At 39.7% G+C, this 72089-nt stretch overlaps 1 long non-coding RNA gene across 1 annotated transcript; it reads right to left on the bottom strand.

Annotated features, from left to right (window-relative positions):
- Positions 1 to 40458: 40458 nt before the first annotated feature.
- LOC143128020 (uncharacterized) lies at positions 40459 to 67952 on the bottom strand. The gene is made up of 3 exons (XR_012987784.1): positions 67902 to 67952; positions 40589 to 40624; positions 40459 to 40498 (listed from the first exon to the last, which is right to left on the bottom strand). It is a non-coding gene; the product is annotated as an uncharacterized LOC143128020 (long non-coding RNA).
- Between the last annotated feature and the right edge of the window lie 4137 nt (positions 67953 to 72089).

The following is a 72089-nucleotide window of genomic DNA, read 5'->3' as shown; positions in this document are numbered from 1 at the left end:
GACGGTAGCTATGCAAATTACTTGAAGTAAAACCGTAATGTGATTGGTTGGTGCCGTCCGTAGATTGGCTTGATTGGCCGGTGCCGTCTGTCGGTGCAGCAACAGCTGAACTCCTCAACGCGAGCGGCGGGAGAAACGCGACGCGACGGACCCACAATTCAGTTCGGCAACGGATCACGTGAGCCCATGTAAAGTGAATGGGATGCGTCTCCAGCAACGCGAAGCACGCAGCTGTGTGTGGGAGCCGTTAAGGAGCTCTACAGCAAGTAGCTCGGTAGGTTCCACTGGTTGTCCCTCGTCTGAGCACTGGGGTCTACCGACCGTCAGCCCTGAAGATCGATGGATATGATGTCCTCGGGAAATTGGTATAGAGAAGAGTATGGGTAGCACGGCCTTTCCATCCGCGTTGCCCTCAGCGTAGGTCGTGCTGCTGCCTTGTCTTGTCTTGGTTTTGCTTTGGTTTCTGTTTAGCTTTGCTCGCACTTAGCAACTGCCTGCATTGTACTTGTACCCTTTTGTTTTACCTTACTTTATTATCTCAGTTATCAGTGTTTGTCTATTCCATAGAGTCTGGGGGCAACAACTTTTTGACTGTTTGTTAATTTGGCGGGCAGGGTTCTCGCTGGCGGGAGGCTTGTCAGTCACCTAGTGGTGGTGCAGTAAAGATGCACATTTTGGTGTGAATTATCAGAATGTTTGCTGTGGTCTGCGGTGTTACTATTTGATCTTTCTTGCTGTGCGTGTGCATGTGTGTGGGCTCTAGGACACATTATCAGTAGTCTGCCTCCCCCAGGTAAGCCCCTGCCTTGCTCATTTGGCTCCATTGTGCCTCCCCTATGGAACCTCTGTCTGTTATTTGTGATCATTTTTAAACAAAAGTCAAGACTAGACAAGAAAACATAATACATATTTTTGTAATTTCCTAACCTAGATAGATAGATAGATAGATACATACGTAGATAGATACTTTATTGATCCCTAGGGGAAATTCAACCTGGACTAGTCTTTTCATTTCTTTTTGCAGCTATTCCCCTTTCCTTTTCCCTGGCTTCAGTTGAATAAACTTGGTCATGTTTCACTGGAATTCACGTCTCTGCCTCGTGTATACGAACATGTGTGCAATGGTGCAATTATGTGTTCTCTTAACTCATTCCCTGGGTGTTAGGCCCAGGGTGGCGTAGTCTGGCTACAGTGATTGGCTCTTCCTGTCCTTCAAAACCACGCCCTGTTACATTCGATACACAAGCTACGCTTCAGATTTGCACGTACGCAATGTTTTAGTATGAAATCCACGCCTTTGTACATGAGGCCCCAGGTCATTTAAACCGGATAAATTCAACACGACTAAAGGACATTTTTATCAACATTACAATTTTTTTTTCTTGACATGACAACTCCCATGGTCGCAGGAAGTCTAGTTCCTCATTCTGTCTGTGTTCAGTCAACTTATTCCGACATGGAGGGATAAAACTAAGACCCTTTATCTTCCTCTTTTCCCCACTCTTACTATGTTAGACCTATGTACTGTATGTCCTCTTTCTCTTTCTCGCTCGTTTTCTTGCTGTGTTTGTGTGTGTGTGTGTGTGCGCGTGCGTGTGTTAGTGTATTTGTGTGTGTATATAAACATGTCTTTCACAATAGGGATGTTCATAATTCAGCAATGATCAACAACCGATAAGAAGAGTTTCAACCAACTAATACTACCAGTTAAATGGCTAAAAAAGACTGTGGACGACTAAAAAAAAAGACTGTGGAAGACTATGAAAAAAGACCTCACAGACTGTGGACGCCTCATTGCATATGAATTCTCTCGACCAGTGGAGAGTTAGAGGCCGTTTACACGACACCGCCAGGTGGATTTTCTCTTACCGCTTTCACACCTTTAACGACTCCGGCAAGAAAAAACCTCGCGTGTACACACAGAGGTGTAACCGGCTAAATGTGCTGTAGTGCATATGCCAGACCAGTCGATGGCGCCGCTGTGCAGAAGCTTCGATTTTTTATTAGCTTACGATATTTTCGCGTGAATCGCGTAGAAGAAAACATTGTTGAAACAGTTTGTTAAGCCAGAGAATGTCTAATAAGTGCTCTGGTTAAGCAGTCGCATGAAATAAGGAGACTACAGACAATTCGTTTTTCAATTCAACTGTTAAACTAATAAAGTTCATTTTCAAGGTATGTGACTGCTATGTGAAATTTCAAATGCTTAGCCTACGCATTGCATTAGGTCTGAGCACCACTGGAGAAAACACTAACATGCAGTAAGCTAATGTTTAACTAGGTTAAGCTAACGTGTGCTTCTAACTTAGCCACTAAAGGCTGGGCATATAAATCATGACAGGGGAAAGAAAAACATTTTAATATGATAAATAAATGGTTCGGTTTGTTTTGACAAGCAACATGTCAGGTTGAGTGCCGTGGCTGGGTTAGGGGTGGAGCTGGCTATGTCGTCATAGGATTGCTGGCTTCACACGTCTACACGGCACGGTCTAGCCGGCGGTTTCAGAAGTTCCCACTTCGGAAGCCGGTTTCAAAAGTTATCGGTTTCAGTCTCCTAAACTGCCGGCGTCGTGTACATGCAAGGCGTAACCGTTAACAAAACCTCACCGGTTTCACAAAAACCGGCGTCGTGTGCACGGCCCCTTAATCAGACACATTTCCCGAGGCTGGTCACAAGGAGTTATCTCCGCTGCGGGTCTCTCAGTGAGTAGACTGTGCACACAACTAACTCCAGAGCTGACATGCTATTTCTGAATACAAATAATTGAAGTTGTCTGCTCAGAGTTGAAAAAGGCTATATAGAGTTGTATTATTTTCAGGTAGGCTAAAATGACACAACTTTCCATTTTGTTAAAACATTGCTGTTGTTTTTTTTAAAGCACTCATAGAAGTACTAAGTAGGAATATGCATTATATTTTTAGAATGGATTTTTCATTTAGTTTGCATGATATGGGTGTTGTCCGTATTTGTGGGTTCTGCATTGAATTGTGATAGTGTCCTCAAGATCAAGATTTTCCATCTTGAGAAAAATGTACTACTTGTTTAAATTTCAACATTCACAGGATCAAAGCAAGTTATCATTACATTACTGCACAGAAAAAGCTCTGTTTTCAATAACTGATGTTTGTGTGTTTGTCATTGCCAGCTGAGTCATTTTCTATGTTATGTTTTATTCTCAAACCTGTTTAAGTTCCTCTATATGGTCTTACTGTAAGTCAGTACCTTTGGGATTACAGTAAATAACTAAATGTTGTTCCTTTGATGAGATCAACCATGTCAGTTCAGGCTTGGTCTATGCAGGTTTGTAAAACCTGATGGAATATAATAGTCATTGGTGTCATCCACAACAAAACAAAATAAATGGAATCAAATTAATATGGAAAAAGTTTCCTGAAAATATCTGACAGTAGAGTGGGGTTGTTACACATTATGTTTTTCTTTATGTATTGTATTATTATGTAGTTTTTCTTTATGTACTGTATTTACACCTTGGCTCAGCTTGCTCAAGAGTCCCTCTAGTGGTGATAAAAGTTATCGCTAAACTGTCTAGGCCAAAGTTGTGAAACACATTTTCATAACGAGCCACATCAGCATTATGGTTGCCCTCAAGGGCCAGTTGTAACTGGAAGAGTATGTTAATGTAACATAATATCTATAATATTTTTGCACAATTGCCTCCAAATTCTATTAACATTGATGACCAACAAATGAAGTAGCTTTGAAAGTAGAATTACCATTACCATTGCATCAAGTGAATATTTAAGTGTACAACTATATGTACAGTTTATTATTATTATTATTATTATTATTATTTTAAATGGGTTTAGTTACAGAATATATGATTCTGCGTCAGTTTATATGCACTTTCATAATGTAAACATATACTGTGTGTGGATGCCCATTAATATTATGTTGTGTTATTATAACATATATGCTTTTAATTTATCAGATTAAAGATAACATTTTCCAAGTGAATAACAAAGTGTAGTCTTCTCTAAAAAGCAAGCTCTCGTGGGCCACATAAAATGACGGGCACATTTAGTCCATGGGAGTTTGACACGTGGTATAGTTTAACAGGACGTTTGAAAAATGATCACTGTAACAAAGAAATGCAGTTCCTAATTATCACACTCTGGCCATTTTAGGTCATATCACTCCCCTTCAGTGTGTCCCTGTGTGTGTGTGTGTGTGTGTGTGTGTCTGTTTGTTCTTCTGAATGAACTTAACTCACAAAAGAGATGCACAAATAAAATAAAAAAACACACAGACTCCAACATTTAGAGGAACATGGCAAGCTTTTGGGAATAACCTCACTTGCTGACTAGGCTAGGCTAACTGTTCTAACCCACTTTATGAATATTGCTAAGCTAGGCAGCCAGAAGGTTGGTGTGTTCCTTTAATATTTGCGACAAATATATGACACCAATATAGCATGTTATCTGTTGTGTGCAGCTTGCAAAGATGTTTGCTGACTGCAGATCTAGTTCTCTCCCTGAAACGTTTTGTCAACCACTCAACACTCCTTCATTCAAAAACATACACACATACATTTAGAGGAAATACTCACCGAGTGCTAGTATAAACTCCATGATGTAATGTTTTAAATCTGTTATTTTTAATGTCCTGATTTCTAGTTAATAATCTAAGAGGAACTAAACCTGTCTGTCTCCATCTGAGGAGTTTTTGCGACTCATTAGTGATGTGTCTCTCTGTCCCAATATCATCTCTGTTCTAAGGAAATGTGTGACATGACGTGATGTGTGTGCTGTGATCAACCTCATAAAGGGGCGTTTGTGTTATAATTTCCCTTAAGTGTTTATCAAAGTTACAACATGTTAATTTATCATGTTGTTTTCATCACTAGAAAATGCTTTCATTTAAAAGCTAATAGGCTACTCATTATGCAAATGTTTATAATGCAATTGTAACTTTTGGTGCTTGTCAAACACCACAGAGAAACTAAAAGCAATTCATTTTTGAGAGCTTTGCAGTCAAGTTGCATTACCACATCTTCTATTTTCAGCTTGTTGGTTACACATATGCACACACCCTCTGATATTCAGGCCTCTGGTTATACATGGGCGTATACATTGTAGTGCACCACTGAAGTAAAACTTCTAACTTAGTTGACCTAATTTGCATTTTTCATATTGCCCCTTTTTTAAATTATGTTTTATGTTTTGTGTCTGTTTAGAGAGGTTGCCAGTTTGTGTCCTAGATTCCAACCTCCATACCATAGATGGTGGTCTGTAGGGTTGAGAGGCTCTGTTAAAAAGGATATGACATCACAGGTCTGCTTTACAATAGTCGTGCAGCATGCATTAACTAGGGCTTGAGACCTGAAAATAGAGGTACATACTGTACCAAAGGACAACATGCAGATGGAACAGGCTTCTCTCTCTGTAGGTCTTACAATTTTATAGGTCACAAAAGGAATGATTCAAGTATAGATACAGCCAAATAACATATTACAGCAAACATAGAAAGGTACCTCAAACATAAAACTTTTTGAAATATGAAAGTCACATGTGTGTGAACACACTGTTATGATGTATTATAAAAGTAGACATACACATACAGTATATATATATATATATATATATATATATATATATAATATATATTCGACAGAATTATATATATATATATATATATATATATACATATTCGACAGAATTCTTCCAAATGGGCACACTTAAACAGTTTACTTAAAGCCTGACAAAGGTGACAAATGCACTAAATTTAATGCATAGTCAAGTTGCATGTACATTATCACATCCTCCATTTCAGCTTGTTGGTTACACACATGCACACACACTCACTTTGAATGACCACATTCTACCCTCTTGGTCATTTATTTTGTCTTGAAAACATAACTGAGGACCACTACCAGGTCTTGTGAATCTGTATAGATCAATATAGAATGAAATATGAGTACTTTAGACCATTATTTGCCACATGCTCATGTGTTTTGTAAAATGCCCTATGGAAACTCCCCATAGGACTTTTGGTTACCCAAAACATTCTGACAATAGAAAGCTTACTGTGTGGCAACCTCTTGGTGTAGAAGCATAATCCTGATCTCAAATGAAAGGTAACACTCTGTTGTTTCTTGCAATGTAGCCTTAATTTAATATGGAAGTGTATGTCAACAATGTACTTTTTTAGAGAGTACATATTTAGAACATTCTGAGAAATTGCGTGTCACACTCGGCACAGCAGATTCTCTGACAGATTCTGCAACACTTCCCCAGCCACCCATCTGACAGGAAGCAGAAGGGACATAAATGTATGACCTGTGTGATTGATGATATCTTTCAGTTACAAGGGAACACTATTTAAAAGATATATATTCAGGCTTTTTACCCTTTCTTAGACGAGTCAGTGAAGTAAATAATATTACAGGACAAATAACACTGTATTTACATCAAATTCACATATTTACATTCCACATACATACATACATACATACATACATACATACAGTACATACATACATACAGTATGCATTCATCTCAACACCCATTGTTTTCTGCAGAATAGCTCACAAACTCTTCACTCACTACATGACAAACCATATCAAAAAACATACCAAAACCAGCAGAATCTTATAGAACTTTCTGAAGGCTACATTGGCATAGAACAGGGATCTAACAACATTAGCAATAATATCATGCAGGGGGCGTGCCATTTAAAGTCCCAAAAGGTTTTCCTTATTCAAATGTCTCTGTCTCTTCTCTCTACAAGGAGCATAATAGTATGCTCAGTAAATGAACAAAAAAAGTCAGCGTTAGACTGCACATGATGATGGCTATTCAAGTGGGGTGGAGAGTTAGGAAGTCATTGTGAGTTCACTTGTGCCCTCTACTGGAGAATACACATACTAACTACACAATGTGTGCACACAGATTACATTCACAGACATTCTTTGTTGTGGGTGGTGTAGGTGTAACTAGTTTTTAGACAATGGGGCTACCAAAAAGAAACGGTTGTGGTTGTAAACACAAATTGTATTCACCATAGGCATCATTACAAAACAGATATTTATTGTAATGGGCAGTGTTGGGAGTAATGCGTTACAAAAGTAATGTAATTACTGTAATATATTGCTGTTTGCGGTAACGCGGTAATGTAAGGCATTACAAAAAAAAAATTGGGTAATATTTACTCGGTACAAACTTCAGTAACGCGCGTTACAATGTAGTTTAACCCAAAATTAAGCACTTGTTTTGTTTTGATACATATTTGCAAACACCACGCGAGAACAACAGAGGAGAAAAAATCCTCGCAAAATAGTAGAACGTCATGATACTGGTTGAATATGACTGTGGCTGCAGCAGACTCGCAGGCGGACTCTATTTGCAGGATGGACATAAGCCTACGCTCATTATTTTCAGTTTGTCAGAGACAAGGCTATGAAGAACATAATAGTTAGTGCACTTTGTGTGCGAAACCGAAAGATCTCTCAGCTCGCGAAATAGCACAAGTAAATTAATGAAACATCTAAAGTAGTGCCACGCTAATCTTTTTGATTCTTTTGATTCGACTGAAACGCATTCCATTCAGATAGCTAGGTGGATACCAGGCTCATAATTCACTTGTATTCGCAAAACGAAATGTGAAGCAACATGTCATTGCATACTTCCATTTCCAAAGCAATGAAGGTTGCTTAAAACAACTTAACATTGTGCATATTATTGTTAATATTGTGCTATCAATGTAACTCAAACAAATAAGGCTTGTAAACAAGAGCTGGCAAAAGGGCATTATGACAACGTAAAGATCAATGCTCTTAAAGTGACAGTGCACCATTTATAAGTAAAACAGCATTTCTTCAGAAATTAATGTTTAAAAATACACAGTAATGGTCTGTACATAATAATAACAATTTATTTTACTTTAGGTGTTTGAGTTATCATTTAAATGTCACTCACTCAAAGCCACTCACTCAGGGCACCGAAATGGCCAGCAGGCCACCATCTTGACATGTCTTTATTAAAGGAACCGTATGTAAAAAATGTATTTCAATTAATCATAAAATTGCCCTGATATGTCACTAGACATTAAGAAATCATGTTCATTTCAAATACTTATATCACTGACAACAGTAGTCTGGCCAGGATATTGTCATTTAAAAAGTGAAGTTGCAGCCCTCAACTGATGTTGATGTTGTCATGTTGTGTTTTGGCCTAATGCGCCACCCTCCACCTATCTACTAATCACAAAGTCAGTAGTGTTTCGTCATCCGGTTGCCAACTCTGCCAGTCAGAGGGGAGGGGAAGGGGATACACCGCTCTACAGTAATTTGAAAGTGATTGTAGTACCCGTTTTGGCCACAATCTTACATACGGTTCCTTTAAGCTTTGATTTACAATATAGTAGGCTCTCTATTGATTTTAATGAGTAGGCCTAGGCCTTAAAGTTACAGTATTTCTATCACAATTTACCAGACTTTGACCTTTTCTTCTGACTATGGTTGTTCCTTGTATTGCATTATGAGCACTGCGCCTATTGCATTCTACTGTTGCCTTAAGCCTAGCTCAGTCATTATGCTATACCACATCTCCCTCCATTGGAAGAGCAAGCTGCATTGAGCGTAATAAACTGCATTTAGAATGGCAAATCCATATTTCTAGATATTTTGGTGAAAGTAACTTAAAAGTAATGCAATAGTAGTGTAATGCCTTACAATTCAGAGATAGTAATATTATAATGTAACAAATTACTTTGAAATGACAGTAATAAGTAATGCATAGTACATTACGGTTTTGAAGTAACTTGCCCAACACTGGTAATGGGTTGTGGAGGTATACTGTAGATAGTGGTCAGGTAGTGGGCCTTACAAAAGGGAAACCAGTGTGGTGGTAAAAGTTGTGAGTTTAGGATTACCACCATTGTGCCTCTGACCAAAGGCACTTAAGAAATGCTGCTGCTGCTTCACTCCACAAGCGGATATGGATTACATGGTGATGAAGGGTTACCTGGACACAAGGCACAGAGATAGAGAGTTTTATGGTGAATTTGTTGTGTTATAGGTATAGAAACATAGACACAAGTTCATTAATGAATATCAATTACACTAACAGAATATATCATTCATATAACTAAATATGATGACTAAGTTATTAAAATATCCCATGGGCTATAGGTGTTTCCATCTTGAGTGTTACACGCCCATTTTGCTGAGTCAAACTTTAGCACTGTATCCAACACTGACAACTAATGATGATGATGATGATGGTGGTGGTGGTTTAGGTGGTGGTGATGATGATGATGATGATGGTGGTGGTGGCATAGATGATGATGTTGGTGGTTTAGGTGGTGGTGGTGGTGATTATGATGATTGACTACATTACTTCCTTGTGATGATGTGGCTCTGTTTCTCCTCTCCCCCAGACACCAGTACTGCCCCTCATCAGATCTGGCATTGACAGTGATGGTAATGTTACTTTTGACAGTCTTATTCACTGGTTCAGACATGTTATCTTTATACCACTTATACGTCCAGCCACCGAGTGACTATCTCACAATTTACAATGACAGTCTCTCCAATGAACACAGGATTCTGTGGCTCTACAGTCAGTGTAGCTCTGGGCAGGCCTGGCGAAAACAAGAACCTGATTTCATCACCTTCACATGTATCTGGCAATGATTAGTAGAAAACATCACATCTTTCACATGATGAATCACCCAGGCTTAGTACACTATGTAGCATTTGACCCTAAAACTCAAAACAGACTCTATATAGAGGAAATGAAAAGGCATTTCGTGTGAAGCTTACCACTCATAGTCATGTTGGGACTGTTGTAACTTGGTAGTTGCCTTCTCACTCCACAACATTCATAGTGACCACTCTCTTCAGGAAGTGAGATGGTGATGGTCCTGTTGATGCAATAATGAATATTATTATTCCTGAACCAGTGATACTCCCAGCCTTCACCCTGTGTGATGTCACACCTCAGAGTGACTCTGTCTCCTTTGTAGAAGGGCCATTGAGGACTCTGTATGGTAATCGTAGCGTCAGGTATGTCTGTGAAAAAAGTTCATAACAACTAGCTACAAATAATACTTTAAAATGGATACAATTGGCCATGTTTGAGACATGCTCTATGGCTGACACACTGGGAACTCACCCATTACAACCATTTTGAAAGGTTCGCTTTCAAGATAAACCCCTGGACTCTGTGCTGTACATTTATAAAGACTGTCATAGAACATGTAATCACTCTGGTTGAGGGAAATTACACTCTTTCCTGTGTCTTCCCATTGAGAATCATTTCTGTACCAGCGGTACAACCACCGACCATGTTTTGTATCTCCCTGTATGTCACATCGAAGGCTGATATTTTCCAGGGTTGCCAACTTTGGGTGTTTGGCTGGAGTGAGATTTTGTGAAGTCATAATGCGTGTGCGTTAAATTTTTCCCTAAACCTAATTTTAAAAATGTCTGTCCCCTGACTTTTTTGCTATGTACAGTATAATCCCTGATTTATGTTTTTTTTTAAAAAAAAACCTAATAGAATGGAAAAGTTTCTTCAAAATGTACAATTAAATTATTGATTGCACTTGAAAACAAGACCAGTGTTTTAACCCCGTGGCATGGAAGGATTATGAGCCACTGGGCCCCTGGGCACAGACATGAAAAGGGCCCCCCTGCCCACCTGAAAAAGGTAGTAGCTCAGTAGAAAAAATTGAAAAATAACCCCTTAAATGATGACTTCTGGCGAGTTTTGTGGTAAGAAATGGACAGATTGAGACTTATGAATGTGTGTATGAGTGTACATGTATCAGGGATGGAAATAGCCTAAAATATTTTTTTCCACCTACCATTGTGGCTGGTGGATTCCAAAGTCTACCAGCCACTAGAGATACATATGAACATTTGATGAACAATCATGACCAAAATGATGACGGTTATTGGTATTGCAATATGATTAAAATGTGCTGACTTTTTTTCTAAACCTACCATCAATGTTGGACAGAACTCATAATTGGCCTGCCCTTCATGCCCAGTAGCAACAAATCTAAAGGTCAACAGACTATAGTGTCATAAAAGTGGTGTGGCTCCTTTAAGACCCAATCCACTGGTGTGAGTTCTGGAGCCATCCAACTTTATCTGACTCTATACTATCCTACATAATCTGATTTTAATATTATGTCTAGGCTATATTTAACATTTATTTTCTATTTGGCCTGTTATACAATTATGCATTGACCAATATAAGCACACTTTTTTAAGACACTTAAATACATGAATGCTTAGCATTTTGTGAAAACAAATCATTATGGCTACATCGACAAACTCTTAGCCATGAGCTGTATATCCTCTGATTTAATATTTACACATATGTAGGTATTTAAGCACAGCTCAGTTTTAAGACACTTAAAGCCCAAAATTGGAGACCATATAGAAATTTGCTACCATTTCAAAACCGGATTACTCTGGAACGGCTTATTGTACAGGGGATTGCATTACACCTTTGTGTTCTGTAAGGTCTGCTGTTTATTCTGGTTTACGGTTTGTCATGTGTGGAACGAAACGTTTGTGAAATATTCCTCCTATATGAATTGAAATGAGCGCACAGCTATAGTAGCCTAATATGATTATTTCTTGAAAGTTAATTTTCTCGCGAACTGTTTATCTCAGCAAATAGCGGCTATAGGCTACCTTATAAAAGATGAGAAAAAGTTATTTCATGTGATGTCTATGAGGCTACTTCGCGAGTAGTTCCTAGAGAAGAATGGGCGGTCACACTTTATGTCGGTCTGCCTCATGTCTAAATAGCAGCGTGTTCCGGGAAGGTGTCGCGGACCGGATTAAACAGTCAGCGAATCAACAATCAGAGAAAACTGCGCTGAGAACGTTGTAGGCTGATATTAGATCTACCTGCTGTTTGTCTAGACATATGTATACCTTAAACTTGTATCCTGTCATTTAGAAACAATGCTGTGGTCTAGTCTAGTCATCAACAAAAAATCAACAGATTGCAAAAAAAAAGGAATGGATTTGGCGTGACATTTCTTGAGTGTGCGTGAGAGCGTGAGATTGGTGCTGAAAGCGTGAGTGTCACGCCAGATGCGTGAGAGTTGGCAACCCTGTATTTTCTCCATAGAAACTAGGCAACAGGTTTGGGTCCATAGCCACTACAGCCTTGATACTTTCTGAAGAAGAGACATATTCATGAGAAATATTTGAGGACACCTTTCCATACAAACAGCCTGTGATGTGAGATTAACAAAATGTTATTTTACCTGCTGTGTAACATGAACAACAAAGGTAGCCCACAACTAAAACAAAGACAGAATCAGTATGAGTCATTTTGGCAGCATTATACATTTAGCCTAGATGTGTCATTTGATTCATGGATTTGTGTCTGATCTAATGCATCAAACCACCAGATCCTCTCTAAGATTAGCAGTTATGTTTAACCTGTGTTCTGCCTTACACCTGTCTTCTCTTCTTACTGCTGATCAATCCATCCGATTTTTTTTTTCTCATTTGCCTGGTTATTAAAACCAGATTGTTTCAACATGACAAATTATGTTTCAATCGAAAACATAGCCTGAAAAAAGCAACACTTGCCCCAATAATGTTTGAATACGGAGCCCCCAAAGTGACATAAGAAAAAAAAGCTAGTATACTGACTTGACTTTCTTTTGCGAGATCTTGACTTTGTTTTGTGAGATCTTGAGTTTATTTTTGCGAGATCTCGAGTTTCATTTGCGATAGCCTATGAGAACCAGTAGGCCTACAGCTATCTCTGAGAGCTTATTGCCCTTGAAATTAGGTTGCGGTTCCTTATTTTACCAGCATGAGGCGAAATAACGGGCAATGGCTGCGTGCATAGGCTAGGCTTCGGTGTCTGTGTCGGTGAAAGCAGGCCGCTTATGTTACGTTTGTAAGGAAAATGTTGACATCATGATATGGATACACAAATAGCACTTTATTTTGATATGGGGCTCAAATAAAGTGAAATTCAGTCGGCCTTGGAAATGAGGCATGGCTACTACATCAGCCTCACACACCTCAAGAGGCGGATCGCCGAACTGGGGTTCAACCGCAGGACAGGCTACACCGATTTGGGTATCCTTGGGCCTATTGCACAAAACTAGGATGAGGGATTAAGCCGGGATATCTTGGATATCCTGGCTCAATTTATTCGTGATCCAGTTGCACAAAAGTGGGATAGGGGGCAGCAGGATATGTTATGGTATAAATCACTATGGCGATTTATTCTGTGGAGCTAGCCTGCTCCAGACCAGGCTAAGTTCCAGGATCTATTTAATCTCATCCCTTATCTCAGTCAGCAGTCACCACAAACGGAAACCAATAGTTATTCCACTGCCCACTACACATTGTTATCATAGTTCGAATTACAGGGGGTACTGAGGGGTACTATACCCCCCAATGAAGACCCAGTACCCCCCAAAGAGACAGAAATATCAGTTTTGGGGGGGTCAGATAATTTTTCTGATATTGTAAAAAAATATCATTACAGTTGGCTACAATACAAGTCAACTCCTATTTTCACTAGGAAAAGTTTAATGTAAAGCGATTTCAGACACCCCTATTATGGACCGTACCATTTTTAACCACCGCGGCGCTAGAAGCAACGGAGATAGAGAACAACTTTAACTTCTCAAGCAAGTGTCAACGACGTTGAATGACAAAACGCTAGATTCCTCCAGTAGTCTAATGGTGCATTCAGAACACCTCGGAATGACAAGGACCGCCCCCATGGCTACTTTGTTTTTCCGACAGCAAGTGTTCAAGTGCTTTGCTATCGAATGTGTGACAAACACGGATGCCACAACAAAGGTTAAAACATACACTCACTAATCCTAAACAAACAACTGTATTTGTTTAAAATATAGTGTAAGATGCTCGTGAAAGAAAGATATGCAGCTTTTCAAGTGATAAAAAGGGCAAATTCCCAAGTTTACATTAAAACTGTTGGACACGAAAGGCCACATGGACTACAAACGAACTACAACGTGACGACAAAAGTGATGACGAGCCCCTAACTGGGCAACTCTGTTAGCAAAATCTAGCCCCAGTTTCCGACCTCTGACTCACACATTAGGTGACGTAAATGACGCGGAATGATGATGTTTTCACTCGGAGAAAGGTTTTTCCGAAGCCCGTGAACGCTAGGTAAATTCGGTTTGCTGATGACGTGCATGGGTAACTGTAAGTTGCTAGCAGACGTTTAGCTTGTTGAAAATGTGCTATTTTACAACCTTCATGTATTAACGTGTTTTGTTCTTTCATAGCTCATGTCACGTCTTCATACATTTAATTACCGGCTACTTACCTGCTGCTACTTACTTACCCACTGAGGCTAGTAAAGTGGACCTTGGTTAGTTACCAAGGTTAGTTAGCAAGATAATTCTCTATTTAAATCATTAATTATTATTTTACATTGTGGTGAGGTAAAATCGATTGTCATTTCCAAGGAGATGAACTCCAGTCCATAGCCTAGGTGTCCATTGATTGTTATTTTATCTTGAATAAATGATTGTGCCCTTTTGAAATTAGTTTGGCACAGATCCTGTGTTGTTTTTATTATGCACAAGAGGGTCTGATGTAGCTAAGCCTACATAACATTAGTGAAACCTGTGGAAACATAAAGAGCCAAGTAGCATAGGCTAAATAGTACATGCTAGTATTTGAATTTGTTTTTAATTGGTTAGTAGGCCTATTGTTTTTACATTCTGGTTATCGGATTCTTGTAGGTTACCGCTCTGTAGTTCTTATGTAGTAGTATGTTTTTTCATAGTAGGCTATATGCTCCTTAATCACATTAAAGATTGCTTAGGTTTCACATATATATTCACATATATATATATATATATATATATATATATATATATCACTGATTCTTGAGATAAGGGACAAAAGTACTTTTGAAAAGTGACAAACAAAAAATCAATACTACATTAATTTGAATTGGATATCATCATAAACATAGATCTCATCTATCATGCCTGAAAAGGAACAGGTTTTTTATTAACCACTTTTTATAAAAATTGACATTTACTGACTTAGTAACTTGTCATTTGTCAACTCCGTCAGACACGTGAAAATATGTTTTTTTGTGTGTTTGATCAATTCAACAACACTCTAAAGTCTTTAAGTGTGTAGAAATGGTGTGCCTTAGTAAGGTTTAGTGATAAATTGCATTATATACACTTTTAATATCATTTTACATTGTTTTGAAATAAGCCATTTTAAATTACCTTAATTTAGTTTACTATTTTTTAATTTTTAATATATACAATTAGTGGTTTTGTGCACACAAGACACTGATGCATGTAGATAAGTTGGTGTTTTAATGTATGAACACACTCAATAGAACAAAATAAATATACATTTATTTATAAAAATGAAAAACCTCCATCTTACGGTGTTGACACACAACTGACGGTGTTGACACACAATTGACGGTGTTGACAAACTAATCGAGAATCAAACTGATTAAATATATTTGACTAGTTTTGACATGGCAGTATCAAGGGAAAGAGTATCAAACTTCAAACAAAGAGTTTCTACAGGACCTCAGGCAAGTAAGTTCTATGATTTGCTCCAATTTCTCTCAGCAAGTAAGTACATATAGTGTTTTATCTGTCATTACTGCCTTCGGTGTAGAGCCAAGTATTAGATATTTATATATAATAGTTTGTCTAACCTGCGGGACTTGGACATTGGACAAGAGGTGTTGAACAGGGAACAAGCTGTCCCTGTCAGTTTCAAAATCTTTCACTGGACAGAAACAGACATCCCTCCTCCTAGCCTCCTTGCTTGCTGTAGTTTTACTGGTCACCTTGCTATTTTATAGTTGTATCTGGTAGCTTTGTTGACTTTACATTCTCCTATATGGGCACTTCCCTGCTGAAAAAAACAGCCTGACCAGCTAAAGGGGGTTTGCTGGTTGAACAGCTTGTTTGACCACCCTATGATGGTTGACCTACTAGACCAGCAAAACTATTACGAAAACATACCTTCAGCTGGTTTTCCCAGCTTATGATGGTAATTCAGCTGGTTTTGCTTGTCGTACCACCTCAAGCTGGTCATTTTAGCTGGTGTTGCTGGTCTATAGTGCTGGTTTAACTGGCCATGCCAGCTTATGTTGGTCATTCTAGTAAACCAGTATGACCAGCTTGACGGGCTGGTCACCAGCATGACCATCTTGCACCAGCTGTATCCCACAAGACAGGCTGGTCACACCAGCATGACCAGCTTCCTCAGATGGTCACGCCAGCATATCCAGCTGGTGGCCCAACCAGCTACACCAGCAAAGACCAGCAAGAGCTGGAAGAAAACCAGCTAAAACCAGCTACCAGCATAAGCTGGTTTCTAGCTGTTTTTTTCAGCAGGGTTTAGCCATTTGGAACAGAAGAACACACCAGAATAGGCCTGTTTAGTAAGCAGGATTTGATGGCTGCATTGCAAATCAATGCAGAAGTAATCCAAGTATTCAGAATACGTTACTCAGATTGAATACGTTACAAAATACATTTTTGGGCATGTATTCTGTATTCTGTAACAGAATACTTTTTGAAAAGTATCCTTCCCAACACTGCCTACATCTCATGAGTCCCATGCGCTTTCCCACCAGTGGAGCTAGTTGGCTAGTTGATCAAACTTTTGCCAACTTAAAAAAAAAAGCTTAACTCCAGTCGTGATTCAAAGACCGCTGTTTTCCAGCAACAGCATCCATCTTTTTTGTTTTCAAGTAGAAGGGAATTCATGTGGAACCGTCGCAACTCTGTCATCATTATGTTAAGCTCGCCCACCGACTCTACACACAATATGATTGGCCTGATCAAAGTTTGATTTTTCCAGCTCACAAGCCAACAGAGAGTTGCTAGACTACCCTGGCTGCAAATTACATTTGCTGCTGCTAGGGTACATCTAGATTTCTAGGTTACCCTCCTCCCATATTTAGGGTGAAAATTGGCAGTAGGACCACGACGATGCAAAAACTCAACTTTCACATCTTGGTGTTCTATATCTACATCAATGGACTTTCCTTACCACCAGTGATCATCATACACCACTGCCAGCCAATCCCCTGTCTCAATACTGTTAATAATTATATCTACAGTAGCACCCCCAGGATCTTTCAATGGCTCCTCTTCCATTTCATCCACCAAATCGTACATTTCATCGACCGAATCCCCTGCTTCTCCCAACTTGTCTTCCATCTCCTCTATCAACATGGACAGCTCTTCCTGGCCCTTGCATCAGTCTGCTGCTCCTCTGAGCAGTCTCTTATACAAAGAGTAGCTGGGGGAAAGCATTGGCAATTCAAAAGCACTGCAAGAGCATGATAGTTGTCTGTAGCTAACACCAAACTGGCGAAGCCTATGGAGAAGCCGATACTTCTTTAGAATCTTGCCTGATACACTGCAAAAAATGAAATCTAATCTTATAATAACATCAAAAAAATCTATTTGGTATTGTTTCTAGTATGAAAAGACTTACCTCTTGAAAGGTCATTTTGACTTAATTTAAGAAGACTTTGACTTATTTTAAGGAGTCTTATCAAGACAAATTTACTTAACGCACTGGCAGACAAATTGGCTTGTTTTTAGGACAAATTTGCTCAATGCACTGGCAAATCTGCTTGTTTTCATGATGAGATGTCTTAAAATAAGTCAAACTTTTCTTAAATTAAGTCAAATGATTTCATGAGAAAGCGCTGGTAAGTCTCTTTATACTGAAAACAATACAAACTAGTTTTTTATCTTGATATAAGATTAATAATCTTAGTTAGATTTTATTAGATAAGCAGTTTTTGCAGTGTAATGCCAGCTGTCTGTGAAGATATCTCCTAATGTTGGAGTTCCGATGTTGGCTTCCCGTTATCATCCTCTCTGTTTCTGTTCATGGAGAATCTACAATCATTTTATCTTAAGTTTGACATTTGACTGTTCTATTTGAGCCTTCTTTTTCCGCCATTCCTGCTTTCTTAGTTTGTGTTGCTCTTTTGTTAATTTCTTAACCTTTTCTTTCAATGCTTTTATCTCCCTTGCGTGTCTTTTCCTGGTTTTTCTCCTCTCTCTCTCAGCTGCAAGGGCACGCTGGGTTGAAGTAGGCTCCTCAACAGCCTGGTCCAGAGGACATTCTGGTGGGGTGTCTATTTCATTTAGCCATCTATTCTGCATAGCTCTGGACCTTTTCTTTGCTTTCCTCCAATACTTATTGCGGTGCCTTTTTGCTCTGGGTCCTAATTCTCCTACTTGTTTTACTTTTTTGTTTTGGACCCTGTCCTTCCATCTCTGTCTCTCCTTTTCTAACTGCTGTTTACTGTCTAACTGTCCCTTCTGCTTTCTGGGTCACTGTTAATTCTTTCTCTCCCTTTTCTCTGGTACTGTTTCTTTGTTTTTGCTTCTGCCTAGATTACAGATAAAAACAATACTTTTATGAGTTATTATTATAAGTTATTTGGCATTTGGGTATATTAAGATGTTTTAAGTCAATCAACATGCATACTTAGATCATATTATCATGTTATGTAGTTGTAATACATTACTTAATGAGTATTTGGGAGCACTTTTCCACTCCGTCAGCTTACATGTCAACACCGTCAGACAAAATATCTGACAGAGTTGACGTCTGATGGAGTTGACAAAACAACATGTTTTTTTTAACTTAATCATGTGTAGTAGATGGTAGCCATTTTGATTTTCCTCAGTTGCCAGCTGCCACTAAACTAAACCAAAATACCAACTTTTATTTCAAACTTCTTGATTGAATTCAGCTCTACTTTGAAGACAGTGTTGACACATAAAAGCTGTGACCACAGGGATTTCAACTTTCAACGCTGAATATTTATTTTTTAAAAAACACTTATGAGACCATGTGTTGGACTGCTGCATCCATCAACAGAAAGAAGTCAAAGGGGGTCCTCAGGGTTAAAGCTGACCAAAATATGCCTGATTTATTTCGAATTTGAAAAATATCTGACGGAGTTGACATGAATTGAGGACAGATTTTGAAAGGCTGTTGTTAATGTATAAAATAATGCAATGTTCACATTAAGTATTTTGTGATATTTTATTAAGCCATCCAATTAACCTCATAATCATATTTGTGCATTTTGGGCATTTTAAAACACTTTATTTTTGCAGTTTGATACTGTAACCTCTGCGGAGGACGAGTTCATTTGCATGGGCTTTCATGGTAGAGTGCCGGTATTTTATGAAATTACTATAAAAAATAATATAAATATAGCCAAAACTAAAAGTCTAAACATACACAATTCTTTCATATCCAACTTTTAAAGCCTTTTTAAATGAAATAATTTATTGTTTTTTAAAGGAAATTGCAACATTTTGATGGGAGACATGTTTTGTCCCTTATCTCAAGAATCAGTGATATATATATATCTAGGCAATTGTGTTGATTTGACACTGACTACCATAGATGGAAAATTGGTTTCTGTTTATAGGCTAGGCTATATTAGAGGGTTGGATCTTATGAAATCTAAAAATAAACCAAATCAATATGTCATGAAATAAGCAATAGGCTTCTTGTAAAGGTATTACTTTTACTAGTAATTAGAATGGTATTTCAGTGCACTTCACTTCTAACTTTTGAGAGTTGATCAAAACAGTTCTCTTTTGGATATAATAACAATAAGATATTCTGTAGCCAACTGATTATCAGTTTGTCGCATGTTTACACCTTGTATGTGTGTTGCACAACACATGTTGCACTTGGCGATCACGATGGGGATTGATATGGTAGTGGACCATGATGGTCATAGAAGAAGTGAAGGAGCAGTACCCCCCAATTATGGTGGGGTAATTCGCACTCTGATTGTTATCACATATACCTACAGTAGACCCACTGTCATTATTTAAACGTTTGTGATCATTAATTAACTTTTACATACTCGCCATTCCCGACCTGTCATGCGACAATGTGACGTCACGGGAGTGCCTAACCATTTCACGCGTGGTGGTCGCGGAACTAGTTGCAATATTCTCCTTAACAGAGTTGTTGCTGTTGTGAGAAGGCTATCTACCTACTTCACACCGTAGAAGCAATGAAGCCGCTCTAGTTGCCATGGTGAATCAGTGAATCTTTGATCGGTGGCGGGGTCTATTTGAGGGAGCTGTGAGCGCGCACTTATCCAGGATAGGTTTCACCTGTGGGGTGTACTACGAATCTCGATTAGTGGGTTAGCGAGGTATGTTGCGCTCAAAGCCAGGCTATGCTGTGACACGAAAGTGGATCTGTTTTAGTGTCGCTATATCACCATGGCATCTTATGCTGTCAACCAAACCTGGTCGGGAGGAGGTTATGTGCTAAGTTATAGCTCAAATCGTGTAATCTACCGCACACTGACCAATCAATTGTCTTAAAAACGAAGTTATCTCACGTGTAGGATTCTGTCATATATCTTACAGGTGGAGCTCCGCCTCTACTAACATTTTGGATCTCGAATGCGCTTTAATAGTGCTGTGCGTGCAAATATCCCACTATGGACGTGCATACCATACAACAACTGATGACAATTGATTTATTTGATGTTATAGGTTAGACACAAAAAATCACCGCAGTGTAGATTAAGCTATCGCTCATGAATGCGGAAGTAATTGTTTTTAAATAGAGGCGGTCTTGTGCGTCTCCACGTTACACGATTGGCCAAAGTCATCCCAACACCGAGAACGCGCACAGATCTGAGCTGAAAGCCTAGTTTGACAAATATATCACATAACTGCAATCGTAGTATCACTTAACGTATACCCTTGAGTCAAGGCTTTGTCAAGCCTCGATATGTCTACATAGCCTAGATATGTCTAACGTGCTTCGTAGTATACCCCACTGGCTTGATGAATCCGTTTCTGCTCATCCTGGCTTGCTCGTTGTGCAACCAATTAAGCCTGTACGCTCTTGTTTTGGATTCATTGAGCGCAGCTCAGTAACTTATCCCGGATGTCTTAATTCTGCTTTTGTGCAACAGGCCCCTGGTGGACTTCATCCATGACCAGCCACAACATTTGGGCCAGCTTCATGGCTATCCCCCAATCAACCTTGGATCGCTGGTGGTGGTGTAGGCTAGTTCAGCCAGATCAACTTTCTGGAGAAGCCATCGATGCAGCCATTTATGCCCCCATCCGTGCCACTTGTAGCTGAAATGCATTGCTTTGAATTTGAAAGTGGGATGAACACGCTCTACAGCATTATAATGTATAGCTGCTTGCAATGTAAACAAAAAGTTTGTGAACCCATTCTTAACAATTAAACAACTTAAAGAAGCACTATGCAACAATTTTAGCAAAAATGACCTTAATTATGCAGGTTGAGTCGTTCTGATGGTTCTACAACACTTTCTGGGTCGTTTGGTGGGTGCTTCGTCTCCCCCTATCGCTTCTACGCGGAAAAAACGAATATGCAACTTTCTGTAGCTGAACTGGAGTGCATCACTTCAATATCTGACAAAAGGACCCTGAACAAACTGATCAACATTTTGGACAAAGAGTGTCATCCACTCCACAGCACTATTACAAAGCAGAAGAGCTGATCAGCTGGAGACTTCGCTCACTGCCTTGCACAACAGACAGACTGAGGAAGTAATTTGTCCCCAGGGCCATTGAACTGTTTAATGCTTCACTTAAGGGAAGAGGAGAGATAGACTTCTCCGCATAGTCTGTCTGCCTCTCCACCCTCTCCGTGTTTGTGTACTGTCTGTCCACTAGCCACTTTTTACCACTGTCTTACTGCTTCACTGTTGCCGTGCTATATTAGCACATATGACACTCACCCTCACAGAGCACCTTACCTTACTATGCACAGTGAATCACATGCTCAGTCCCTGCCTCAGTCATTGCAAGCGCCTCATGCTTAATCACCCCTAAGCACACTATGTGGATACTGTTTTAGACTTGATCAATAAAGTATCTATCTATCTATCTATCTATCTATCTATCTATCTATCTAAGTATCTATCTGTTCCCGGTTCGAGGAAGTCCGGATCCGGATTAACCACCATGTCCTATTCTCTACACCTGACTATCATACAGTATGCATTTGTCATGTATACAGACCGTACTGTCCTGTATTTGACCCTAGGCAGATGGGTCAGGCCCTTGAGTCGTGGATCTGCTTGAGGTTTCTTCCTATGTATCTCCAATTCTAGGGAGTTTTTCCTCGCCCCTGTTACCCATGGGCCTTCTTTTCTTTTCTTCCTTTCTTTTCTTTTTTTCTCTGATTGTCTGCAAAGATTCTGATTGAAGACTGCAAAACGGACGCCGACTTGACTTTGTTGCTGTTGAAATTGTAAGTAGCCTACCCTTAGGTGAACTTAGTTTTTGTAATGTGGTTTGATAGTCTCTTGAACAATGTGTTTGCTCAACCGTTTTATTGTGAGCCCTGTATGTGTTTAGCTTGGTTTCTTGATGGCTAGGTCACTAGCTAGTGGGGGTTTAGCGTAGCAGTCACTTGCTACCGAAGCTGCAGGGGGAGCTGTGTCGTGAAAAATGCGAGCCCAAATCCAGCGAAAAGCCAGAAACAGCAAAGGAATAACCAGACCTGCATAGTGCTTCTTTAACAATTTGGGGAAACGACCGGTTCATATCAGTTTTATTCCGATACGGGGCTTCACATATCGATGTAGCCGTATCTTACACGTTAAAAACAGATATCGATACGTATCGCACTGGGCATAATCTTTATACCCCTATTGAGGATGTTTGATAACGAAACAATGTGGACTTCAATTAAGCTATTCGCATTTCTTTAAATTAAGCTATTCGCATTTCTTTAAATTAACATTTCTTTCTTTGAACACACTCATAACATACTGTAACGTCGGTGCCTTTTGGACTGAGTGCTAGCCTCCCAGAATGCAATGTGTGTGAATGCTTGTTTGTGTAATGTCGGTTTTAGTTAGTGTAATTGCGTTTTCCTTGTCATGTATGTGTTAGCTTGTGTAGTCTTTCTTTAGGTTTTACCTCATGTGTTTTACCCGAGGGGTATTTCACAAAACCTAGATAAGGGATTAAGCTGGGATTTTTAGGTTATCCTGGATGAATTTAGCATTGACTTGGTTTCACAAAAGAGATGGCACATAAGTTACCATGGGGATTTATTCTCTGCACCTAGCCTGGTCCCGACCAGGCTAACAGCCAAGCTAAGTTAATTCTAATGGTAATTATGTCGTCTTATTGGTTCAGCTAGCTGTCATTCACATCAGACCTCCGTGCTAATTTTTAAGGAGCTTTATTCCATTTATAAACTATTTGCTAAATGTATTTGCTCGCAAAACAAAACAGATTGTCTGCCTACTGCCATAGTTATTATTTTAATTGTGATAGCCTTATAATTATTAACATAGGCCTAGGTACTCTTTGTTTGCTTATTTTATTGATAGACGTTTGATGAATAGCTACTGTAGTTGATTGGAAGTGGAGGGGCAAGTTCTCGGAGGTATTTTCAACTATAATATTAAGGTATATCATACTATGTGCATCTTTGCAGAGGCAAGCGCTTTCTTAATGACGTTGCGTGCCGAGACAAGAAAGCACTCACACGTGGGTGCATACGTACATTTGCATTCAGTTGGTCTACCACGCCTACTCCCGCTGTTTTATAGAAATAGCCATGATTCCCCATTCCAAAAAGGACAACTTTACTTCATTGTTAGTCTATATCAAAAGCGGTTATTCACGTTGTGTGAATGACGCTATTTTCCGCGTCTTTTTTATTCCAACCGTGGGCATTTTGGAGCAGAAACGAGAACGCGCACACATCCTGAATTACTTACACCTGGCTTGACATAGTTGCTCCTACTCATCTTGGATTGGCGTTAGTGAAACGAGTTTAGCTAGGATGACCAAACAACGCTATGTCAAACCTCGCTTTATCACTTATCTTGGATGTCTTAATTCTGCCTTTGTGAAATACCCCTCCGGTGTATTGTATTGTATGTGACAACCCTGTTTGTGTATCGTGCTTGTTTTACTGACTTCCCTTGTGTTTGCTATGTAATGGTGTCTTGGGGCCTGTACTACGAAGCGGGGTTACTGGCTTATCTGGGTAACTTCGAGAGTAACTTGATCACGTGTGGCGTAACTTCCCGATTAACCCGTACTACGAAAGGTGGATAGGTTTTAACCGAGGTATGCTGCCATGGCAATTTACGCTGCATCTCAAACCTGCTCCGACCAGGTTATGTTCTTGGTTAACCTGAGGTTTCCGTTAACCACACCCTTTATAAGTAGGCCTACCACCCCTCCGCTAACAATTTCTCCCGAGACATGTCGGCGTTAACCTGACTCCGCCAGATGGATTTGCGCCGCATATCCATCTGGGAACTTTTCATTGAAGAACTTTTGGGAAGGGGCGGACATACTGGTTAGCTGATTGGATAAACCATCTGTCTATCACCACCTTTGTTTGTTATCGACGGGCCAAATCAACCAATTAGATGAACAAAGTATTCTTCTAATGCCGTTTAACATACAATTAAGTTAGGTAACGTGACAAACGTTAAGATGTTTTAACTTACCATTTATGAACCTAATCAACGACAATTCCCATCAAGTTTTCACGGTAGGCCCTACACTTCTGAAGATAGTATATTCCTCCATTATGAACTGGAATCAGCCGTGGAGGATGTCTGTGTCGTTCATTCCTCCCAGCTGCATGGCTGAGACTCATAGCTTCACAGTTTACCCAGGAATACTTTCTAATTTGAATAAAACTTGCGCGATATCTATGCTCATCTCTGTGGATGCCGTCATGTTGTTCGTTGCGTCACACCTCAACCCGCCTCAAAGCCAACGCTGATTGGACGTTCGTTTGGTGATCTGCTCCAAATTTTCTTTAACGGAAAGTATCCAGACTGATCTGCGAGTGAAACCCTGAAGCTCGCGAGATCAGGATGGTCTCACGAGGCTATGTCGGCGTACCTGGATGATCCATACGACATTGGAGCGCAAATCGTGAGGGACTCTCTTCGCAGGGCGAGGGGTTTTAGAGACCGCCAGAAAATATATATAGCCTACCCGGACGATATTCTCTATGAAGATATAGATTGTCAGCCGAGGGAATTCGTTATCTTTGTCAGATGATCTAGGAAGATGTCTCATACCAATGCCCGTACGTGGACATTCATGTATTCCATTGGTGATGCTGAACATCTGAGCAAGAATAGCCTACTGTATGTCCGAAAATAAATCGGACATAGGCCTACAGTATGCTGAACATCTGAGCAAGAATAAATCGGACATATAGTAGGCCTAATAAATTAAAATCACCATTTTAACAAACGTATTGAATTGAATGTCATATTACTGTACCCTGCACATAAAGGCTACACATTTCCACAGCACCAGAATCCGACCGAATGCCTCCCTCAACCCCTTCCACAATCGGCCTTCCACTATTATTTGCGATGGCCAACTCCTCTGCTACTGTAAAACACTCTGGTGCCTTACAGTAGTGTCCAAAGACACCTTTTTCTTGTTAGCTGTAAAACAGAGGCCAAGTGAAGGCTATAAGCATAGGCCTACATGTTTTCATAATTAAGAAATATTAATGCAAGCTATGACTATATAAACCACTATTCTGAATAATGTGTTTGTGTTTCATTTTCACCTGCTGCCATGTGCGTTTGGCAATGGTGTTGCATCTGAAATGTTCACAGGATTAGGCATACACTAAATCAGTCAATGGGGCTACTTAAACATTCAATTATCCTTATTACTGTAATCTATATGCCCACTTCTAAATTGTGCTGCATCTGTAGGCATTTCTATGAACTCAAAATAAATAAGCAATTTAATTATTTAAACTCATTGAATACATTCCGCAAGCTATTAATCCTCCGTATTTGAAGAACATGTGGACATAAAACTTTACTTTTAGGCATTTTGGCTACCCGATCTGCAATACGTTGCCAACAGCCTTGCCTTGCTTTGTTCACTGCCGACGTAGGCTATTTGATTTTTGTCGTAGAGTGGGTTTTAATTCCTCATAACTTGACATAATAATTGTGCATTCCTCATCCGTAAAATAAGGTGAACGCGTCATCACTGAAAGTGGTGATTTGCGCTGCAACCCGCCCCTTTTATGTGAACGCGCACAAACTCCAATGAGGTAAACCCCGGCTCAACAAATCAACTTCATAATCAGCGTCGTAGTACCGATTAACACCACTAAAGATAACCAGGTTTTGTCAACCCCGGTTTAACAAAGTAACCCTGGGTTACATCTGGGTAGGTTAAGCTCCCTTCGTAGTACAGGCCCCAGTGGGGTATACTACGAAGCACGTTAGACATATCTAGGCTATGTAGACATATCGAGGCTTGACAAAGCCTTGACTCAGGGGTATACGTTAAGTGATACTACGATTGCAGTTATGTGATATATTTGTCAAACTAGGCTTTCAGCTCAGATCTGTGCGCGTTCTCGGTGTTAGGATGACTTTGGCCAATCGTGTAACGTGGAGACGCACAAGACCGCCTCTATTTAAAAACAATTACTTCCGCATTCATGAGCGATAGCTTAATCTACACTGCGGTCATTTTTTGTGTCTAACCTTTAACATCAAATAAATCCATTGTCATCAGTTGTTGTATGGTATGCACGTCCATAGTGGGATATTTGCACGCACAGCACTATTAAAGCGCATTCGAGATCCAAAATGTTAGTAGAGGCGGAGCTACATCTGTAGATATATGACAGAATCCTACATGTGAGATAACTTTCTTTTTTAAGACAATTGATTGGTCAGTGTGCAGTAGATTACACGATTTCAGCTATAACTTAGCACATAACCTTCTTCCGACCTGTGGGGTGTACTACGAATCTCGATTAGTGGGTTAGCGAGGTATGTTGCGCTCAAAGCCAGGCTATGCTGTGACACGAAAGTGGATCTGTTTTAGTGTCGCTATATCACCATGGTATCTTATGCTGTCAACCAAACCTAGTCGGGAGGAGGTTATGTGCTAAGTTATAGCTCAAATCGTGTAATCTACCGCACACTGACCAATCAATTGTCTTAAAAACGAAGTTATCTCACGTGTAGGATTCTGTCATATATCTTACAGGTGGAGCTCCGCCTCTACTAACATTTTGGATCTCGAATGCGCTTTAATAGTGCTGTGCGTGCAAATATCCCACTATGGACGTGCATACCATACAACAACTGATGACAATTTATTTATTTGATGTTATAGGTTAGACACAAAAATCACCGCAGTGTAGATTAAGCTATCGCTCATGAATGCGGAAGTAATTGTTTTTAAATAGAGGCGGTCTTGTGCGTCTCCATGTTACACGATTGGCCAAAGTCATCCCAACACCGAGAACGCGCACAGATCTGAGCTGAAAGCCTAGTTTGACAAATATATCACATAACTGCAATCGTAGTATCACTTAACGTATACCCCTGAGTCAAGGCTTTGTCAAGCCTCGATATGTCTACATAGCCTAGATATGTCTAACGTGCTTCGTAGTATACCCCACAGGTTTGGTTGACAGCATACCATGGTGATATAGCGACACTAAAACAGATCCACTTTCGTGTCACAGCATAGCCTGGCTTTGAGCGCAACATACCTCGCTAACCCACTAATCGAGATTCGTAGTACACCCCACAGGTCTTGGTCTATGTGTTTGGCTGATTCCCGCTTCCGCAATAAACCTTTGATTGGACAACTGTGTGTGTCGCTATCAAATCGTTACATTGGTGTCAGAAGCGACGTTTGAACATGGCCTCCGCTCAGCGAGAGAAGCTGGGAGCGGGAGACCTCACCACTGGGTGGAGGCCCACGCAAGAGGATCCAGAGAGAGCCCTTGTAAGGGCTGCTAAAAAGCTCGGGGCCTTCTATCGCTGCTGCCGACAGAGGAGAGGTGCTGTCATCTGGACCTGCCTGCTGCCATGGGAGGAGATCTTGCCGGAAGAGGGGCCTGAAGAAGCGTTCGCGGAGAAGACGATGCTGGCCTGGGCAGTGACTCCGCGCCGGGCGGTTCGAGGCTGGAGCTGGCGGTGGCCGCGACGCGTGAGCAGAGCCGAGGGAGAGCGGCGAGGAAGAGGTTCCTGGACGACGGACGGTTGGCAGAGACGCTGGGGGCAGCGAACTCACGACCGTGGGGCAGCTTCGACGGAAAGGCTCTCTGAACTCTGAACTTTAAAATGTTTGGGTGCGTGTGAGAGGCACCGTGCTATGTGGGCGCCCGTTCTAGTTGGCCTGTTGGCTGGCGCCAGAGAAAAAAAGAAAAAAAAGAAGGGTTTGCTGTGTTGGGAGATAGCACGAGGCAGAAGAGGGGGGTCAAGCCTTCGTCGTGACCATGACGGAGTGGAGCAGGCTGGGAACAAAGGAGTACAGCTCTGCGAGGAGGCAGCGCGACGAGGGACGCCAAAACCGGTAGCTGACGGCCTGAGAGCTCAGCGTGGTCCGGCTGCAGCGGAGCTGGTGCCTGCCTATCCTGGTCGGTGCAGTGGAGCGACGGAGGTGCAGCGACAGTTGACCCGTGAGTTCCAGTGCTTGGTGCCACAGTCTACGGTAGTAAGGCCACCTAGGGCCCCGTCTGGAGAGGAGGAGTGCCGCGGTGACACGCCGCGGAAATTGCAGTGTCTGCATCTGTCTCTTACTATTCAGCCCTCTAACCCAAGACATGTGCCATTTTTCTCCTCAATAACCGTGACGTGAGGTCAGGTGACATGTACTGTGGCTTAACACCAGACCGCTTCTCAAATCTCACTAGAGATATTGAAGTGTGTCTGGAAAAGCTTCATCCAGGGGTTATCAAATTGCTTCAGAAGTACAGCAAACACATTTTTCTTGTAAACTAAAATTTTAAAAGCAGTTGTTCAATCAATTCCAAATAAAATACTCATTCATATGTGATTAGCCCTGTGGCCCTGTGGCGCAGCCATTGGTTGTGTTGATTCACTGCTCTATCTGTCATCATATAAAGCCTGCCATATAAAAGATTGTGATTGGATCTTGAGTATTTGGTGATTTGGAAACAGGCATCAATGGGCTTCTTTCCAGATAGACCTGCAGAGAAAATTCAAATTTCAGAGGTTCGTCTTGGTTCACCCAGGCTAGTGGCAAACCTAAACGAGTGTTTGTGATAAAACGTACAAAGGCAAATGCATTTTCTTCAACTTTTGTATTCCTTCTCTACTGTTGAAACCGACAGTCATTTCTATGATGTTATTTTCAGTTTTGTTTTTAACAACCCTTAACAGCCCTTCTCTTGTCAAAGGTTGTCATGGTAATATGCATTTGTGGCCCTTGACAGCATCATCATCTCTCATCTCTGTGTGTATTTTTTTAGGTGTGTTTGATCATATCCTCTACACATTTAGTATCTAACACCCGTAGAGTGAGAGAATTCACACATGCATGTATGCCTACAGTATATGCACACAGCACACACACACAGAGCACACAAACAGCAAATGTCACTTGTCAATGACATATTTAGAGATGTTATTACATTTTAGTGAATATTTATCATTTCTCATTCCTTAGTCTTTTAAAACTTTCTGAGAAATTCACAACCTTTTCTCTTTTCCTAATCTATTGACATTTATGCGTTTCATGTTTGAATGAGAGTGAATGGGAATGGTGATAGTGTTGATGTGTTCTCATTGACCGCTGAGTCATTTCCTATGTTATTAAACATGTCTTTATTCTCAAACCTGTTCCTGTTGTTTAGTTCCCTCTGTGGTCTTACTGTAAGTCACTAATACCTTTGGAAATACAGTTAATAACTAATAGTGTTGTTTAACATGTTCCTGCAATGAGGTCATCCATGTAAATTCAGGTTTGGTCTGTGCAGGTTTGTGAAACGTTATGGAATATAATACACATAGTAGACTTGAAATGTAGGCTTTAATGCACTGCAAAAATAGCTTCATAACAAACTTGAATGCAGCAACTTGTCATCCACAACAAAACAAAATAGATTAAATAAAATAATATGGTACAATTTCCAAGGTTCCTGTAAATATCTTATTGTCTCACAGTGCTGACAAAAGAGTGGGGTTGTTCCTCAACATTATGGGGTTTTGTCCCCCATATATTAGCAGTATGTATTTACACTTTGGTTCAGCTTCCTCAAAAGTCCCCTCTAGTGGTGAGAAAAGTTATTTCTAAAAAGTCTGTTCTGACAGAACGCTGATCCTTGATGCATTATTCAAATATACATCTTAGTCAACACAGCTCACAATGACACAGCTCACTGACACACTGTTAAACATAACAGCTATCCTTACTTAAAATGTTTAAAAAGTAAAACTCATTTGTTGAGCAATTCAAGTATAGTTTACTTGATTGAAATGACCATGTTTAGTTTTCCACCTCAAAATTAACTGACACTCATTTTAGGCAAGTAATCTCAACAAAAGACAAAAAACTGAGTTATACTTACTAAACATTTTAAGTAAGGCTAGTTGTTATGTTGTACAGTGCATAACTGAAATAATTATTATATGCAGTCAAAGCAAATTTGAAGTACAATAAGAAAGCTGTATACCATGACCACACCTCTCTCACTGCATTTGCCAGCTTCTGACTTCAAACTGAATTGAGAGGTGGTGCTGAAGATGGTGATGATGATAAAGGTAGTGATGATGATGGTGGAGGTAATGATGGTGAATGGTGATGGTGATGATAAAGGCATAGATGAAGATGATGGTGGTTTAGGTCGTGGTGATGATAATGACGATGATGATGATGAAGATGAAGGTACAGATGATGATGATGTTTGTGGTTTAGGTGGTGATAATGATGGTGGTGGAGGTGATAATGATGATGATGATGATGGTGATGGTGATACAAATGGAGAGGATGAAAAGTATGAACTTTTACATTCAATTGACTTTATTTACTCTGTTGACCATCTTTTTTTATTATTTTTATTATAATGATCCTATCTGTGTCAATGGGAAACCTGTTTCATGATATTCTAGCTGATCTAAAATCCACTATCTGGATTTAGGAAGTACATACAGTACATGAAGTGATTTCAGTTTAAATTAAACCTTCTAATTTAAATACTGATTCAGTATGTTTTTCAGCATCAATTTTGAAAATAGTCTTTCAAATTGCATCAAATAGCAAAAAAGAAGTAAATAAATGTCAACATGGATGCATACCTTCCGCATTGCTTTCCCTGACAGTAATCGTCTCATATGCATCTTCAGTAACTTCAGCAACAGAGGGACAGTCAGAAAGAGAGAGGGAGAGAGAATTGATTATAAACACATTCTTCCTTATATATTATTATCAATGCCAGTCCCATTGAAGTCGTAACCTACAGTACTCACCCCTCTGCAGAGGCACATAGAGAGATTGGTCCCCTTCACTCCCCCCAGGCTGGCTTTGGGCTTGGCCTACGTTCTGATAGATGGTTTGCTGTGGTTGGGCACTAGAGGGAGACATGGTGCTTTAAGGTAAAATGTTCAATCTCTAAAGTACAATTACCTGTATGCCATAATTGAAACAGGCTTAGAAAAAAAACTTACAGATCTGATTGGCGAAGACACAAAACTGAAAGGAGACGTGAATATACGAATATATATTTTAGTCAACTGCTTAACAGAGTTGACCTGATCTACACATTCATGATGTTATTCATTAAAACAAGTTGTAAGTTAGCCTGCTTTCAGAATCACTTTACAACTTATATTTTAGGGGTCACAAATTGTCCTGTCAGTCATTTCAATATGATCTACATTTGTGTTGTTTGTATTGCAATAAATCCTTATCATACCTCTGTGTTTTATGAAACGATGCAGAACAACCACAAGGATGAACAGAAAAGAGATCCCTGTTCCAAACGCTATTCCAACTGCAAGCTGATTAGAACTGTTACCTAGAACAACAGCAACACAACCGTGGAAGGATGATCTTACTCATACTCTAGTTTACACATCAGGTTAATAGAGTTAAATCTAATGAACCGTTACGAATGTGCTTTATATTTACATTTATTTATTTAGCAGACACATTTTTTATATACAAAGCAATATTATTGTACGGATAATGGGTTATTGCAGAATACCGGTCCCTGATAGAATGGGGAAAATAAATCAAATTGGTGTCTGACAGTATCATTTGTGCATCCATCCACATTGATTACAAACAACAACTGAAACTATTGCATGTTGTTGCCATATGGCAACAATTCATTTATCTTAGTGTTTCTAATTGGCAGTAACACAAAACCTATATTTTACTATTCATATGTGAAAAAGGGAATTTTAGTTTTGGTATAAAAAAATAATTGTTAGGTCACATGATGAGGATATATTGTTAGTACTTCCTATTTCTATAGAGAAGTACCTCTGTGACCACCACTACCTGTCCGCTACCTGTGGATGGTCAAAATTCAGAATTTACGCATAATTTCTTTGAAAAAAAATTGAAAACACTATCTGGACTATGTAAACATGAACAATGTATCATTAAAACAAGTTTATATATAATGAGTTTTTTGTAAATTGGCAAAATATAATTGTTGCCATATGGCAACAGTATGCAAATACGGACCTTTTTGTGTCCATTCAAATGAATGGTATCATAGGATAACAATAGGATTACATTACATTGCACTAGGATACTCTGGGAATATATATGTAACATCGGAGCCCCGCTGCTGTCACGGGGAGAGCAGTCACAGCGACCATGCCCCCTCCAGAGCCGACCGGGCTCACCGGAGTTTTAAACACCTGAAAGTAATGCACTAATGAGCCGTAGACTATTTTAGAGACTCTCCTGGCTGGCCTCAGTGTGAGGTATTGTTTGCAACTCGTGTAACGTACTAAGCCGTGATTCTATGTATTTTGGATAATTCGTGTATGACCTAGATTGCTTTCTCGACCGTGATTTTTGTATTTTGTATTTTGGACTGACGCTTTCGATTTTTCTGAACGACCTGTACATCGACTTGGACCGTGTTATCTGACCTGCCCTTTTGAATTGTGCTTTGGACACTTTTGCCTGTTTTTCCCTGCCTGCCTGTGTACCGAAATTGGACTGTATTGTAGCCTATTTTACGTCTGTGGATCTTCCCTTTGTACTGTCGCTTATTAAAACTCCTTTGCTCCTCGCACCTGGGTCCCTTCTGTAGTCAATTACAATATACAACTTTTGACAACATTTTGAAGTAAAAAAAACATTATTTACACTTTTATTTGTTATTTCAGACATTTTGGAGTCTTTTAGGATATTGTACATGTTTACAAATTTGCAAATTATCTATGGAATGAGGTTCAGACAGTATAGTGACTGGAGCGGTAAAGATGTATTTTTTTATGTTATTGTTCACTACACAGTCAACTAGACATGCTGTTTTCACCATTTTTGTTTGGGATTTTGGGAAAGATAAAAGCACATTGTTGGCTCTTCCACCAAAGAACTGTCAGGATTAGCTATAATCCAGCAATGAGGAGACAAACATTGATATGTGTAGCAGACAGAGGCTGCAGTCACCCATCCTGTCTCTTTAGCTACAGCTTTAACACTTCAGAGGCCCAAAGTTTAAGGGCAAATGGGGTGACCCTTCTCTCATCTCACTATAAATGGTGTAAGAAGTGGGTTGGCTTGCTGTGGAGCCATCCAAGGCTTGCCCAGTGTGAGCCTGTAGTATGACCCACACCAGAGACCCTGGTCTACATTAGGTTGACCCTTGTGTGTGTGACATATGGATGAGGCATGGCTTTACAGGGTAGGGAAAGTCTGTCAGGGGGATATGTGAAGGATACCTATGTCTCTCTGTGTGTATGGCATGGATTGGCACACTTTCTGAGGGGCAGGGCTCTGTGACTATGTGGTCTCACTACAGTTGAATATGTCCTCTGACTGCAATATAACCCTATGAATTTGGAAAATGAAAGTCATCTAAATGAAATAAAGTAATCTAAATGATGACATTATTTAATATAAACATTGGTTTTGATCAAAACAATTACTTTATGTCCTTACAGGAAGGCTATTTATTTTCCAAGGCGGACTACACTATGACAATATTACCATGACATAATCACTTTATTGCCCAAAATACAGTTGAATTTGTATTATGTTAGGTTTATAACTAGATGTATTAGAGCATAACTAATGCAAGCTTAATTTAGTTAAATATGGCAACAAATTACCAACCACACCTTTAAAAAAAAATGTTTTACTTTTTTAAAAAATGTCCATTATTTGATCCATTTTAAGTAAGAAAAGAACTTTAAAACATTTTTTCAAAGTATAGGTGATAATTCATGCAATAGAGGGATATGAGTTGACTCACCCTTCTTAGCAACATGAACTGAGTTACTGAGCTGTGATGATGTGGGTCTCTCTCCTCTCACCCCCTGACACCAGTATGTGCCCTCATCAGAGTCAGTAGCTCTGGTGATGGTGAAGTTGTTCCCCTCAATCACAACATTCTCCTCGTTGTCCTTGTACCACTTATATGTCCAGTTATTGTGAGACTCTATCACACAATTCAGAGTGACTATCCCCCCATTGGACAAGGGACTCTGTGGCTCTGTTCTTAGGTTAGCTTTAGGTAGAGCTGTGGAAACAAACATGGACACATAGAAGAATTGCTTTTGCTGTTCTTCATTGAATATCTATAAGACTTGAATATGATTTGAGCCATTTATGAGGTTAAATATATGGGCTGCTCTGCTTTCAACAAGGGACACTAACTTTAAATATTGTGAAATCCATGACATGACTTGCCAGGCTCTGGTCAAATCAGCATGGAATGACCAGGCCTTAATTGACTTACGCATCATATGAAGATGAGCTTCTTTACTGGCTCGTGATGATGTGAGAACAGGTATTGTTTCATCACATTCTGTTGCTACTTCTAGATCATTTGTGGATGTTTGAACTTCATACGGGATATGCCATTGTCTAGGCTTTTCCCCCTGAATTTGCACTGTGCCTACTTCAAAGGGCCCTGTTTCCACCTATTTTAGCCTACCATCAAATGCTTGACTTGATAGCTGATTTAGTTTGTTATGAAACAATCTAAATAACTGTGTGAAGTACCCCTTACGAAAATGAACCATGGATTAACCATTGTTTTTACTGGGTTTTTTGGGTAACCATGATAACCATGGTTATCACTATAGTTGATAAAAAAAACCATCATGCCCCATGTGAGGATCAAACTCACAAACATCAGATTATGAGACTGACGCGGTACCTACTGCGCAAAAGAGGCTTCAGGCGCAGATGTCAGTACGGAGAGCTCATGTTTTATCACTATAGTTTTATCATGGTTTCACTGCAATTAAACCCTAGCATTACCATGGTCATTAATCATATAAGCCTTTTATTGTCAGTATGCATTTTGGGGAGTCTCCAGTCTCTTTAGCAAAACCAGTGCCGGCCCAAGCCTTTTGGGGGCCCTAAGCAGAATTTGATTTGGGGGCCCCCTCCCACAACGCAGTCACCTGTGTTTGGCGATAATTGACAACTTCACACTATAATGTCATATTATAAATTAATACAGTGAGGTTATGTATTAATACAGCGACTGATTATGAACTACTGTCCCCCTGGACACAGATGCATAAGGACCCTCTCCCCCTACCCTCTTTGTGCAAATGTGGGTACAAACGGGTGTGTGTGTGTGTGTGTGGGGGGGTTAGATGTGATTTCCTGTATTCTGGTGCATTTTTGGGATGGTCAGCTGGAGAAGGGCAGTACCTAAATTTGTTCAGATGCATAGCCTTTTGCTTTTTGACTTATTGGTAGTGAATTCACACAACTACTTGGGGTTCAGGGTCCCTTGACCTCTTGGGCTCGGTAGGCTCATTCAGTAATCCATCCTTGCTCACATGCCAAAAATGTTGTGGGGCTCCAATCTAGACTTCTGGCCCCATGTGCTTGGTAAACCAATGTATTAATATAGTTGTTATTTACACCAACCCTGTCACCTTTTAATCTTAGAGGGTACTAAAATCACAGATTTATTTGAAACATTCATATTCAAAGTGAAGCACTAAGGGTGGTTTACTGAAGTTGAATTGACAAATAACAAAATACAACAGCATTTGTATTTGTTGTAAACAAGTACATCAGTTTAATGACTTGTTTTTCAACTGATTTGCTGAACAAATCCGCAAATGTGCATTAAATGAGCAATTTTCAACTACAAAATAAAAACAAAATAGACAAACATTAATAATCAAAAATAAAATGTCCCAAAAAATAGATAATTATTCCTACTTCGTTCCTGGTTTTTAGGCATCTGCAACTCTGCAGTGGACGAACCTGCAGTGATTAAATAAATACATAAATAAAAAAAATAAAAAACGATGTTAAATGTGTCGTGTCATATTAACAGGCTATGTAACCATTTGCCATCAAGAAAACCTCACCTTCTGGTAGGTAGAGTTAGGTAGAGGTAGAGATGTGCTCCAAAGGACTTCAACAGTGTCTCTGAAAAAAAAAAAATATTGCATAAGTGCATAGTTGATCGAGCAGAATGAGTTTATTTTGCTATCATTACTTACACTCAAATAACAAGCAATTCCACATGTAACAATTCATATTCTATTGGCAAATGAGGCATAATCAAAAGAGTATACTTAATTGCAGTATGGTGAACGCTTAACATGGTGATCTACTGCAGCCTAAATATTAGGGTAGCACCGCTACATCACTTGCCACTATCTTAATCAAATGTACATTTATTTTCATCACAGAAGTCTCCCCACCCAACATGGTATATTTTCTCAAACACTACCATCTCTCTCCAAAGATCTTAGAGCAGAGCGCACGTACTGTTCCATCTTTGCCTATGAAGCTGGAACGTTACCGATGCCCAGAGTCGCGCTAGTCAGTGGGTTGGGTTGGGACTGGGAGCCTGGGCTTAGTCTGTTGTTGCTATCATACTTACCACTATGTCACATATTATAGAGCAGTAATAAACTATCAACACTTTCAGGTGCGAAATCAGAAACAATCCCTCTGTGGTAAATTTGCCTTCAGCTACGTTTTCATGTAGCTACTGTAGTGCTAATGTCCACTTCAGTCAGCTAGCTAACTTTAATTTACGACATAATAAGCCCACCTAGAGCTAGGGTACATGCTTGATTGAACATCCAAAACAATCCCAATATCCTTGACATCTGAAATACATCTAGATAAATATATATTAATGGGAGACATTTCTCTGTTGATGGCGGAGATTTAGCTCTGGTGATGGCTTATATTAGATCGATCATGACAGCTAGCTAGCTACCTCAAGCACAAAATATACTGTAAATAATCATGCAAAAAATACCTGTATCTTGCTCGTTTTTCTCCTCCTCTGTCATTTTCTTCGTTCTGTTTTCGGCACCAGAGGGATACGTCCTTTTTTGTGACTTGTCTGAACATTACCGTCTCTTCCGATTGTTGAACTTGATGCAGTGTCTGCACGAATTGTATATGCACCCGAGGTGTCTACTTTATGCGCGTGACTCAAAGGCTGGCAGACACAGTAGCAGTAGGCAGGCATATTGATCATGAAATCATAATTTTCTTGATTTGAATGATAATTGTTTCATTTATTCATTCATTGATGTCACTTGTTTACGTTATTTATTATGTAAAAAAAAAAAAAGAAACTCGATTGGGGGCCCCCTGGTGGCCAGGAGGCCCCAAGCAGCCGCTTAGTTCGCTTATGCCTCGGGCCGGCCCTGAGCAAAACACATGGCATACCTCTACAAATCATTGTGTAAACTACTAATCTCTTCCTTTATATTAATCTACTTTACACACAGCCTCACAATACCTGGTGCTAGGGCTCAATTGTGTTTCTCAAGTGACTTGAGGGCTGAAATGTGGTCAGTTCATATAGATGTTTGTAACCCAGCAGAAAGTAAAAACTAGCCTCTGTAGCTCTATTTCAGTCACTCACGAAAATTAACCATGGTTTATCACTATAGTTGATAAAAAAAAGCATCATGTCCCGTGTGAGGTTCAAACTCACGACCTTCTCAATTAGCAATTATCTGACCCCTTGGTGGTGTCACAAAGTTGGGCACTCAGTGCTTACAGTATTTGCATTATGTGTCTGCAGGGGCGCTGCTAGAGAATTTGGGCCCTATGACCGACAGTAATTCTGGACCCAACCAATAATATATAGTATTATCAGGGAGGGGGCTCTCTGGCCCCTCCTTACTTACAATACTTAGTCCTTAGATTAGTTGATAGTTAGCATTTGATGATTTAGCCTAACTGAATATTTGAGTTCTTCACTGTCAAGTTAACAGGCGTTTTTTTTTTTTTTTTACAGTGAGACGTAAAAATTAAAGGCATGGCTAGTGCACAATCATTAATTTAATGGCTTGATTTTGCACTGGGCGCAAAAAGGGTTATTCTTATGTTTCTTAGGCCCTGTTTAGACAACAACGAAAACGATGCAACTGGTGATGTTTTTCTGCGTTTGAACATGTCATTTAGACGCAAACGGACGTTTTATCCCCCTGCAAACGGAGTTTTTTTTGGAAAAACTTTGTTTGTTCGTTTGCATCTAAAGAGGTACAAACGGAGAATTATGTGACGAGGCGGAGATTTTTAGTCAATTCAGAAGAGAAAGAGGAAGTGATTCGTTGCTGTTGTTGGTATTTTCGGGATTCTGATTGGCTAACGTGGGATTGAGTTTCTCCTTACACTGCCACCGACAGGTTTGGCATGCTCTTGAAGGCATATACCCGGGTTAGTGTAAAGGAAAACTTTTCTGAAAACTGACAGGTGTGCACAATGTTATTTTTGATATCGGAGAGGGTGAAATGTTTATTATTATTATTATTATTATTATTAATTATTATTTCCATTATTTGAAGTCATAGGCAAAGTGAAACTAACTTCACCATGGTCTCATAGGAAATGACAAAACAGTTCTACACAGTTAATTACTTTCACTATTGGCTGACAAGGGGTTACCATCGAAAACATAGCCTGAAAAAAGCAACACTTATAATGTTTGAATGACTGAATAAAAATCCTAAGGATATTTATCCTGCAGAGGAGTTGCTGCTTACATCTTGTGACAATGCGTCTTCAGCTGTGCTTTATATATGCACCTTTCGCTATAGACAAGGTTTGTCTTGGTCAGTGGCGTAATGATTTTTAGAGGGTGTAAGATAACGAATTTTGGATCATGCACCAGATCACAACTTATGTCATTAATTGCCATACCACTGGGTGCAGGGTTTGATAACAGTGAAGCGCATGGCGAACAATTCCTAAATGTATTGAGTGTAAGATAAGAATAAGCCTTGCATCACGCTTTGCACCATCTGAGCCAGGTGCACAGAGGGCCCAAAGTGTTTCAAAACTTTTGACTGGTATTGTGTAACAGGAAGATACTGTCACAGTAGTTTACTACAGTAACAGGAAAGTAATGGCAACCCTACTCCACAACCAAAAACTCCACATAGCACCTTTTAAATACACCTTTGGAGCAACACATGGACATGGAAAACATACCTCTGAAAACAATAGGAATATCAGGACTGTCATAGCTTGGTAAATGTCCCCTTATTCCATAGCAACGGTAGAGACCACGTTCATTAGGACGTGAGATGGTGATGGTGCTGTTAGTGAAACCGTGAAATCTGCTACCATTCCTCCTCCAGTGATACTCCCAGCCTTCACCCTGTGTGATGTTACACCTCAGGGTGACTCTGTCTCCACTGTAGAAGGGCTGTTGAGGACTCTGGATGGTGATTATAGCCTGAGGTATTTCTGTGAAACATGTAAGATAATGTGTTTATCTCCCTTTTCTTGAACATGCAGGCTGTCAAAATGTAAATCAGGTTTCTAGGCCAAGTATACTTATGTATACAAGGAATTTGGTCTCCGCATTTATCCCATCCATTAATTAGTGAACACACAGTTAGGTGAAGCACACACTAACCCAGAGCAGTGGGCTGCCTTGCTACAATGGCGCTCGGGGAGCAGTGAGGGGTTAGGTGCCTTGCTCAAGGGCACTGCAGCCATGGATGTGAGCATGGGAGAGCAGTGCTCAACCACATCCCTGCCCACATTTTTCCTATTGGTCGGGGATCGAACCGGCAACCCTTCGGTTCCAACCCTGAAGCCCTAACCAGTAGGCCACGGCTGCCACTATTTGAAGAGCTCATTAAAAAACTAGCTAGAAATAATACCTTAAAAATGAATTAGGTATGTTTGACACATGCTTTATGGCTGACAAAGAAATATATTTGCACATTGGAGACTCACCCATTACAGGAATTTTGATAGGTTCACTTTCAAGATAAATCTCGGGACTCTGTGATGCTGTACATTTATAAAGACTGTCGTAGGAACTGTAATCTCTCTGGTTGAGTGAAATTACACTCTTTCCTGTGTCTTCCAGTAGAGAATCATCTCTGTACCAACGGTATGACCACAGACCATTGTTTGATTCTCCCTGTATGTCACACCGAAGGCTGATATTCTCTCCATAGAAAATAGGCAACAGGTTTGGCTCCATAACCACTACTGCCTTGTGACTCTCTGAAAAACAGGCATATTCATGAGCAATATTTAAGGACACCTTTCCATACAAACAGCCTGTGATGTGAGATTAAAGAAGTGTTATTTTACCTGCTGTGTAACATGAATAACATAGGGACCCCAAAACTGAAACACAGACAGAATCAGTATGAGTCATTTTGGCAGTATTATAAATTATATGTGTCTGTTGATTAATTTTGTTGCGTTACATTACATTACATTTAGCAGACACTTCTTGACCGAAGTGACTTACATATGTCAGCTATATTACAAAGGATCACATTGTCCCTGGAGCAACTTGGGGTTAAGTGCCTTGCTCAAGGGCACAACGGTGGAAGCCGGGAATTGAACCGACAACTTTCAGTCTACTGCACGCTAGCCCAGCTCCTTAACCACTACACTACCACCGCCCCGTGTTAATTTAAGGCATCAAACCATCCTCTCTAAAATTGTCAGTTATGTTTAATCTTAACGGACAGTGTTCCTACATTGGCACACAACATTCAAAATCAATTGTATGCACCATATTGCTATGTAGCATAGTAATTATGACCGCCGCTAGCGAAGCGGTCATATAGGGATTGTCACATTTTTTTTTTTTTTTTTTTTTTTTCCCGTCATCTACTTCCTGAATTTTTGGTCAACGATACCCGGGACACCGAACCACCGGGACACATGAAATTTGGTGGGTATGTAGCCCCACTAGACTTTTACGGAAAAATTTCGTTTCGTCCCCGGGGTCCACTCCCCCCCCGTGCTGGGCCCCCCGAACCGCAAAAAAAGCAGTTTTTCCTAAATAACTACCTGAACCGTGACACTGAGGATGAAGAATCTTTTATGGTATGTTGGTCTCAAGGGCCCACATCAATTTGGCCCATAATCACTCATTTGTGATTTGCACCCCCCCGGTAAAAATGTAAATGCAATATTATTCTGCTTTAATCGCCCCTATCTTCTGTTAAGATGTTCAGAACTGCACCAAATTTGATTTGAATGATTGACCTGGCATTCTCTGGGGCAGTGTTTCCCAAAAAATTTTTCTGGCGCCCCACTTTTTAAAAATGACAGACCATCGCGACCCATTTCACTTCAAATCTACCCTGCAACCACCAATATTGTTTTAGGCCACAGGTTCTCCAACTTTTCTATGCCTCCCCCAACCATACATTGCTATAGGATCCCTGCTTTGAACACGGTTGTGTTGCATTTTGAGCACCATCAGCGTGAAAAGTTGGTAATGACTACTGAAAAGATACGTTTTAATGCGCATCCGAGAGTAGGGGAAATTCTCGCATGTTGCGCAGTCGTCATTCGTCAGCATAGTAAGCTGTTCCTGTATTTCTAAAAAAAATGTTGTAGGCTACGTTGCGTTGCAGACAAATGGGTCCATAACACTGTGGACGTCAATTCCAATGTAAACAGCAAATAACTTAAGTCGTTATATTGTATTGTTGTATTATATTATATTGTATAGTCGTTATATCAGAAGGCGTTTGCGCAATAGCCGTAAGAATACACCTTTACTTTGGAGTTAGCGAGGTAGAAAACGAGAGGAATAGTGTTTAAAATGCCCATTTAAATTGTAGACTAATATAATGCACTATTGTGCATTTTAAATCAGAAAAATAAGAATGTGATGAGGTTGCTATTAACTTTAAAGATTGCAATCGAAACTGTATGCAAATTGAATGGCATTATGTCCGGTCTATGGATGTCTGCTTTAGTTGACAGCACGGTCACTAGATTTTAATCGGTAAAGTTGAACTGGTATCTATTAATGTTCGTGCAAATAGGCGGATTCATGTCCCTTGCAGTTTGCAACTGCGAGGTACATGGCAGGCGCCCCACAGAACGGTTTCATTTTGAGAGGTAGATATCCATGCTGGCACCCCCTCTGCGATGCGTTCGTCCCCCAGTTTCATGCGCCAGTTTCATGAGCTTTTATGACAAAACCGTGACTGTGGTAGTTAACAATCTACACCTCATAGAAAACTGTTAGCTTTCCTGGTATCAAATGACAAATGGTATCAGTTAGGCCTATAACACAACATAAATTGTGCTGGCGACCCAAATAAAATCTCCTGTCGCGACCCAGACTTTGGGAAACACTGCTCTGGGGGTATGCCAAGTTTCGTAGAATTTCATCCATGGGGGGGGTCTTAAAAAAATACATTATGTGTACATTTAGTGACTGTACACTCATTGGCCTGTAGATGGCGGTGCACACATATACACATGCACACACACACACAGGCACCCACATACTATCGGTATTAGAACGGCCGATACATAATTACAAATTCAGTAGGATTAAAAGAAAGCCAAAATATATATTCATCATCATCATCATGGCTGCATTTCCAGTATTGGCAGTCCAGTATTTTCCAGTTTGTCCACTCGATGGCGCATCGTTGCAGTGAGACGTAATTTTGTTGGAAGTTAAACGTGGGTTGGAATAACAATGGACGCTTCCTACAAGGACTATAGTTTACCGCAGAGAACGTCTAATAAGGATAGGATGATGTTCACATAAAATGTAATTCCCATTTCTTCTTGAAGCCGAAATAAATCTGAGGATGTTTATCGGACATGCTTGTTTTTTACTGCAGGTATGTTAATCTTATTATATCAATAAGGACCTAGGTAATGTTACCGTTAGCGTTGGTTGAATGATGGAGGCCAATTTGATTGATTGCATTTGTAGAAAACTATAAATGCGGTTTTACCAAGCAAATTGATAGCAGCACTGTAATTGTATCTTTCGACTGTCATTTAATTGTTGCATGTGCTACAAAAATCATTCTGTGTAATGGAAGATTTACCAACGTTACACCGGTCTGATACAGTTTTGCCTATACATGCGTGAGACTGAGACGCCTGTTTATTTTGTTTTAAGTGCGTGCAGGGCGTGAGAGGGGAATCGATGTGCTTTGATTCCAGTTTGGTAGTTGTAGTCTGTGAAATTAAAAAGCACGTGTGTGTGAAGTATCCAAACAATGACACCTTCATTTCATTATGGCTGCTTTAGCAACACACCTTAAGCTACTGTGTAGTGGGTCCCATTTAGAAGTGGCTACTTCATTCGCACTTTCCTTGACTCATGGAGCTGCGTGAATTTTATTACAACTTTTCGCCACGATATGGCAGTTTAAGTCCGCTTGATACTGTAGGGCGTAAGCCATTGGTTTCCAAAGGAGATTTTATTTGTGTCGCCAGCATAGCCTATTGACAATTTATGTTGTAAATAGGCCTATCTTAAGCCTACCTGTACCCCCGAGCTGGCCAGGGGCCCCAAGACAACGACTGGTTAAGAATAAAATGCAACGACAAACTGTGAGCGCCCCTTTGATAGTCAATGCAGAAAAGTGCAACGACACTGTTACCGGCAATACCGGGATCCCCCACAAGGGGGCCCCTCTCAGTAGTCGTTGACAGCAGCCAGCCAGAGGTTCGTGAGCTCTGCTGCTGCGAAAATATAAAACCTCGGCAGTCATAAATGAAGCGGAGAATGCGTTTGGAAGCCAGAAAAGAAAGAAGAGAAAGTAAGAGAATGACAAGAAAAAACAAGATAGTGGTAAGTGATATATTACACTGGATAAAATAGCTCTACTTGTCTTGTACAAATGGTATATGTCGCAGCAGGAAGGCTAGCCTAGCAAAAAATGTTTATGTTAATTAACTACCTGCCTGACGGCCCATGCTGCTTGTAACAAACTAGAACAGTTAGCGCAACTTTTTTTTCTCGAACGGATGGAATATGGTTACATACTGTAATATGTTTATTAACGGGATAAGGGAGACGCAGATCTGTTCCAGAATCACTGTTTATCGTATTTAATGACATAACATTGCTATAGCTTTGTAATAGGTTTTGATGAAAGTGGCATAGCTTCTCTGCTATACTAACTATTCGACCGTGATAATCTATTTACCAAATCGGGGTTTGGAAAACCACACAATAAATTCTGTGCATCAAAGCAGACTGGAACATTCATGTCTAGTAGTATTCATGCACGCCAGCTGTTTACTGTCTTTAAAGCACCAGGTGCGTCTGTCTAATTCTCAAACAGCAGAATGCTTAAATGCTATGTTAAGCTACAAGTAGGCCTAGGTCAATGTATAACATTAGCTTGGGATATTTTTACAGTAAGCATTGGTAGTTGTGAAGCTGCATCCCTTCTAAATATCAAAATATGGAAATGCTAACATATCTTTTCTTTCTCCCTCAAGGTGCTTTGCTTAAATTTCTCAGCCCTCAGGCTCTTCCTAAGGATACCCCCACTGATGAAGGTAATTTCTCTCACTGAGCTGAGCTGTTAATGACCTTTTTCAATATGCTAACAGTGAAATGGTCAAACGTACTTCAGATAATTTCAGATTTTTTTTCAATTATTTTCCCAAGTACACCATCAACTTTATCCTCCATTCATGAGGAAGAAGCTGACATTGGATTTTATGGTACGGTGGTGTTTTTGCAAATGTTCAAAATGTTCAAAACTAATGCACAGTATATATGCAACAGCAGTATTTGCACTGTCAACATGTTTTATTTATATAAAGTGTGGGTGAACTTAAACTGTATGGCTATGCTGTGGTTCCTGTAAGCTTTGCGTGCGGTTGGGGGGGCCTCCATGTCCATTTTGCTTGGGGCCCCCAAATTCCTTGAAACGGCCCTGCCTGTAGCTTAGGGAAGCTAACAGCTTTCTATTAGGATCTAGTTTGTTACAGTTTTGTCATAACTCCCTGATGCATTTTTGCATTTAGAATAGCCAGAGCGTGAACAATATCGGGTGCCTATGGACTAGGCTTGGTGAACCCAGCCTGATCTGCCCGCTATTTATTTTTTGATTTCTTAAAAGATTGAGGTTGGTCTGGTGAAAGCCAGATTAGCCATGGACCTCAGTTACACAATGCAAGGGAACATGAATCAGCCTATATTTGCACGAACAATAACGGACAACAGCTCTTCAACTTTGGCCCGTTAAAATGTGTATGAACAGTCTAGCGACGCATTTCATCAAGGTCCATTTAATTTGGACATGTCAGTTATTTGCACCACTAGATGTAAAACAGCATTTCGTTTCAGACTACTGTTACTTAATTTGTGCATTAACAATAACGTTTCAGACTACTGTTACTTAATTTGTGCATTGACAATAAAGTATTACGTGAACTAAAGATGACTAAAATCGTATGTAGAAGAAGAAACATTCACAAAAAATCCATCCATCCAAAAATGACCTTTGTTTTTGATAGCTGTTGAAAACGGCATGGAACTGACAGAGATATTTTTGTTTATAAATAAATAAATAAATAACATTATGCTGATACCTTTTGCTTTTCCCAAATACAATGTAGCCTACAGGTGTAAGTGACCTTTCATCAATCCAGTTGGATGGATGAACTGTGATGAACTGCCCTACTTGTGATTGTTTAGAGATGTTAAAGGTTTTATAACAATGCTACATCTTCTTTGGCTATTCTACAATCTATTCACCTTTTCAGCACCAGTAGGCTACTCTCTGTGCAGCCGCACACACACACTCAGGCATGCCAAACAAGCATAAACAAAAGTTTCAAGAGTGGGGGATGGAGTAAAATATGGAGACAAATTGAAGTGTGATTTATTTTCGCAGAACGGATGTACAGGACTGAGCGGCGGTCATATTTTGTACCGCTATGCGGTACATCTAGTATTATACACCATTTGAAAGCTTGAAGTCTTGGGAATCCAAATGAAATAAATCAAAAATGCCCTACTCCCCCTCCTCCGCTTTTGGTACTACCCTGACCTCTGGCTGCTGTGTAGCTAACAATAAGTAGATGCAACATATTGGGTACTGACATATTCACAAGAATCCATACTGTAGATATTGAATCTTCATGTTGTTTTATCCAATATTAGTTGTGCAGATGTATAGTCTATCTTATACACAACCATTGAACCAATAGAGTAAATGCAAAAATAGAGACTTTTGTGTAATTATTCCATATTTTGTGTAGTCATTCTATATCAGAACACCTGACATACAATCCAAATAGTCAACAAGAAACCTCAGCGTGTTACCTTTCATTTGAGACCAAGATTATGCTTCTACACCAAGAGGTTAGTACACAGTAAGGCTTTTATTGTCAGTATGCATTTTGGGTAACTGTCACGTCCCACTGTCTAGGGGTGTTGTGGGACATAGACAAATGATAGGAGATGGCCAAAAATGGAAATACAAAAACATTTATTTACAAAAATAACAATAAGAAAACTAGAAAATGCAATTCCAGGGAATTACCATTGCATGTAAATGCAAAAAAACTGCTGTGTATAACATTATATTACTTACAGTATGATTATTCAGATTACACAGTCTTACAGTATTCTTGAAAACCACTTACTTGGTTAGATGTTAGCTTAGAGTATATGACAGTCAGTAAAAATAAATGGTCAATTCAATATTGATCAACATTCTTTGTTTTAATACAGCAGAATGATACTCAGAATACACTAATGAACACTTACCAATGTAAGCTTGAAGTAAAAATCACAGTTGTGTGTATATATATATATACAGAACTTGATAATGCCAATCATATTATCCTAAGACAGATCTCTTTATCAGTGGTAACTCTGAACTGGCAGCAACAGCTAGAGGCCTCAGTTAATGGTATTAGGTCAAATTTGATGGTGATATATACACTGAAGAATAAAAGAGTCAGCCCTTCAGATGATCAGTTTTAGACAGAACTTAGGTTAGAATCTTATTTTTCACACAGCACAGCTCAGGTCTAAAAAGAGAGGTCTAACAGCACAGCTATGTTTCACAGATGTTACAGCACAGGAATGATTCAAAGGTATGAATGGTTGACATATGATTCAAAGGTGACATATGATTCACAGGTATACATGTTCCATATAGTTAGTGAGTATAGTCCTTCGTATAGTTCTCAGAATGTCTCAGTGTAGATCTCAGATAAGTCTCAGTATGGTTAAATGGTATGTGCACAGATTACATGTTTGTAAGAATGTATGTTAGTATGTTGCTAGCAACATTGTCAGAGATGTATGGTTGACAGGTGTGCACACAGATCGGCACACACGTACTGTAATGTCATACATGGTCATCACCACTGGTCTGGAAAAGACAAAAGCAAACAAGTTTAACAGTTATGCCAAAACAATACAAGGAATGTCTGCAATTGTCCTAACAGTAGCCTATTCATGGCTTTCATAAGGTCCCTTTCCACAGGAGTATAATCAAGCACCAAATGCATTCATAATCTAGGTGCTTGATTGTATACACCTGTGGAAAGGGACCTGATGACACTTATCAATAGACGAACTATGATAGCATACCGTGATAGTGTTTACTTAGGCTACGAAAGAATCAGGAGCATAGAATGAAAACGTAGTCATGGCCTATTTGATACACAATCAAGCGGTGTACAACGTTACAAATTTGGTAAAATAAAAACAGTAACATAGGCTATTTGTTAGCTTTAACTAAATGTGAACGGTAGAAGCTATAACGTTATGACCATCAACAATGAGTAACGTGCCATGAATGAAACACATGATGGGTTTCATCAGGTCCCTTCACACAGTATAGCCTAATCAAGCACCAAGTAGTCTGCATTCATAATCTATTCTAGGTGCTTGATTCTATAAACCTGTGGAAAGTGACCTGATGTTGAATAGAACCAGAGCCATTAGTAGGCTACGTTAACGTTCTAGCAGAGAAGACAGACGGGCTCTGGTTATAGTTAAAACGCTGCTGGTTAGCCTAATACCAAATGTTAGTGCGTTACGTTTGATTGTCGTTAGCTATCGAAACCTACAGCTAACCGGTCACTGTAAAGTTGACGACATATTTGCGTTGATTAACAGTGGGTTTCCTTAAATAACATCAACGTAGCAACGTAGCAATAGAACGTTAACTATTTCACTAACTCTAACGTGACCTAACGTTATAACGTTAGTTTAGCTATTTGTGACCCATCATTTCATACAACTTAACGTTACATAACATAATATTTGACGACATAAATGACTCCAATACCAAAAACCAGAACACTTACCTTGTCTGTAATTAGAGAAATGTGCCTCTGAATGAGAGTTTTACGAGCAAATAAAGTGACCACGGCACAGAAGGCGAAGGCGTTCAGAAGATTCACACAGTGGTAGTAGGCCTAGTAGCTCGCGTTCAGCTGTTGATTATCTTCAGCTGCAGGTCACGTCATAATGCTAAAAGTTGCCGCCACGGCGGTCAATGTTAACTCTATGAGAATTTCTTGCTCTTTTATCATAAATATCTAAAAAAGTATAAAGTTCACAAATGTGAAAAAACATAGAACAAATCTCCGTTTCAAGACCTTTGTAGGAGTGGTTGAATGACGTCGAACGGTTCAGTGGTTTTAGAGAGAGAGTATAAGACATACATACCTTCAATTATCACTAATTAAAAAGTGACAGGTGGGCGGGACTTCCGGTTAATGAAGGTCAAAGGTCTTTGATTTCCGGTGAGGGCGGGACATCCGGTCTTTGAACTAGTCATCAATTGAGTCTGACAGGTTGTTTGAATGTGGCGGGTTGCTTTTGGTAGGAGTCATGTGTCTGGGGGAGGGATTGTGCATATGTGTGTGTGTGTGTGTGTGTGTGTGTGTGTGTGTGTGTGTGTGTGTGTGTGTGTATGTGTGTATGTGTGTATGTGTGTATGTGTGTGTGTGTATGTGTGTCTGTGTGTGTGTGTGTGTGTCCAGGGGTGGGGCGGTACACGGATGTGCTGGTAATGGGGGAGCGTGTGTCCAGGGTGGGGGTGTACCGGGGGTGTGTGTGTGTGTGTGTGTGTGTGTGTGTGTGTGTGTGTGTGTGTGTGTGTGTGTGTCTGTGTGTGTGTGTGTGTCCAGGGTGGGGTGATACACGGATGTGTTGGTAATGGGTGAGCGTGTGTCCAGGATGGGGGTGTACAGGGGTGTGTGTGTCTGTGTGTGTGTGTGTGTGTGTGTGTGCATGTGGGGTGTGTGTCCAGGGGTGGGGGTGATACACGGATGTGTTGGTAATGGGTGAGCGTGTGTCCAGGGTGGGGGTGTACCGGGGGTGTGTGTCTGTGTGTGTGTGTGTGTGTCTGTGTGCATGGGTGTGTGTGTGTGTCCAGGGGTGGGGGCGGTACACGGATGCGTTGGTAATGGGTGAGCGTGTGTCCAAGGGTGGGGGTGTACACGAATGTGTTGGTCATGGCTGTGGTGTGTCCTGTAGGGGGATGTCATGGGAGTGTCATGCGCGAGCAATTATGAGCGGCGCTGTTAGGGAGAATAAAAGCGGTGTAAAAGTATGGGTAAAGATAGCAAAGTAAAAATGGCTAGTTTATCAACTCCTGAAAATGCGGGTCCTAGTAGCGAGCGGCTAAGTGGTGCCCCTAAGAGAAAACATTAAGAGAAATCATTAAGAAAAGACACAAGAGAAAGCTATAGGCAACAGTATAAGTATCTGTTGAGTATGGGTGCCTTTGAATTTGGCGGGGGTGCTTTTGGTAGGAGTCATGTGCCTGGGGGAGGGTGCTGTCTGTGTGTGTGTGTGTGTGTGTGTGTATGTGTGTCTGAGAGAGGGGTAAGAGAGAGAGGAGGGGGTTTGTATGACTGTATGTATGCTTCAAGTTTTAGTGATATGAACCTGAATAAAAGAATCAAGGAGGTGATGATGCCAAGAGTCTAAAAAGGTTTCAGCCATGTGGCTGTGAACTAAAATAAAACATAAATCCTACATTTAAGCTGAACTTTAAGGTTCAGGGGTAAGCGTGTCTAATGTCACGGCTCCAGGGCCCTGAGGGCGTAGGTTGTGAGTGTGTGTGTGTGTGTGTGTGTGTGTGTGTGCGTGAGTGTATTATCAAAAATCAAAAATGATCCAAAAAATGTGTCTGTATAAAAAAAGGTTGGTATCAACAGAGTTTTACATTCAAATTCATCAAGATTTTCATCAAGTCATTGAAAAGACTAAAATGTATCAGACAGCAGAGCGGTGGAGAGAGGGTAGGGGCTGGGCCAAAGGTCTGTGTGTGAGCGTGTGTATGTGTGTCTGAGAGAGGGGGAGAGAGAGAGGAGGGGGTTTGTATGACTGTATGTATGCTTCAAGTTTTAGTGATATGAACCTGAATAAAAGAATCAAGGAGGTGATGATGCCAAGAGTCTAAAAAGGTTTCAGCCATGTGGCTGTGAACTAAAATAAAACATAAATCCTACATTTAAGCTGAACTTTAAGGTTCAGGGGTAAGCGTGTCTAACGTCATGGCTCCAGGGCCCTGAAGGGTAGGTTGCAAGTGTGTGTGTGTGTGTGTGTGAGAGAGAGAGAGGGGGAGAGAAAAGAGAGAGAGGGTCTATGTATAGTACTTTATGCTGAAGGATGGGTGTCTGCGTGTGTGTTTATGAATGAAGATTGGGGAGGGAGACTTGCTGTACTGTAGGAACGTGGTGGAGCTATTGATCAATCTAATTATCCATCCAATGATCTGTAGACCGGTCACTGGAATTCATTTAACACTCATATTGTAACTTCATATGGACTTTGCACTCAGAGACCACCTCCTTTTTAAGTTTGTGAGGTTAATGAATATTTTTTACTGTTTTATCATTAATAAATAAAGAGAGGGCGGGGTATACCAAATGAGAAAGTCCATTATATCAACAAAAGAGGCACCAAAGGCAAGTAAGTTGAGGGTTTACCTGTACTGGGTCAGATTATATTAGTGTTATATGCAGATTTTGTCATAGTCAGATGGTGTCTCTAATAGGATATCATGAAATAAACTAAAAGTAACATTTTATAATCAATAATAACATTTAGGAGTTAGGAATGAGTGAAATAATTAAAATTTTCCAGTTTCATCCGCACACTTCCTTCTGCTTCACACCCAATATATCCTTTTCAATATAGCCTTTCCTTTTTCATGCCATGGAGGGATTTTTTCCCCACAGTAGGTATATCTAGCTATATCTATTGCTTGAACACTAGCATCAAAAATATTCCACAGTTAGCGAAACCTTAAACTCAAGGAGCAAAACATCAGCACATATTTGCACTAGCCTACTATAACCACATTGTTAGCTTCGCTAAAAAATGGGATTTACTTCATTTTAAATCCCATGAAAATAAAGTTTATAGTATATAGGCCTACTGAGGATAGACATTCAGGCAAACAAAGTTGTAATAGGGAATATTGTGCACTTAGCATAGAGGGCAGCGTCTCTCAGGCAGAAAACCAGTCTTGCTATTTGGCTGAAAAGTATTGAAAAGCCTTGAAAAGTATTTACTACGGCAAGGTAAAATATACGTTTTTTCCGAGACAAAATAGACAAAGACAAAACTGTCTTGAAGCCTTGACAAACCACATGAATAGGTCAAGCCTCAGCATTCACCTATTCACTTCCATTATACTGTATGTCGCGGAACAAAACTTCTCAACAAACTTCTTCTCAAAGCATATAAGACACAATCCTGCATCAAATTCTACTGTTCTCTTAGCATAACTGTCTTTATAAAAACCTATGTATTCTGGCAAAAGGTTCATGGGAACACCATGAAACGGCGACACCAAAACTTGCGATATGATCAATTGCTTACCTGGTTCAGTACTTAGCTGCACTTACACATGATTCTGTCAGATAAATTCATTGAGGAGGTAAAATATATCAGTTCAACGTAATACCATGGATCACTAACTGCGACAAACCCTGTTTTCCTTTTTTCACAGTAGTAAAAAACAATTAGGTAAATGGAATGCTCAATTGGAATGGCTAGCTGAATGCCATACATTGGTGTTTCATTCAAACCTAGACTGTATTATGTAATGTTATATGACTTTTCCTTTTTTACAGCATTCACACTTTTTGCAAAACGCTACAAACATTGATTTACAAAACACTAAACATATCTCTCTACTCTGCGATGTAGAAATCACATATTTTCCAAAATTCTTCCAAAATACTACCACCAGAACCCAATTGATCAAACACAATGATAAGGTGAAAAGACTCCTAGCTGCATAACTGTCAACTCAACAATCAGGCCTAAACACAGGGCAACAGTGGAGCCCTAGTCAGCAACAGAAAATGAAGGCAATATAGCACTGAGGAAGAGATAACTGTAGGCACATGTGAAGAAAGACAAGGACCACATGTATTTATCAGATGAGATTTGAGCAATATTGCTTATGAAGATTGGGTCGAGCCACGTAACATATAGCTTTCTGTCTTTTTTGTTTGACCCAACTACCAAACACTGCTCTTTTTACCAACATAGTATTTCCAGAATTTCTGAATTTACTTCACTTTACTTCACCATGTGAAGAGAAAAAAGTCTGCAATGTAGAGGTGGGGTCTTGTGCGGCATGTTTGGGCAGTATATTCTCTATGTATACGTACTCTAAATTATCCTCTAATCCTTTGCAAAAATATTAGGTTACTATAGCATTAGTTATAGATTACTATTAGGTTACTATTAGGCATACTGCAGGGGTGTAAAATGGAGGACGCAAATGCAAACACCGAGATGGGAAATGGATATAAGGTTACAATGTTAAGGTTAGTCAGCAGCACAAAGCGGTAGGTAAATCTCGGTAGTCAGGTTCAATACAGAGGAAACAGAGGCAAGACAAAAATAATAATAAGAATCTAAAAATTCAAGAGTTTTTGAAAAGAGACGTGACGCGGAACGACAGGGCTGAAACATTTAGAAAATAAGTCCGAAAAGGCCCAGAAACAAGACAGTGTGTGACAGAGATAGTCAGGGTGATTGAGTAACTTAGAACAGGGATGCAGGACTCAATCAACAGAAATCCAGGAAGTGCAGTAACAGGACGCAACATGGCGTGGACAGAGGGGCCTAGCACACATGACCAACACGGCATGATAAGGAACAGGAAACATAGAACCTGGACCAGACTGTGACTCATACTATATCCTAGGGGTAAACATTTTTACATAGGTGTATGACATTGAGTAGCCTACATTAGGGTGTAACTGGTTCAAACATTATCAGATCATATGATGGCTGGATGGATGCATGTGTTATGACAATGTGATATGGTTTTGAAAGATCTGAGGTGTAGTGTTTTTTTTTTTTTAAAGAAAAATAAAAAAATAAAAAATAAAAATGGAGGGAATTGCCAGCAATTGAATATGTTGCAACTATTGAGGTTTAAACTTGGAAAAGTACAGATTTTTGTAAAATGCTGCGACATTTAGAAATTCAATTAGGGGCAGTACACTTACCGGTAGTTACATTTCTAACCATCTGGTCCTGGATCTTATAAAATCTCCTTTAGCCAAATCCCAATAAAAGTTCATCATCAACTTTGTAAGCTGATATTTCCAACTTTTCTTCTTCACTCATCTCTTTTGTCAGCTCATTTATTGTCTTTAGTAGTTTCATCTCTAACTGTTTGTTTATTCTCATTAGGCTATTGGTCATGGATATTGCATTGACATTATTGTTTATTACTTTTTTTTCCTTTACATAGTCTTAACCACATTTTAAAGTCATTTTCATCTGTAAGTCGCTTTGGACACAATCCATAATTGTTTTTTTGGTGGCCTTACAAGGGCAAAATATCTGGTCATATCCTTAACAAAAAACAACCTTTTTTTTAAAAGTAAAATGCATCGTTCATCGGTCAAAGTGTATGAGTAGATGCTTACTTTATTCTGAGAAGGAGTTCAAGGGTGGCTAAAGTATAAAAAAGAAAGGATCCCTCACCTTTTAATTAAAAAGGTCTGTTTCTAACTCCTCCTTCTCCTACTTTTCTCTGAAGAAATAAAATGCAGGAAAACCAATGTGATTCAGTAGGCCTACTGTGTAAATATGATACAGAAGTACTGTACTGCCCGTGGCACGGAGGAAGGTGGTTCATGTCCCAATGCATATTAAATCCCTTTTAGAGGGCATTTAGAGGTCCCTTAATAGGCCAAAAAAGCTGACACACAATGTTGTGAGACACCGACTCATTTTTGGAGAAAAGTTGATCATTGTTCATCCTTAGTCATTAATGTTATACATTATAGATTTAGGGAGATATTAGACTCTCATCCGTCGAAATGGCTGATTTAGCGGGGGATTGTATGTCAGCGGAACTTGTACATAGAACATGGTGGGGTAATCAAGGATTCTTGTTATGCTTTTATGAAAAATGGATACAATTGGTAGCCTAATCTTTTCAAAACGTTGTGCGTTAAGCTCATAGGCTTAAATAACAATTATTATTAAAGTTTATTTAGGCAGGGACAGATACAGAATAATGATTTTGAACATGTTTATCTTTACCCCCACAAACACATCAACACATGGTAAAGTATGTAGATAGTTTAAAAATTGAACGCATGTATCAAAAGTCCCACTATACAACCAGCCGCTCCGCATTTTCATTTCATTCTTGAAAAGTCAGAATTTTTTTGAAACAGGCGAGAACATGAACAGCTAGTCAAGAAGGGCATAATAATAGGTGAAACAACATAGTTTAGTTACCCCGAAATAGTAGTCTAAATAGCATGTTAGGCCTAACATAGACCTCTACAGGCAACATCTTTAGGTGGCAACTTCTTTAGTTGATTACTTATGTTGAGACAATTTTGTTTTGTATCACAAGTTTTCTGAAAATGTAAGTTCATACAAACACTATTCCAATAGCAATAAAACAATTTGTTTTGGGGCGTTTGGGGACTGTGTCTTACCTAGATGTGTAATTGTACCCGTTGTGTTTCATTGGACGATAACATTTTAGGGCGGGTGTGGTAACATAATCATATATACTAGGCGTTTTTTTACTTAAACACCTAAATCTCAAATGGGATGAATGAAGATCTATCGCTAAGTTGTTTCTAATAAATGGAAAACTAATATAATATTATTAATAATAATGGATTTTATTTACGGGCACCTTTCTCAACACTTAAGGTCACCTTACAACAATAAAACACTCAATCCATTAACTACATAGTTCTCAGTAAAAATTTCAAGTTTTTGCCTGAAATTGCACTGTGCCTATTTACAAGGGCATTGTTCCCACCTCTTTTGGGGTCAACCATCAAGTGCTGGACCTCTATAGAAAGCTGAGAACCTGTAGCTTTCGTAGGAAGCAGTCAAGATAACTGTGTGATGTACTGACAAAGAGCTACAGAGGCTAGAATATAGTTTTTTCTGTCTGCCGGATTACAAGCATCTCTGAACTGACCACATTTCAGCCCTCTAGGTCACTTGATATCCCTTAGAAACACAGCTGAGCCCTAGCACCAGGTCTTGTGAAGCTGTGTGCAAAAGTTGATCAATATAGAATGAAAATATGAGTGCTTTAGACTATTATTTGCCAAGGTATGCCCATGCGTTTGGTAAAATGCCTATGGATACTCCCCATAGGACTTTTTGTTATCCAAAATGCATACTGACAATCAAATGCTTACTGCACATGAACCCCTTTGTGTAGAAGCATAATTCTGGTTTCAAATGAAAGGTAACACTTTGAGGTTTCTTGTGGACTTAGATTGTATGTCAGGTGTTCTGATATAGACTGACTACACAAAATATGGAATAATTACAAAAAAGTCTCTATTTTTGCATTTACTTTGTTGGTTCAATGAGTGTGTATAAGATGGACTATGCATCTGTACAACTAATATTGGATAATACAACATGAAGATTCAATTTCTATGGATTCTTGTTAATATTTCAGTACCCAATATGAGGCATCTACTTATTATGCTGCAGCTACACTGCAGCCAGAAGTCAGGGTATCACCAAAAGCAGAGGAGGGGGAGGGGGGCATTTTGGATCAAATTTAATTGAGACATAATAAAATTAATCTGAGAATGTAAAGCACTATACAGATTGTACATGAAAAAAGTTGTCATTTTTGGATTCCCAAGAGTCAAAGCTTTGAAATGGTGTATAACATTACTATGCTACATAGCAATATGGTGCATATAATTGATTTAGAATGTTGGGGGGAGGTGGGGGAGGGGGGTAACCGTACCGCCGGCGGGAACAAGCAATCAGAGAAAAAAGGCAATACAATGACATGATAATACTATTAATAATAAAAGAACAAGAAAAAGGGTGGGGTCATTACAGCAAAAAAAAGATGAACAAAAAAATGAAAAAAAGATGAACACCACTTTTTTAAGTTTCATGAGCTAGGGGCATTGATTCCAGAGGTGCCAATTCACATTGTTTGGCCAGATCCAGATCAGCTTGACGCGTCTTGGATAGACACGTCAGGGCACCTCGGTATCTTTCCAAATCAGCACTCCATTTGAACAATCTATCAACCTTTTTGAAAACATTACTTAGAACATGAAGGTCTTTCCATAGATACCTCACTTTAGGTGTTTTTTGCAAATTTATTTTCATCAGAATCATATGATGGTTTTCTGTAAACATCACTAGACAGGTGAATGAAGTTCTTTGGACAGTGAGCATAAATATGGTAGCGCTGGGTATAGAGCGCGCTATTCCATGCCGCTGTGTAGGTGGTGTCCATAGGTAGCTCAATATCGCTCCAAATGTCCCTAAACATTATCCAATCGGTGTCACAAAATGAGATGTGTGGCGTGTCATCTGAAAACACCAAATCCTGCGATGCCATAGCATATAGTTTCACACTGCAATCATCTTTGTCAAAAACATAGCCTCCTCTGCGACCATCGCTCAGTAGCCATTGGTATTCCACTGCATCACTCGGTTTACCCAGAAAGTTTTCGATCCTGTTGCTAACCGGCATGAGCGTAACTCTTTTCTTGGAGACGGGTGCGCTAGGTGCATGTGCTTCAGCCATGTTGGTAAGTCTTTGAGAGCTATTAACTACATAGCCAAACTAGTTCATATAGCTAGTATGCTTATGCTTATGTTACCACACCCGCCCTAAAATGTTATCGTCCAATGAAACACAACGGGTACAATTACACATCTAGGTAAGACACAGTCCCCAAACGCCCCAAAACAAATTGTTTTATTGCTATTGGAATAGTGTTTGTATGAACTTACATTTTCAGAAAACTTGTGATACAAAACAAAATTGTCTCAACATAAGTAATCAACTAAAGAAGTTGCCACCTAAAGATGTTGCCTGTAGAGGTCTATGTTAGGCCTAACATGCTATTTAGACTACTATTTCGGGGTAACTAAACTATGTTGTTTCACCTATTATTATGCCCTTCTTGACTAGCTGTTCATGTTCTCGCCTGTTTCAAAAAAATTCTGACTTTTCAAGAATGAAATGAAAATGCGGAGCGGCTGGTTGTATAGTGGGACTTTTGATACATGCGTTCAATTTTTAAACTATCTACATACTTTACCATGTGTTGATGTGTTTGTGGGGGTAAAGATAAACATGTTCAAAATCATTATTCTGTATCTGTCCCTGCCTAAATAAACTTTAATAATAATTGTTATTTAAGCCTATGAGCTTAACGCACAACGTTTTGAAAAGATTAGGCTACCAATTGTATCCATTTTTCATAAAAGCATAACAAGAATCCTTGATTACCCCACCATGTTCTATGTACAAGTTCCGCTGACATACAATCCCCCGCTAAATCAGCCATTTCGACGGATGAGAGTCTAATATCTCCCTAAATCTATAATGTATAACATTAATGACTAAGGATGAACAATGATCAACTTTTCTCCAAAAATGAGTCGGTGTCTCACAACATTGTGTGTCAGCTTTTTTGGCCTATTAAGGGACCTCTAAATGCCCTCTAAAAGGGATTTAATATGCATTGGGACATGAACCACCTTCCTCCGTGCCACGGGCAGTACAGTACTTCTGTATCATATTTACACAGTAGGCCTACTGAATCACATTGGTTTTCCTGCATTTTATTTCTTCAGAGAAAAGTAGGAGAAGGAGGAGTTAGAAACAGACCTTTTTAATTAAAAGGTGAGGGATCCTTTCTTTTTTATACTTTAGCCACCCTTGAACTCCTTCTCAGAATAAAGTAAGCATCTACTCATACACTTTGACCGATGAACGATGCATTTTACTTTTAAAAAAAAGGTTGTTTTTTGTTAAGGATATGACCAGATATTTTGCCCTTGTAAGGCCACCAAAAAAACAATTATGGATTGTGTCCAAAGCGACTTACAGATGAAAATGACTTTAAAATGTGGTTAAGACTATGTAAAGGAAAAAAAAGTAATAAACAATAATGTCAATGCAATATCCATGACCAATAGCCTAATGAGAATAAACAAACAGTTAGAGATGAAACTACTAAAGACAATAAATGAGCTGACAAAAGAGATGAGTGAAGAAGAAAAGTTGGAAATATCAGCTTACAAAGTTGATGATGAACTTTTATTGGGATTTGGCTAAAGGAGATTTTATAAGATCCAGGACCAGATGGTTAGAAATGTAACTACCGGTAAGTGTACTGCCCCTAATTGAATTTCTAAATGTCGCAGCATTTTACAAAAATCTGTACTTTTCCAAGTTTAAACCTCAATAGTTGCAACATATTCAATTGCTGGCAATTCCCTCCATTTTTATTTTTTATTTTTTTATTTTTCTTTAAAAAAAAAAAAACACTACACCTCAGATCTTTCAAAACCATATCACATTGTCATAACACATGCATCCATCCAGCCATCATATGATCTGATAATGTTTGAACCAGTTACACCCTAATGTAGGCTACTCAATGTCATACACCTATGTAAAAATGTTTACCCCTAGGATATAGTATGAGTCACAGTCTGGTCCAGGTTCTATGTTTCCTGTTCCTTATCATGCCGTGTTGGTCATGTGTGCTAGGCCCCTCTGTCCACGCCATGTTGCGTCCTGTTACTGCACTTCCTGGATTTCTGTTGATTGAGTCCTGCATCCCTGTTCTAAGTTACTCAATCACCCTGACTATCTCTGTCACACACTGTCTTGTTTCTGGGCCTTTTCGGACTTATTTTCTAAATGTTTCAGCCCTGTCGTTCCGCGTCACGTCTCTTTTCAAAAACTCTTGAATTTTTAGATTCTTATTATTATTTTTGTCTTGCCTCTGTTTCCTCTGTATTGAACCTGACTACCGAGATTTACCTACCGCTTTGTGCTGCTGACTAACCTTAACATTCTAACCTTATATCCATTTCCCATCTCGGTGTCTGCATTTGCGTCCTCCATTTTACACCCCTGCAGTATGCCTAATAGTAACCTAATAGTAATCTATAACTAATGCTATAGTAACCTAATATTTTTGCAAAGGATTAGAGGATAATTTAGAGTACGTATACATAGAGAATATACTGCCCAAACATGCCGCACAAGACCCCACCTCTACATTGCAGACTTTTTTCTCTTCACATGGTGAAGTAAAGTGAAGTAAATTCAGAAATTCTGGAAATACTATGTTGGTAAAAAGAGCAGTGTTTGGTAGTTGGGTCAAACAAAAAAGTCAGAAAGCTATATGTTACGTGGCTCGACCCAATCTTCATAAGCAATATTGCTCAAATCTCATCTGATAAATACATGCGGTCCTTGTCTTTCTTCACATGTGCCTACAGTTATCTCTTCCTCAGTGCTATATTGCCTTCATTTTCTGTTGCTGACTAGGGCTCCACTGTTGCCCTGTGTTTAGGCCTGATTGTTGAGTTGACAGTTATGCAGCTAGGAGTCTTTTCACCTTATCATTGTGTTTGATCAATTGGGTTCTGGTGGTAGTATTTTGGAAGAATTTTGGAAAATATGTGATTTCTACATCGCAGAGTAGAGAGATATGTTTAGTGTTTTGTAAATCAATGTTTGTAGCGTTTTGCAAAAAGTGTGAATGCTGTAAAAAAGGAAAAGTCATATAACATTACATAATACAGTCTAGGTTTGAATGAAACACCAATGTATGGCATTCAGCTAGTCGTTCCAATTGAGCATTCCATTTACCTAATTGTTTTTTACTACTGTGAAAAAAGGAAAACAGGGTTTGTCGCAGTTAGTGATCCATGGTATTACGTTGAACTGATATAATTTACCTCCTCAATGAATTTATCTGACAGAATCATGTGTAAGTGCAGCTAAGTACTGAACCAGGTAAGCAATTGATCATATGGCAAGTTTTGGTGTCGCCGTTTCATGGTGTTCCCATGAACCTTTTGCCAGAATACATAGGTTTTTATAAAGACAGTTATGCTAAGAGAACAGTAGAATTTGATGCAGGATTGTGTCTTATATGCTTTGAGAAGAAGTTTGTTGAGAAGTTTTGTTCCGCGACATACAGTATAATGGAAGTGAATAGGTGAATGCTGAGGCTTGACCTATTCATGTGGTTTGTCAAGGCTTCAAGACAGTTTTGTCTTTGTCTATTTTGTCTCGGAAAAAACGTATATTTTACCTTGCCGTAGTAAATACTTTTCAAGGCTTTTCAATACTTTTCAGCCAAATAGCAAGACTGGTTTTCTGCCTGAGAGACGCTGCCCTCTATGCTAAGTGCACAATATTCCCTATTACAACTTTGTTTGCCTGAATGTCTATCCTCAGTAGGCCTATATACTATAAACTTTATTTTCATGGGATTTAAAATGAAGTAAATCCCATTTTTTAGCGAAGCTAACAATGTGGTTATAGTAGGCTAGTGCAAATATGTGCTGATGTTTTGCTCCTTGAGTTTAAGGTTTCGCTAACTGTGGAATATTTTTGATGCTAGTGTTCAAGCAATAGATATAGCTAGATATACCTACTGTGGGGAAAAAAACCCTCCATGGCATGAAAAAGGAAAGGCTATATTGAAAAGGATATATTGGGTGTGAAGCAGAAGGAAGTGTGCGGATGAAACTGGAAAATTTTAATTATTTCACTCATTCCTAACTCCTAAATGTTATTATTGATTATAAAATGTTACTTTTAGTTTATTTCATGATATCCTATTAGAGACACCATCTGACTATGACAAAATCTGCATATAACACTAATATAATCTGACCCAGTACAGGTAAACCCTCAACTTACTTGCCTTTGGTGCCTCTTTTGTTGATATAATGGACTTTCTCATTTGGTATATCCCGCCCTCTCTTTATTTATTAATGATAAAACAGTAAAAAATATTCATTAACCTCACAAACTTAAAAAGGAGGTGGTCTCTGAGTGCAAAGTCCATATGAAGTTACAATATGAGTGTTAAATGAATTCCAGTGACCGGTCTACAGATCATTGGATGGATAATTAGATTGATCAATAGCTCCACCACGTTCCTACAGTACAGCAAGTCTCCCTCCCCAATCTTCATTCATAAACACACACGCAGACACCCATCCTTCAGCATAAAGTACTATACATAGACCCTCTCTCTCTTTTCTCTCCCCCTCTCTCTCTCTCACACACACACACACACACACTTGCAACCTACCCTTCAGGGCCCTGGAGCCATGACGTTAGACACGCTTACCCCTGAACCTTAAAGTTCAGCTTAAATGTAGGATTTATGTTTTATTTTAGTTCACAGCCACATGGCTGAAACCTTTTTAGACTCTTGGCATCATCACCTCCTTGATTCTTTTATTCAGGTTCATATCACTAAAACTTGAAGCATACATACAGTCATACAAACCCCCTCCTCTCTCTCTCCCCCTCTCTCAGACACACATACACACGCTCACACACAGACCTTTGGCCCAGCCCCTACCCTCTCTCCACCGCTCTGCTGTCTGATACATTTTAGTCTTTTCAATGACTTGATGAAAATCTTGATGAATTTGAATGTAAAACTCTGTTGATACCAACCTTTTTTTATACAGACACATTTTTTGGATCATTTTTGATTTTTGATAATACACTCACGCACACACACACACACACACACACACACACACACACACTCACAACCTACGCCCTCAGGGCCCTGGAGCCGTGACATTAGACACGCTTACCCCTGAACCTTAAAGTTCAGCTTAAATGTAGGATTTATGTTTTATTTTAGTTCACAGCCACATGGCTGAAACCTTTTTAGACTCTTGGCATCATCACCTCCTTGATTCTTTTATTCAGGTTCATATCACTAAAACTTGAAGCATACATACAGTCATACAAACCCCCTCCTCTCTCTCTCCCCCTCTCTCAGACACACATACACACGCTCACACACAGACCTTTGGCCCAGCCCCTACCCTCTCTCCACCGCTCTGCTGTCTGATACATTTTAGTCTTTTCAATGACTTGATGAAAATCTTGATGAATTTGAATGTAAAACTCTGTTGATACCAACCTTTTTTTATACAGACACATTTTTTGGATCATTTTTGATTTTTGATAATACACTCACACACACACACACACACACACACACACACTCACAACCTACGCCCTCAGGGCCCTGGAGCCGTGACATTAGACACGCTTACCCCTGAACCTTAAAGTTCAGCTTAAATGTAGGATTTATGTTTTATTTTAGTTCACAGCCACATGGCTGAAACCTTTTTAGACTCTTGGCATCATCACCTCCTTGATTCTTTTATTCAGGTTCATATCACTAAAACTTGAAGCATACATACAGTCATACAAACCCCCTCCTCTCTCTCTTACCCCTCTCTCAGACACACATACACACACACACACACACACACACAGACAGCACCCTCCCCCAGGCACATGACTCCTACCAAAAGCACCCCCGCCAAATTCAAAGGCACCCATACTCAACAGATACTTATACTGTTGCCTATAGCTTTCTCTTGTGTCTTTTCTTAATGATTTCTCTTAATGTTTTCTCTTAGGGGCACCACTTAGCCGCTCGCTACTAGGACCCGCATTTTCAGGAGTTGATAAACTAGCCATTTTTACTTTGCTATCTTTACCCATACTTTTACACCGCTTTTATTCTCCCTAACAGCGCCGCTCATAATTGCTCGCGCATGACACTCCCATGACATCCCCCTACAGGACACACCACAGCCATGACCAACACATTCGTGTACACCCCCACCCTTGGACACACGCTCACCCATTACCAACGCATCCGTGTACCGCCCCCACCCCTGGACACACACACACACCCATGCACACAGACACACACACACACACACAGACACACACCCCCGGTACACCCCCACCCTGGACACACGCTCACCCATTACCAACACATCCGTGTATCACCCCCACCCCTGGACACACACCCCACATGCACACACACACACACACACACACACAGACACACACACCCCTGTACACCCCCATCCTGGACACACGCTCACCCATTACCAACACATCCGTGTATCACCCCACCCTGGACACACACACACACACAGACACACACACACACACACACACACACACACACACACACACACACACACACACACACACCCCCGGTACACCCCCACCCTGGACACACGCTCCCCCATTACCAGCACATCCGTGTACCGCCCCACCCCTGGACACACACACACACACACAGACACACATACACACACACACATACACACATACACACATACACACATACACACACACACACACACACACACACACACACACACACACACACACACACACACATATGCACAATCCCTCCCCCAGACACATGACTCCTACCAAAAGCAACCCGCCACATTCAAACAACCTGTCAGACTCAATTGATGACTAGTTCAAAGACCGGATGTCCCGCCCTCACCGGAAATCAAAGACCTTTGACCTTCATTAACCGGAAGTCCCGCCCACCTGTCACTTTTTAATTAGTGATAATTGAAGGTATGTATGTCTTATACTCTCTTTAGAGCCTTTGAACGTCAAATTTGGTCGGAAGAAGAATAACAATAATATTTAGAAGAACAGCGATAATAGTCCATTGCATTTACATGCAATGCAAATATGGACGAACGAAAAACAAGGCTGCCCAGACGAAAGGCCTCAAAAGTAGGCCCAGGTAATCCCCAGCCTTTTCCTCGACTCTCACTCGGGGAACAGGCAGGAGCAACAGCGACGGCCAAAAACTAGAGCGCGTGGCTTGCGCAGCGGAGCCAAAGCAGCGGAGCAAAGCAGCGGAGCGAAGTAGCGGCCAACCCAGAATCCAAGAATGCCCCAAAACCAAGAGACCTCCCGATTGACGTCAGCCAGCACCTTTTATAGTGCCGGCCCACCAATTAAGCCCCCTGCCTGACAGTCTGAAATTAACAAAACACAAGACGTAGAGAAACAAGCAGACACACAAAATAAACACACAGGGACGTAACAGTAACCAAAAGTCCTATGGGGAGTTTCCATAGGGCATTTTACAAAACGCATGAGCATACCTTGGTATATAATGGTCTAAAGTACTCATTTTTCATTCTATATTGATCTACTTTTGCACAAAGCTTCAGAAGACCTGCTAGGGCTCAGTTGTGTTTCTAAGTCCACTCAAGTGACCTAAAGGGCTGAATTGTGGTCAGTTCAGAGATGCTAGCAATCCGGCAGGAAGAAAACAACTATATTCTAGCCTCTGTGGCCCTGTGTCAGTACATCACACAGTTATTCTGATGGTCTCTACTGAAACTACTTTCTCTAAGCTTTCCAAAGAGGTCAAGCATGGTAGGTCAAACTGGTTGAGAACAGTGGCCTCTAGAGTAGGAACAGTGCGATTTCGGGGGAAAGCCTAGCGATGGCCCCTACTGGATACTGTCTTACAGGTTTTGTTTTCTTACTGATAATCCCATTCGGCTTTATATCTCACTTGCCTGGTCATTTAAACTGGATCTCTACCTTTCTTCAAAGCACATCTCAAGACCTTTCTGTTTAATGATCACTTCTCCTCCACACCCAACACATAGCTCCATAGATAACTTGTCTTTGTTGTATTGTTTTGTTTGTTTGTTATTGTGTTTTCTTGCATTCCTAAAGCGACCTTGGGTTTGAGAAAGGCGCTATATAAAATAAACGTATTATTATTATTATTATTATTAAATTCAACACGACTAAAGTGTACAACTATATATATATATATATATATATATATATATATATATATTTAAATTCAACACGACACAGTGTACAACTATATGTATTATTATTATTATTATTATTATTATTATTTTAAATGGGTTTAGTTACAGAATATATTAGGGCTGTAACGATATACGATTCGAAACCGAAATCGCGACATTCATATCCACGATACTGTGTTGCAGTGTGAAAAGGCAGAATCGCGACACACCCTTTCTAGTGTTTCATGCAGTGCTTTGCAGTTTACGCAGCCGCAAAAGCAACCCACAACTCCCGCTTTACTTATCGGTAGCCTACGTTGTCCAAAAACAAATAAATAAATAAATAATAATTTCATACCTCTCCTTGCTTTCATTGTAGACTATGTGTGCAACTTTACCAAACAGTATAGAAGTAAACCCCCTCTCCTTGCCCCGCTCTCTCTCGCGCTCCCTCCCTCTCACTCTCCCTCCATCTCCTGCTCAATGAACACGCGCGACTTAAATAAAACATTCACAATCGTGAAAGCAAGGACGCATGTAGACGACTAGCTAAATTACTATTAAATCCGCTTAGCATCATTAGCATGCTGCACATATTTGTTTAAAACTCTTGCATTGAAGTTGACTGATCATCTCAATACCAACGTTTCCCAAAAGGGCCTGTCCCAAGGAGAACAAGTATTACCTTGAAACTTAAACACACATGGGGAAACTGAACAGTCCAATCAGTAGACTATGATAGGCTAAGCTAGCCAACTATGCTACTTTGTTTACAATATTTCCAGGCTTCAACCAGACAGCTGAATTAAAGAGGTAGAGTTGTAATAAAAAATAGTAGGCCTAGGCTATAGGCTAATCTGCATAAAGTGTGCTGTCATAAATATCAGTCATTCAGAAAAATATTTTTATATCAGGATATAAAATAATAGATATATTATATTGTAATCCTCTGGTGTTCTAAGGGAGGCTATTAAAATGTTATTTAATAAAATGTCTAGCCCCCCCCCCCCCAAAAAAAAAGAAAAATCGAGATTCGTATCGAACCGTGGGTCAAAAATCGTGATACAAACCGAATCGTGAGGTTGGTGTATCGTTACAGCCCTAGAATATATGATTCTGCGTCAGTTTATATGCACTTTCATAATGTAAACATATACTGTGTGTGGATGCCCATTAATATTATGTTGTGTTGAACATATATGCTTTTAATTTATCAGATTAAAGATAACATTTTCCAAGTGAATAACAAAGTGTAGTCTTCTCTAAAAAGCAAGCTCTCGTGGGCCACATAAAATGACGGGCGCATTTAGTCCATGGGAGTTTGACACGTGGTATAGTTTAACAGGACGTTTGAAAAATGATCACTGTAACAAAGAAATGCAGTTACTAATTATCACACTCTGGCCATTTTAAGTCATATCACTCCCCTTCAGTGTGTCCCTGTGTGTGTCCCTGTGTGTGATTTATCTCCAGCAGGGTTGATTACTGCAATGGACTGTTCACAGGCCTTCCTAAAAAGACTATTAAACAGCTTCAGGTGATACAAAATGCAGCAGCTAGGATTCTAACAAAAACTAAAAGAACTGACCACATTACTCCAATTCTTAAGTCCTTGCACTGGCTTCCAGTAAGTCACAGAATTGACTTTAAAGCACTATTGCTTGTTTATAAATCAGTAAATGGAGCAGGACCTAAATACTTGTCAGACATGCTTCAGCAGTACACACCTTCTCGTCCTCTCAGGTCCCAGGTGAAAAACTTGCTAGTAAAACCTACAGTTAGAACTAAACATGGTGAAGCAGCTTTTAGCTGCTATGCGGCTCAGCTGTGGAACCAACTTTCGGATGACATCAAAAAGGCCCCAACTGTAGCCAGTTTTAAATCTAGACTTAAGACCAAACTGTTCTCAGATGCTTTCTGCTAACTGTGCCGAGTTACAAATTCTGAATCTGCCTTGATAATTATTCTACTTTGTCTTTTATTACTTTTTTTTTACTACTTTTGCCTTTGTTTTGCTTACTAATTATTCTTTATTTTTAAATGATTTTACCTTGTTTTATGTTTTCTTTTTATTATGATCTTTACCTTTTAACTATTCTTTGACTATATTGCCCTTATATGCTTTTATTTGTTATTATTGTTTTGTTTTGTTTATGTAAAGCACATTGAATGACCTCTGTGTATGAAATGCGCTATATAAATAAACTTGACTTGACTTGACTTGACACAGACTCCAACATTTAGAGGAACATGGCAAGCTTCTTGCTGACTAGGCTAGGCTAACTGTTCTAACCCACTTCCATGAATATTGCTAAGCTAGGCAGCCAGAAGGTTGGTGTGTTCCTTTAATATTTGCGACAAAAATATGACGCCAATATAGCATGTTATCTGAGATGTTTGCTGACTGCAGATCTAGTTCTCTCCCTGAAACGTTTTGTCAACCACTCAACACTCCTTCATTCAAAAACATACACACATACATTTAGAGGAAATACTCACCGAGTGCTAGTATCAACTCCATGATGTAATGTTCTAAATCTATCTGTTATTTTCAATGTCCTGATTTCTAGTTAATAATCTAAGAGGAACTAAACCTGTCTGTCTCCATCTGAGGAGTTTTTGCGACTCATTAGTGGTGTGTCTCTCTGTACCAATATCATCTCTGTTCTAAGGAAATGTGTGACATGACGTGATGCTGTGATCAACCTCATAAAGGGGCGTTTGTGTTATAATTATGACCGCCGCGCAGCGAAGTGGCGGTCATATAGGTTTAGTCAGATTTTTTTTTTTCTTTTTTTTTTTTTTTTCGCATGCCCAAATTTCCGTCAATGATTCCCGGGACACTGAAAGACCGGGGTACACGAAACTTGGTGGGCATGTAACCCCACATGGATAGCATGGAACCATCGTTTTTCGTTTTGATCTGTAGCCCCCCCGCTGGACTGGACCCCCCGAAAGGAGGGTAGGGCAGACACAGTTTTCTGTGAATATCTCGAGAACGGTAGGGTTTAGGAGGACCATTTTTTTTTGTATGTTGATCTCAAGGGGCCATGTCAACCCATTCCATAACCACTAATTTCATGTATAGCGCCACCTAGTTAAACACAAAAAAGTAAAAATTAGGTGTTGTAATCGCAGGTATCTGTGACCTAACATAGTCAAAACTGCACGAAATTGGAAGTGTAGGATCATTATGACACCCTCTGTATGCACGCCAAGTTTCGTGGAATTCCGTTCATGGGGGGCCACACAATAAATTAATTTATGTTACTATACACCAACTGGCCTGTAGGTGGCCAGAGACAGTTTTCTGTGAATATCTCGAGAACCGTAGGGCCTAGGAGGTCCACCTTTTTTATGTATGTTGGTCTTAAGGGGGCATGTCAACCCATCCCATTACCACTTATTTCATGTATAGCGCCACCTAGTTAAAAATGAAAAAGCAAAAAATTAGGTGTTTTCATCACAATATCTCTGGCTGACAAGGTCAAAACTGCACGAAATTAAAAGTGTAGGATCATTATGACACCCTCCGTATGCATGCCAAGTTTTGTGTACTTTCGTTCATGGGGGGCCTTACAATAAAATAATGTATGTGTACATTTAGTGACGTACACCAACAAGGATTCCCGGGACACTGAAAGACCGGGGTACACAAAACTTGGTGGGCATGTAACCCCACATGGATAGCATGGAACCATCGTTTTTCGTTTTGATCTGTAGCCCCCCCGCTGGACTGGACCCCCGAAAGGAGGGTAGGGCAGACACAGTTCTCTGTGAATATCTTGAGAACTGTAGGGACTAGGATGACCATTTTTTTCCGTATGTTTGCCTCCAGGGGTCATGTTAACCCATTTCATGTACACACATGTGCACAAACAGATACACACACACACACATACATTAACAGTAATCATACGTATGACACATACTCACACAGTAGACATATGTACGCTTGCACAGGCACATACGCAGGCACACACACAAGCACGCACGCACACACACACACACACACACACACATAACATAAACATGTACATGCGCACATGCACACAATTCAAGAATTTCTCAGAATTATTAACAGGCAAGATGGAGGTGGGGTTGTATAAAATGAATTTTACATGTGAAATCTATAAACTAATCATGTTTTGGTACTTGTTGTCTAGCAGATATCAGTGAGAATTGAGTGTGGATAATGCAATTTAGTGAGACAGTTAGAATCATATAGGCCTTTCAGCGTGATTTATTTTTGTGGAAAAAATGTGCTGGACTGGGCGGCGGTCATATTTTGTACCGCTCTGCGGTACATCTAGTTTCCCTTAAGTGTTTATCAAAGTTACAACATGTTAATTTATCATGTTGTTTTTAATCACTAGAAAATGCTTTCATTTAAAAACTAATAGGCTACTCATTATGCAAATGTTTATAATGCAATTGTAACTTTTGGTGCTTGTCAAACACCATACTCAACCAAAGGCCATTCATTTTTGAGAGCTTTGCGTAGTCAAGTTGCATGTACATTACCACATCTTATATTTTCAGCTTGTTGGTTACACATATGCACACACCCTCTGATATTCAGGCCTCTATGGTTATACATGGGCGTATACATTGTAGTGCACCACTGAAGTTAAACTTCTGACTTAGTTGACCTAATTTCCATTTTTCATATTTCCCCTTTTTTAAATTATGTTTTGTGTCTGTTTAGAGGTTGCCAGTTTGTGAGGTAGATTCCAACCTCCATACCATGGTGGTCTGTAGGGTTGAGAAGCTCTGTTAAAAAGGATATGACATCACAGGTCTTCTTTAAAATAGTCGTGCAGCATGCAACTACTGTAGGGCTTGAGACCTGAAAATAGTGGCACATACTGAACCAAAGGACAACATGCAGATTGAACAGGCTTCTCTCTCTGTATGTCTTACAATTTTATAGGTCACAAAAGGAATGATTCAAGTATAGATACAGCCAAATAACATACTGTATTACAGCAAACATATAAAACTTTTTGAACTATATGAAAGTCACATGTGTGTGAACACACTGTTTTGATGTATTATAAAAGTAGACATACTTTTTTTGTAAAATGCCCTATGGAAACTCCCCATAGGACTTTTGGTTACCCAAAAACATTCTGACAATAGAAAGCATACTGTGTGGCAACCTCTTGGTGTAGAAGCATAATCTTGATCTTAAATGAAGGGTAACACTCGGTTGTTTCTTGTAGACTATTTGGAATGTATGTCAGGGATTCTGATATAGAATGACTACACAAAATATAGAATAATTACAAAAAAGTCTCTATTTTTGCATTTTCTTTGTTGGTTCAATTAATGTGTATAAGACGGGGCATTTACATCAACAATTTTATAGGTCACAAAAGTAATGATTCAAGTATAGATACAGCCAAATAACATATAACAGCAAACATAGAAAGGTACCTCAAATATAAAACTTTTTGAACTATAACGAGTCACATGTGTGTGAACACACTGTTGATGTATTATAAAAGTAGACATACACATACAGTGTATGGAAGTGTATGTCAACAGTGTACTTTTTTAGAGAGTAGGCCTACATATTTAGAACATTCTGAGAAATTGCGTGTCACACTCGGCACAGCAGATTCTCTGACAGATTCTGCAACACCTCCCCAGCCACCCATCTGACAGGAAGCAGAAGGGACATAAATGTATGACCTGTGTGATTGATGATATCTTTCAATTACAAGGGAACACTATTTAAAATATATACAGTATATTCAGTCTTTTTACCCTTTCTTAGACGAGTCAGTGAAGTAAATAACTTTCAACTTTCAGCAAGACAAATAACACTGTATTTACATCAAATTGACATTTAGATTCCACATACATACATACAGTATGCATTATTCTCCACACCCATTGTTTTCTGGTGAGTAGCTCACAAACTCTTCACTCACTACATGACAAACCATATCAAAAAACATACCAAAACCAACAGAATCTTATAGAACTTTCTGAAGGCTACATTGGCGTAGAACAGGGTTCTAACAACATTAGCAACTAGATGTACCGCAGAGCGGTACAAAATATAACCGCCGCCCAGTCCAGCACATTTTTTCCACAAAAAATTATTAACATTTCTATAAATATTTTATTTATATTTATATATAAAAAATATTTCCTACTTTGTTCCTGTTTTGTGTGATTGTAATTGAGTGTGTGCAGAGTGTGTGGTTGTTTTTGTGTATGTGTTTTGTGTGTGTGTGTGTGTGTGTGCGTGTGTGTGTGTTTGTGTATGTAGGTGTGTTTGTATGTGTGGGTGCATGTGTGTGAGGGTGTGTGTGTATGTGTGTTTATGAGTTTATGTGCATGTGTGTGTTTGTGCGTGTCGTGTGTGTGCATGTATGTGTGTATGCATGTGTAGTGTGTGTGTGTGTTTACGTGTCTTTGTGTGTGTGTGTTTTTATATATGTGTGTGTGTGTGTGTGTGTGTGTGTGTGTGTGTGTGTGCATGTGTGTGTGTCTTTATGTATGTGTACATGAATAAAGCAAATCAGGGAACCACCTACTCTTTGCGATAAGTGCCATGGGATCTTTAACAACCATGGTGAGTCAGGACCTCAATTTAACATTCATGCAAAGGAAAACATCTCCTGCAGTACAGTGTCCCTGTCACTGCAATAGGACATTGGGATTGATATTTGT

Source organism: Alosa pseudoharengus, unplaced genomic scaffold, assembly GCF_046254945.1.
Source record: "Alosa pseudoharengus isolate Yale_2024_CS ecotype anadromous, Long Island Sound unplaced genomic scaffold, YU_APseudo_1.1 YU_APseudo_1.1_scf_17, whole genome shotgun sequence".
NCBI classification, from domain to species: Eukaryota; Metazoa; Chordata; class Actinopteri; order Clupeiformes; family Clupeidae; genus Alosa; species Alosa pseudoharengus.
Note: the sequence above shows the minus strand (reverse complement) of the source record. Positions and strands in the feature narration are given on the sequence as shown.